The following is a 72,089-nucleotide window of genomic DNA, read 5'->3' as shown; positions in this document are numbered from 1 at the left end:
GCCCGAATACCAAAGTATTAGGCTGACGTCAGTCATGGGCGCCTAGATCTGACATCAGAGCGTCAGGGTATAAAGGCGCATGACCGACATCATATCCTCAGTCTTTTTTGCCGCATGGTCCGATGCAGAAGCAGCGTTGCAAGTGCCGTTCGGCGTTCTGAAATTTTTCGTTTTCGGAGTTTCAGACCGATACCAAGTTGGGCTAAGTACCCCGTTGGGGAATATTTTTGTTTTTTCTTGCCTCAGTTACTTACCGGATGTCAGAAAAAGTGAATAATTGTATTTCTTGTGGGAAACAGATACCACATAGGGATTACCACTCGCTTTGTATTCCTTGTTTGGGACCGGAGCACGACGTAGTTGGGTGTCGGTTTTGTGCTAGGTTTAATAAGCGCACTATAAAACGGAGGTTAGATTGTGCTAGGTTAGTCTTTGGCAAGAGGTGTAATTATAATATGCCGTCGGATGTTCTGACGCCTGCTTCTACTAAGAAGCGCAAAGACAAATCTTTTAAGCCTAGGCAGGATGATTCGTCCGTTACGGACGCCGGATCTTTAGAAGCTACAGCTGAAGAGGTGGATCCGGCTGAAGTTTCTGTTGAGTCCCAGGGGGAAACTTTGATTTTACATGATGTGGCCTCTCAGGAGGCAGGTCAGGCTGAAGGGGCCTCTCAGGTTACTATTCTCCCTTCTATGCCTAAGGTGGTTAGGCCTTCGGTTACTGTTTCTAAGGCTCCTTCTAAGGGCAGGTCTGTTTTGCCTTCCTCTGGGGTCAGTTCTGGTTCTTCAGGGTCTGTGCCTAAAAAGCACATGCTTAAAATGGCAGAGGATTTGATTACTTTAATTAGAGGTTCTATGCCCCCTCCTGATAAGAGGCCCAGGAGGGAGCCAGAGTTGGAAAGTTTGGAGCAGGCCTCAGATGATTCAGAGTCTTCTGCTGAAGACATTCAAGATTTCCCTCCTTATTCTGATTCTGATGCAGAGGATTCCACCCCTTCTGCTTCTCCTCCAGAGGATTTTTCATTTTCAGAAACTCTGCATTCCATGAGGGAGCATTTTAAGTGGGAAGGACAGGATTACTCTGATTCACGGAAGAGACTTAGGGAGTTCTTGTTTTTACCACAGCATAGACCCTTAGCTATACCTCCGGTTTTGGATGTTGTTTCGGATGTTTTCTCGGAAGCTTCCCTTAATCCTGATTCTGTGCCTCCTGCTCCAGTTAAACCGGACAGGTATTACAGGGTGCCTGAGGCTCATAAATATCTTTATAAGAGTCCTAGGGCGGACCCAGAAACTATTAGTCAGGGGCCTAAGGGTGTTAGAGCCTCTGTTGTTAAGAATCCGGTTCCTCTGGATAAGGAAGCTAGAGCTTTGGATAGATGGGGTAAGAAGGTATATACCTCTTCTACTTTAGCAATGAGAGCTTTGAACTGCCAGTTTCATATGTTGAAGTATCAGAATTTCCTCCTTTCTCAGCTAAGATCTAAAGTGGATGCTTTGGCAGAGGGCATAGAGTGTAAAGAATTGCAGGATATAGTGCATGTTTCTGAACAGGTGGGCAAGCACTCTTTGCAATGTGGTTTTGATGCTTTACAGGCTTCTTCTAGGGTGGCTGCCACTGGTTCAGTTATTCGTAGGCACGCCTGGCTTAAGGATCAGAATTTGTCTGAGCATGTTAAATCTAGAATTCTGGATGCCCCTTTACAATCTGAAGTTTTGTTTGGTCCTCCTGTGGAGTCAGTCTTAAAGAAAATGGAAGACAAGGCTAAGTCTATGCAGACTGTTAAAGATTTTTTGCAGGTACAACCTCCAAAGTTTAGTAGAAATTGGCCTACTAAGGGGTGGACGTACCCTTCTTCTGATTCTCAGTCTAGGGGTAGATCTAGACGTGGTAGGGGCAGAGCTCAGGGTACCTTCAGGCCGAGACAATGGAGTTCGCCTGCTCAATCTGCTGGTGAGGGCAGGGGCCAGTCCTTTCATAAACAGGCCCAATGACCTGCATTTTCAGCTGCCAGATTCTTCTTGCCTGGCAGCTCCATTGGGAGGAAAGTTGGCTCTTTTCAAGCAAAATTGGCATTTAGTCACCCAGGACAAATGGGTATTGGACATTATAAACCGAGGTTACAAGTTCTATTTCCATACCATGCCTCCTTTCAAAGGCATGCCAGACATCCCTCCTCGGCAAAGGATAGAGGCTCACAGACAAATTTCTTTACTTCTTCAAATAGGAGCTATACAGCCATTTCCTCTGTCAGAAGTGGGCCTAGGATTTTATTCTCACCTGTTTCTAGTTCCAAAGAAGGGGAACACGTGGAGACCAATTTTGGATTTATCTATCCTCAACACTTACCTGGACATTCCAAAGTTCAAGATGCTGACTTTACAACAACTTTTACCTCTGTTGGGAAAAGATCACTGGATGGTTACTCTGGATCTCAAAGAGGCTTACCTGCATGTTCCTATCAGGCCCAGTTGCAGGAGGTACCTGCGTTTTCGGGCTGGAAATTTACATTATCAATTCTCTGCATTGCCCTTTGGCTTATCTACTGCGCCCAGAGTGTTCACAAAGATTCTGGCTCCAGTGATAGCATTTTTCAGACTAAGAGGAATACAAATTTATCCTTATTTGGACGATTGCCTGATTATTGCACAAGTAAAGGACGAACTTCTTCATCATCTACAGTATGTGATGGCAGTGTTAAGATGCCTAGGGTATTCTGTGAACGAAACAAAGTCCAGTCTAGTACCCTCTCAGGACATGTGCTTTCTGGGTGTGAGACTGAATACAATTTCCCAGATGGCCTTTTTGACCCCGGACAAACAAAGAAGCCTTTCTCTTTATTTCCATCAAATGTCTCTTCGGTCCAGGCTGACTGCAAGGACAGTCCTTCAAGCCTTGGGGTTCATGGCATCTTGTATTCTGGTGCTTCCCAATGCCAAATTGCATATGAGGAAGCTTCAATGGTATCTCAAAAATGTATGGACACAGCACTGCCAAGATCTAGACACTGTCATTCAGATAATACCTTGCATTCAGAAGGAGTTTTTGTGGTGGGCTCAGGAATGTCACCTAAACAAGGGACTCTCTGTGACCCGGCCAGAGGCGAGTCAGATTCTAACGACAGATGCCTCGGACAAGGCTTGGGGAGCACACCTCAATGGAAAATGGGTGCAAAACACGTGGCCTGTCAAACTCCAACATTTGCATATCAACTTGAAGGAAATGTTAGCAGTCCAGTTTGCATTGATGGCTTTCAAAGATTTACTTCACCCAGGGCAGGTGTTGATTCAAACAGACAACACTACTGTCATGTGGTACATCAACAAGCAGGGGGAACCCATTCTTACCCTCTTTGCAGGCAAGCGATGATTCTGTGGGAAACTGCTCTCAATCTACACCTCAATCTTCAGGCAAGGTTTCTACCAGGAGCACAGAACTCCTTAGCAGATGTCTTGAGCAGACAAATAGTGGATCCTCACGAGTGGAAATTGGATCCTCATGTATTCCAACAGTTGACAGTGTTATGGGGAACTCCAGACATAGATCTGTTCGCTTCTCCACTAAATTACCAGTTGCCAAAGTTTTGCACAAAAATGTTTCATCACACAGCTTGGAAGGTGGACGCTCTATCATTCAGTTGGAACAATCTGCATGTATATGCCTTTCCACCTCTGCCTCTTCTTCCCAAGGTACTTTTAAAGGCCAGACAAGACAATCCAACCATGATTTTGATAGCACCGGATTGGCCTCGACAACACTGGTACCCTCTACTGAGGAGTTTAGTACGAGAACCTCCATGGCCTCTGCCTTTGATTCCGCACCTTTTGTCACAAGAGGACAGTCACTTCCTCAATGTCAAGATTCAGTCTCTGCATCTAACAGCCTGGCATATTCTGTTTTAGACTCTGGAGGGTCTCAGCTTCCACAACAAGTTTTGAATGTTATTTTAGAGGCCAGGAGGCCTAGTACCAGGAAAGTTTACTCTGATAAATGGAGGAGATTTTTTATTTGGAGCAAAGAAAAGGACTTTGATGTCTCCAAGCCTGATTTAAGTGTTGCTCTTCAATATCTTACTGAGTTATTGGACAAGGGTTTGTCTTTCTCCTCGATAAAGGTCCATGCTGCAGCCATTTCTGCTCACTATGATTGTGACCCTCCTTTATTCTCTCATCCTTTGTTTAAGCAATTTCTTAGAGGGGCAAAGAATATAAGACCCCACGTAGAGCTCCTACTCCTGCTTGGGATCTCAATTTTGTGTTGGAAAAACTTACTCTACAACCTTTTGAGCCTGCAGCTACTGCCGAGTTAAAGTATTTGTCATGGAAAACTGCTTTTTTGTTGGCCATTACCTCTGCAAGAAGGGTTTCTGAATTACAGGCCCTCATGGCAGTGGAGCCTTTCCTGATTTTTCATAAGGATAGGGTATCTTTGCGTACTAATCCTTCCTTTATGCCTAAAGTGGTTTCTAGTGTGGCCTTAAACCAAACTATTCATTTGCCTACTTTCTATGCAAACCCCCAAAATAAAGGGGAGAAAATTCTGCATACTTTGGATATTCACAGACAGTTGCGTTATTATTTGAGCAGAACCAGGGAGTTCAGACAGTCTCAGCAGTTGTTTGTTTCTTTTGCTTTGGGTTCACAGGGTAAACCTGTTTCAAAACAAACTATTTCTAAATGGATTGGGTTTTGTATTTCTTTCTGTTATTCCCATCATGGTAAGGAGATTCCGGCTGGAATCAGGCCTCATTCCACTAGGGCTACTGCTGCTTCTACGGCCTTTCTAAGGGGGGTAGCTACAAAAGACATTTTGGAGGCAGCTACTTGGAGTTCAGTGCATACTTTTTCTAAACATTACCACCTTTCTCTTTATTCTAAGTCTAGGGCTGGATTTGCCACTGCAATTTTACAGGGCATTTTAGCAGCCCCTAATGCTCTATGATTTTTACCAACCTCCCTTTCCCGTTGCTTTGGGATTCTACCCATAAGTAAGGACTGCAGCAATGTGAGATGAAGAACATAGTACAGTTTTGTACCTACCATAAATGTAGATGTTCGAAGATCCACATTGCTGCAGTCCAATTTACCCTCCCTCCTTCCCCACTGTAGTTTTACATGCTGCTATGCTTTAGGTGATGGTTGTTGTTGGGCTTGTTTTTGGGAGGTATTCTGTTTTTGGCTGTGGCCTTTCTTGTTTGGCCTTCTGACATCTGGGGCAAGAAAAGACTGAGGATATGACGTCGGTCATGCGCCTTTATACCCTGACGCTCTGATGTCAGATCTAGGCGCCCATGACCGACGTCAGCCTAATACTTTGGTATTCGGGCCGACCGAGGACAGCGGACTACCCCATAAGTAAGGACTGCAGCAATGTGGATCTTCGAACATCTACATTTATGGTAGGTACAAAACTGTACTTTTCTTTCTTACCCTTAACCTGTTAAGCTGTTTACCAAATAGATTAGGCATGCATTACAGTTTAACTTCCAGAGACCATCCTTGTTCAAAGACACAAAATGCTTCATGCTTGTACGATGATGTACAAAAATGTGCATACCAAAATGATATATTACTTGCTCTTAAGGAGGTGTGGGCCTACTTGAAATTGACTACATGTATAGGTCTGCAATCGTGGGACTGCATGCATATTTGCTGGTCTCATCAGATTCAACGACAGTGAAAGTGCTAAATCATGAAGAGAAGAAAATTAAGATGACATCTTCACTTAGTTTAGCAGAAGCATTTCAGGAAGGAGTGGGAATGGAAATCAAACCAGAAATAGAGGAATCAAACAACCACTGAAAGTGCCAAGACACAAAATAAAGAATGTTAAAAAAAGGAAAGAAAAATGGAAAGCCCAAGTTTAGAAAACTGGAATAACCACTTGTTAACCAAGATATGACACAGGAATAGTTAAGGAATACATTTAACCATAAAGATGGAAGCATAATAATGGTGACTCATATGTACATTTTGGTTTGCAAAGTCTGTAGAAGTTGTGTTGAGAAACAGACAAATGCAGGTTATGTAAAAAAAAGAAAAAAAGAAATGGAAATATTTGCACATCTCATTTATGGATGTGATATACTCATGACTGAGAGTCTGTATACTGAAAGGCACAATAATAATGACTGGATAGGGCAAGCACTACCATATACAGGTAACTGAGAAGTGCTAGAAAAAGGAACCACAAAGCATCATTAATGATGAAGTTCAGAGCCAACAGGATAACCCAATATCATGTGTTAAGAAAAGAGGTACAAAAAAAGAACAGTTATTGTACTCCAAGAAAAAAATGACAAAAGTATCATTAATCGTTGGAATTGCTACATCCTCTGATTATATTATTTTATGTGCTGAGAGGCATAAAGTCATAAATTATCAATATTTGCAAGCAAAACCAAAAAACAATGGAGAATAAAGATACCCAGGCAGTTCCAATAGTAGTATGGGCAATGGGAGTAATAAAAAATAATTTACAGTCATACTTAAATATGCAACCAGTGCATGTAATCCAATATGTATTGCAGTAAGAGGCATTTATGGAGACACTGTGGATACCAAGAAGACCACTCTTGGCAAAGATCAAAAGACTGAAGTAATATTAATTTCATGAATTTTAAACATACCCTGACTTAGGAAAGTGGCCCATTCCTTTCACGGTATTAGAGACCTAAAGTAGTTGGAGAAATTAAAAAAAAAAGAGGCAGTAGTAAAATGATGCACTCTGTGGAGTAAGCATAAAGAACTAAGAGGAGTTAAGTGTTATAAGTGTAAGAGTTATGTGAAAGAATGTTGCTATAGAGTTGTGGAAGAGAAGGGATTAGATAAACGACTGCAGGAGGGTACTGAAAAACGATTTGTTATACCAGTAAGTAAATGAGAGATTTTGTAAGTTAACATGACATGGAGAGTGTGTGTGTGTGTGTGTGTGTGTGTGTGTGTGTGTGTGTGTGTGTGTGTACAGTATGGTACGGTAAGTAGTTAAACAAACAATCTCTGATAAAAGCTCACTAGGGGGAGGGAAGTAAGAATTATTCATGAATTGTTGTAGTGAGCCTGGTTGGTGAAAGGTTATTTAACTGAGACTGGAAATGATACGACCATGTAGTAACAGAGGCAAAAATAAAAACAGAGTAGAGAAGGAATATGGGAGAAGAAAGCCACGGGCATTAGAAGAGTGCAGAAGGCTATATATACATTGGGTACAATGCCTTTACATGAGTTAAGGAGAGTACTTGCTAAATAGAACTGAGTAGTAGTGTTGAACGGAATAACAGATGACATAATGAAGGTGTGTAAGAGCAGCTCTTGCACAGCAAGAAGTGTTGTTAATTGAAGTGAAAGACATTTTGAATTCACATTGAGGTGAAGATTAAAGAAATGTTGAATATTAACTTAGTTACTGAGGTGATTCTGCAAGAGTAAGCTAGTTTAGTGTTGACAGTTTATTACGTTTGAATTTACATAGGCAGGTGCAGTTTTTGATGGTTTATAGGGCATGTACTTCACATGCTTGATATATGATAGGTGAGTGACGAGTCATTGTACTGACTGCTAGGTTTGAGTATTCTGTGAATAAAAAGCAATAGAGAAAACCAAATGAAGACAGTACCAATCCTAATAATTATAGACCCATCTCTATCATTAATATAGACATTAAAATTTTGGCAGCAATTTTAGCATGTAGATTGAAATCTGTGATTAATAAAATCATCTCTCCTGAACAATCAGGGTTTATAAACCAGAGACAAACCTTTGACCAGACTCTTACCCTAAATGCTATGTCCTCTTTATCATTGATTAAGCATACCCCTATCTACGCCCTTGCAATCGACGCATCCAAAGCATTTGACAGAATAAACGAAGAATTCTTGATCTCGGTTCTACAAAAATTTAATTTCCCTGCACAGTTTATACGCATTCTTATTACCCTTTATAAAAATGCTTATATTACTTTACAAATAAACAAGTATAGCTCCAAAAGGATAATGATTAATAATGGTATCAGGCAGGGATGCCCTTTATCACCACTTTTCTTTAACTTTTATATTGAACCTTTACTTTTACTAATTAAACAGAGAACATTCCATCATATTCCAAGATTATTTAATACCGAAATACCCCTATCAGCTTATGCAGATGATTTGAATATTTACTACTCCCTTCCCAACTCTGATATTAACAAAATTAATAATGCTTTGCAAACTTTCTCCAAATTCTCGAATTATAAGGTGAATATAGATAAGACAACGATCTTCCCAATTAACATTTACTCGCAATTACCTAGTGAAAGATCTTTACCTAGCATAAAAGTTAATGACCATCTCCAATACCTAGGAGTATCCTTCCAAACAGATAGAAATATACAACACCAAGGGGACTTATCTAGATGTTGGGGTTTGATACAAAAGGATATGGAAAGATGGACTCAACTAAAACTCCCGGTTCTCTCGAGAGTAGCCATTATCAAAATGAATATTCTACCAAGACTACTGTATGTTCTAAATGCTACCAACACCCTGATTCATAATAAAGTCTTTAATAATATACACTCATCTCTCTCGAAGTTTATGTGGTACCCAAGACCCATCAGGATAAGCTATAAAAAACTTGTTTACCCTAAAGATAAGGGTGGTCTAAGCCTTCCAGATTTTAGACTAATGTATGAAATAAATAGAAGCAGTAGAATAATTAATATTGCAACTTTCAGAGAGGAACTGAATGCCTGGTGTCCATCTTGGGTCAAACTCTATCACAATTATATCAAAACTCTTTCCATTAATCCCATGGCCCTACCATTTTTAGACATATCTGCCAAAAGAAAGTACAAAATTCAAAATGACTTATGGTCCCAAATCAAATGTACACAAAACTTGTTTAAATCTCTAGATCTACATTTTGCTTTTCACCTTCTCCAACCTTTACACCTTAATCCTAACATTAAACTAAACGAGAATTTGGTTAATTTGAATACGTTCCCACTGATCAAAAGTAAAACGGTTCTGGACTTCTTCTCATGCAGGATGGAGCATATTTCTTCCATCAGAAACAAGTTTAAGCTTTCGATCAAGTACACCATCATGATTAGACAACTAATGGACATTTGCAACAAATTCTGGAGGGATACTGATATTCCCGAACCCCAAATAGAGATGTGTAAGGTATTATGGAATCTACTAACTCGTAAAAAGAAAATGGTCTCTCACTCCTATAAATTAATCTCAGCAATTAGATGCTCGAAAGAAGCTATCCATTCTGATTTTTGGATAAAACAAGACCCCTCGATTTCCTCTAAGTCCATTGCCCAAGCCACTCAAAAATTTTCTAAAGCTATTCCTCTGCTAAAGTTCAGGTATACCCAACTTATGATAGTAAATAACGCATACTACACCCCTGCTTTACTAAACAAGATATACAATGAAGTCCCACCCTTTTGCCAATTTTGCCCTATGATGGAAGCAGATATCATTCACATCTTTTGGAGTTGCAAATGCTCATATAGACTTTGGTGTGCCCTCAGAGTCAAATTAGAAAAAATGGGTTATGAAAAATCTACGCTTTCATGGCAATTTGCCCTCCTTCATATACCCCCGGTAGGCATAGACATTAAGAATATTCATTTTCTAATAACATCCTTTATGCTGATAAAATACTATATCACCCTAAATTGGAAAGATAGATCGACTCTTCCATGGAAAGGACTCAAACAGATAGCTGGGAAGCATTTTTCTGCTCACAAATATTTGTGGTATTCCATGAGGCTAAATCCGTCACAGAGGGATGCATGAAAAATGGTGTATGAATTTATACTAACATAATCACACAGCATTCAAACCTCCTGCTTGGGGGCTCTGCCTAGATGGGCTTTGTATATAGTTAGTGTATGTAGAGGAATTTCTGTTTGTACATATCTTTTTGTCATGTTGTTGGATATGATTTGTTATGATATGATTAAAAAATCAATAAAAAGAATTAAAAAAAAAAAAAAAAGCAATAGAGAATCATATGCTTTTCTAAGTAATTATTTTCTCAGATGAATCTGTATAGAATTAGACAAGGAATTTTGCATAATAGTTTATGTACAAAGTTTAATTGGAACAAGAGTCACTTACTGACTTCAGGAGAAGATGAGTATGGGTTGTTTAACAGCACATGGTGGTTGGTGTGTTCAGTAGGACATATTATAGCTGCATATTTAGCTGGTTTATAATAGACAGCTTCTATTTTGCTAAAATAATTTAATGCACATTAGTACAATGTATCCATGTGTTGTTCTAGGCAAGAGTAGAGATGCAGCTAGTGCTATGTGGGCATCAGTGAGTAAGTATCTGTTTTTCTCTGTGTGTGTAACATACTAACACACTTGATGACTGTAGATTGCTGGCTATAAAAGTCAAATGAAATAGTTATAGTTGTAGAAAGTCAGTGTATGTAGAATGTGATCTCTCTGAACCACTTTAGAGAGATTGGTGAAAAGCATACAATTTTTTTGTACATATAACCTTGGCCAACACAGTAAGCAAGCCAGAAAGCCAGTGCAACCAATTTTATTAACTATACAAAACTACAAAATTCAGCGTAGCATAAAATTACATAACTAGTATGAAAACAGCAGCATATACAGTCTTGATCAAGACAGTGTTGAACCGCTCACCGGTTATATTAAATACACAGTAACATTGCCACCACTGCCCACTGTATGGAGCTTGCCACTCTCAATTGTAAATTAACCAACTGCAGGAAGAAAGGGGGAAATAGAGGGGTCATACAGCACCAGACCCCTCTACAAATGGCCCTCAAAAAGTAAACTTACTCCAAATAGCACTCTTCACACTTCCTAATGTATTAAATGTGTTATAAACTTAACAAAAGGAAAACGTGGGGTAGCATGGGATTATTGCATTCCAAACACCCACATCAGAAAACCCAATCCTCCCTCAAACATTATGTTATATAGACCCCCCTCCCTTAGCTTTAAAAACTTTCTATGACACCTTACATAATTTCCTCACAACCTCCACACCTCATCCCCATTACTAAATACAGCGTCCTCCTCTGCCCTGTTTACCTTTACCTTGCTCTTACCTTTTAAACCGAACAGGCATATCTGTAAAAAATATATCTGTTTGGCAAGCTACATTTGTATATGTATCCCTGCCAAATACAATAAACAAACCAGAAAGCCAGTGCAACCAGATTTATTAAACACACAAAGAATGCAGAATTCAGCATAGCATAAAATTGCCTAACCAATATGAAAACAACAGCATGCAGAATCTTTCCCATTAAGACAGTGTGAACTGCTCACCAGTTATATTAAGCACATAGTAGCATTACCACTACTAACCTGTGTATGAACCACACCAACCATGGCAGCATGCCATTGCCCCTTCCCAACAGTAAATTAACCAACTCCAGGAAGAAAGGGGGAAATAGAGAAGCCCCAACAGCACCAGACCCCTCCACCAATGCAGGCTGATCCTCTTTTCTTACTGTAAAATATCCTTAACTACCTTGCAACACATCTTGCACTAACATGGAAATATAGACATTTAAAAAATCAAGTCCAGCATCACTCATATGTACCCTTTCTGCTCTAAACTATACTGAGCCTCTGTCCACTAACTCCCAATGAGGTAACACACAGAAATCCAGGGAAGTACTGCCCAAGTCATCATCCTCTGATTAACAAAATGCCTGGCTAACTCTAAACCTTTAACCATCATAGCTTGCCTCCAAACAAATGTAATTATAATTTGTCTCCAAACGGATAGAACCTGAGGAAACCTCTGCATCAAACCACCAAGTCTCATATAATTTGAACTGTCAGCCATCTCTCTGGCACTAAACCCAAATCATTACCATCTAAGTGAATAAGAATCAACTTAACATTACTTCTTTCTTAATGCGATGCATTAATATTACCTGATAACTAATGCCAACACATGCCTCTAAAACCACACCAAATCATCTCCCATTTTGCTGATCAAATCCTAAGATACTGCCTTGAAATCTTATCACACATTTTGCTACCCAATAAACAAAGGAATTACTAAGAATGACATTCATGCTGTGGCCTGAAAAAGATTAAAATAAAACAACTAAAATTTAAACCTAAACCTATGTAATATGAGGCAAAAATGCTTCTGAACGTCACCTTCCAGTCCTCCTTATCAGTTCAACCAATTTTCACTCCAGACCAAGATTTGTCACTGTTAGCAGCAAAATGCCTATACTAAGTAGTCGCTGGGACATAGGCAAATGCAACTTGTATTCCAAGCACCCACAGCAGGAAGACCAGCCCTCCTTCAATCCCTGTCTTAAATAGACTTCCTCCCCTTAACAACCTCCTAAGTGACCTTACCTCATTTCCTTTTACCCAACAACCCCCATTGCCATTCCTAACTATAACTTCCTCCTCTATCCTGTTAACCCTTACCTTGTGCTTACTTATTAAACCAAGCAGGTGTATATGTACAAATACTTCTGCTTGGCAAGCTAGATTTATTAGCATTGAGAGAAAGAACTTGGGTTCTTTTAGCCATTGCTGAACAGTTGTGAAGGAACATAGGGCTGGATTTTTGGCAGTGGTGGTATAACTGATGTGAAGATTAGAGTGCAATATTCTGTCCATAGGGAGGGTGAAAACTTGTCACATGAGCTGCATGCTGTTTACAAAAATGGAGTAGAATAGAGGTATCAGAGCACAAAATATAAGGATCTATTTTGGTTTTATGATGGAAGCTTCATTCATTCAGTGTCTGATCCTGGTTTATCTTATTATATTTATAGGTTTGTAGTAGGTTATTTGCCTTGTGGGCCATTTTTAAGTCTAGCCAAGTTTCCCAACCCAAAGGTAAGAATCAAACTCTGTACCTTGTGTTTGTGAAGTAAACACCTTAACCATTCTATCCTCCTTCTCCATCCCATTTTGTGATGAAGACAGGGCCTGTCCTGGCAGCAGTGGGTACATGGCAGAAAATCAGTCCTAGAGAGAATAAAAATCCATTGCATTTGGGAAATGATTTTTTTTTTCATTTCATGCTTTGGTGTCTGCTAGAAATAGTAGCTTTATTTATTAGTAAATCATGTTTCTTAGCCTCTTCCCTTGGAATACTGAGAAGGAAACATTTAACTGGTGAAGCCAGATGTTTTGGAGGAGCTGAGTAGATTTAGTCCTTAAGACAGATAAGTTAAGTGACTTTTTGTCTTTGTATGGATATTGCAGGCATCATTAGAATTTCAGTATGGTCTATGTGTCTTTTGTGAACCTGAAGAAGTTACATGACTGAACACCCTAGAATGTCTTGTGGGAGATGCTATCACAGTATGGAATTTTGGCTGCTACTGCTACAAGTATCCAGTCCATTTATTTATGTAGTCAGAGTTGCACACATATTCTCAGCCTTAAGTTCAGTACTTTTAAGAAGGGCATAGGTTTTCACCAAGAGCATGTCTTGTTTTCCATCCCGTTCATGATTTTCATGAACAGAACATCAAGGGTCAGTAGCATTTTGAGATTATCCACTTTTGGGTAGAACACTGCATCTTTGTTGGTTGTTGCTGCTGTTGATGCATTGTTGTTTAGTAATTCTGGTCTTTGATGTATACTGGAGATGTTCACTGCTGAGTGTGAAGCAACTGAGATAAAAATGAGTAAGAATAAGCCATGTTTCTATTCTGCTAAAGAAAAATGGATTTATCTATATAGGTGACAGGATAGGTACTGTCTGAAGAGGAATAACCTAAGCATCTTGACATCTTGTTAATGAGTAAGAGGATGAAACTTCAGACACAAGTGGCAGAAATGGTTTCTTACAGTATATGGCTTCTATGCTCATGGTGTGTGACAGACTAAAGAGCACAGCAGTCCATGGAGTTCCCAGCATAAAGCCACATGAGGGAAGCGAGTTAATGTGATATGGGTATCTGGTGAGAATGCCGTCCTGTGCACTGCCTGCATGCAGCTCACTCTGATGAGCCCCTGGAGCAGACATAGGAGAAGTTATGTCTTTGAGCTTGCCAGGTAATGCATGGCAAATCTTGCAGCAGAAAGTGAGTGGTGCAGTGAGAATATGGATGTCTGGTCCACCCTGTTCATATTACTTCTATGAAGAACCTCACCAGGAGAAACAGTTTAAAAATGGATGGATATTTGCTTATGCTGTACTCTGTCCTGAGTGACTTAATGAATAAGGAGAGTGTAATTAGAAGTCACAAATATCTTAGAGAAGAAAAATAATGCTGTGGGTAAGCTCTGTTTCTGTTTGTATGTACTTTGTAAATACTAAAAGAGGAATCTCTGCTCCATATTGAGGCCATAAATGTAGTCTAGAAGTGTTGAGGCTTGTTTCCAGATGTAGAAAAGTATCCTTCTGTTTTAACTGGAGTTAAATAAAATACTTTTCGATAGCTTAGGTGCTCCAAGAGTAAGAAGTTGTGGTGACCGTCAGTGGTTTGCTGCAGGGGATCACATAAGTTGAAGATGTCAAACCAGCTAGGTTTCCTGGTTGGTGAGCATTTGAAGTTTGAAAAAGAAATGTTGGAAGTAGTTGTTTTGTGAGAATAATTTTATTTATGTATTTATTTAGCTAGTTAGTTTTATTCATTTAACTCTGTATGTAGACTGGTCCTAAGACTCTTTCAACAATGATCCAGTCCAAGAAGGTAGGACATTATACATGATGATTTTCGTAAGTGAAAATGTGATACTGTTAGCAAAATACTTGAAAATTTCACCTATACAACTATACAGGTTTCTATTCTATTCAGGTGCACTTAGGTTATACAATCAATTTTAGCCAGTTTTTTTCTCAAAGAATGCTATTACTAAAGGTATTCTACAAGGTTCTGTTTTGGGACCATTTCTGTTTAGTATATGCTTGACAAACTTACACAAAATAATGGTAATTGGACATGTAAGTTTAGAGATTATACTAAGGTTGGCATTTAATATATTTTTGACTACTTTTCTCAAAATAATGACACTTCAACATTTACGTTTACAGGTGATACTAGGTTTGGCATGAAAATCACTAATATGTATAATCACTGTAATCTGCAGTATTTTTAGACAACGTATGAGTCAGTCATTGGATTTTTGCTTTATATTTAATTCAAGGAAATCTTTGTTCTTTGCACTTTGGTTCATCAAAGCTGAGCTATACATACACCATCAGTAGTCAAGTACTGCCTGGATCTAACCAAGTTCTAGGGAATTGTATTTGATGCTGCCTTAGACCACATGTTAAGTATAGTTCATTGTGCATTTATAGTGTTGGATCAGAAACATTTGGGTTTAGATTTTACAGCAAGAACACCAACAGTCATTTGCTAAACCAAACAAAACCCTCTCACATTGAAAAGTGACAGTATGAGCAACAGTAAACTTAATTTCTCTTGAAACTCACATTGATTGGAAATGCATTTGGCTCCCTATTAAACTACAAGACCCTAATAGGAATTTGTAGTCAAATAGCTTGTAGCAAAACACTAGTTAGCAGTTATTTGAAGGGTATGGGAATTCAAAAGCTAAAATGTGTACCACATTTGGTGACAACCTTGGACAACCAACTGGATGAAAGTATCCATTTTCAGGAGCAGCTCAGGATCACTGTTTTGTGAAATGACTTGGTCTGAGTTGCACAGAAGAGAAACAGTGGTTGAGAACAATCAAACCCTACACTTCAGGAAACAGTTTATTTATTGCCCATAACCTTGGTCATCTGCACTAAGTGTCAGACAAACTGGTGTAGCCAAACACAATACGCTTCACACCCAAGTTCCTGCATAAAGAAAACAAAAGGTAAATTAAAAATGTATTTATAGTTAAAATATTAACAGACTTATAGACTGTATGCTGTCCAGTATATTGACAACCAAATAATACACACACTGCACATTGTCTACAGTTAACAAAGCAAGGAAACCAAGGATCATATGGCTCATATGATGATGCTTCATTTTACTACAATCAAATCCTTCCTTTCAGAACTACTCTGAGTTGCAGGAACCAAGTATTCACACACACACACACACACACACACACACACACACTGATGTGGCCATCAGGTTCCATCACTTATATGATGCATCAGATGTTTGCTTGTAGTAAAATGAATGCAAAAATAAATAAGCAATAACTGTGAAGTGTATTTCAGTGTTCTGCTATGAACCATACAGTGCAAATAATTGCACTTTTATGCCGTCCCAGCTTCTTAGCTGAAGAATCAAATTCAATGAAAATCAAGAACAGCTTTTAATTTTGAGCTAACATACTTAGAAAGTTGCTTGCATAGCAGGTTTTGTATGAGCAAATGTTTTCTGAAGGGTATACATTCTGAAACTCACGTGTTTGTCAATATTAATTGACTGTGAGCCATTATACTTTACCAGAACGCCGCACATTCTGCAAACAACAGACAACAAATATGAGGTCAAAAAGCCAGGGACAGTTGAGAACTATATCCTCTGTGTGCATGCTCACACAAACACATACACGCACTTTGTTAACACAGTAATCAGAAACAAAGACAACAGCTTTCAAACATTTTACCTCTATACTTAGAATGTTGCTAGAATAACATTCTTTGTATTAGTGAGCATTATCCGAAGGATACAAAGTCTGAAACTCATCTGCTTGTCATTATTTAGTGAACGTACTCTACAACAGTTTACCAGAAAGCCACACATTGTACAAGGCATGTCATCCCTCCTCTGGCCCAGTAATCAAGGAGCCTCAATCCTTACCACTGACACCGGTGGGGAATATTCACTTAGAACAAAAACTGATACACACAGTGTTTTCAGGTGCAGCTTTCTGCACCAAGCAGAATTTTTCTTAGGAGCACACAGAGAGCACACTGCAGTCCTGGAGCTAGGTTTTCCTCTCCAGGCCCTAAATAAGACGACTCCTTTCTCACTGAAGAAATCAGTGCTGTCTGTCCCTGTTCCAAGTAGCTCACACACACACACACACACACACACACACACACACACACACACACACACACACACACACACACACACACACACACACCCCTGGGAAAGGCTGGCACAGATGTACTTGCTATACCACCTCCACCCAGATTTTATGGTAGAATTACTGCTACCAGCCAGCTACTTTAAATCTCTTACCAGGGTACCCAATTACTCTTAGTAAAATTAATACAAATGGTAGTATTAACCAAGCAGCAAGACTTTCAGGAGCATGAAGCCAAAATGCTACCAAGTAAATGCAACTACTCTGAAATGTTAAACTATTTTCTAAAAGACCAGCCACAATGCAAGATTTTATTCATATTTAATAATTAATAATAAAATAGAAAACATGAAAATACTGAATATCTATTTACAATAAATACCAGGGTTTCAATTCATAGGAAATATAAAAAATAACACAGATGGAAAGACTCATACAGCTACAGAAAAAACAATGCATTTAGCTAATCTCACTATTTTTCTTACTGATCGAAAAATTATTATTTCCTGGTTACTTAGTAAAGTAAGGCAGGATGAAGTGGGTGAGTGGTCTTGTCAATTCCAAAACAGAGTGCTGAGTGTCTATCACATCTCTCACTAATATCAATTCTAAACACTATTTCAGTGTTGACTACAGAATAACATCACATCTGGTCACCTGCTTTTGTGGTTCCCACACTACCCCCTCAGTAGAAACATGAGCCAGGATCTAGTACAGATGTGTCACAATACACACCTAGAACTTTGTAAATGCTTATTCCAGAATCTGGAGACTGTAAAACAATTCCAACTCTTTCATCCTTCCTGCAGAAACTATCCAGCCATTCTCTGTCACCCCAGGGTAGTAATTAATTCACCACTAAGGACAATAAGAGCAGGATCTCAGCCCAGACTTTGCGTTTCTGGTTGCATTCAGGCCTGTGAGGTAAAATCTTTATGGCCTAAACCAAGTCATGTAATTTCAGGCAATTTATTTTTTAAAGTTAGCTGGGGTGAGCTTAACCCCTTCTTTGCTGGCATCCTCTGCTAACATATATGCATTTCATCAGTTACGATACAGTCTGACATACATGTATATTTCTTTTCTGTATGGCAAAACCCACTGTTGATACTTTTTAACACAAGCAACTTTACAAATGCATTTTTAACATAAGCATCTGTACAACTCAGTTTGATATTCAAATGACATATCATTCTTTACAAATCTCCATTAGCTATGCTGGTATATGCTACACATGTACTGCCCTCTCTCTCTCTCTCTCTCTGGCATAACTGGTACTACCTCACATCATCACACAAGGAACAGACTGAATTACCTCTAATCTTGTTTTCAAGAATTCTGGGCAAAGCCAAACATAATGGGAGGGCAGCCCACCCAAATTGGACTTATTGTAAATGCCTTATAAGTTCACAGGTAAGTACTAGGCTAGCTGCACTTGCAAGCCATTTTAAACTTAGACAATTTCCCTCTTTGCATTGAAAATAATCTATTCCATGTGGTTATAGAGTGGACTTACTCATCCCATGGTCAGTAATTATATATTACCCCCTAATAAGAATAACTGAGATCATACCATAGATAATTTGATGGAACCCATGCATAGGATAAAGCCTTTAGGAATGGCATCTGTCCATTAGTAGTACAGAGGGCAGTCCTGGGATAAATTTTCTGTTTCCATCCAGAGTTCTAAGTTTCACTTGAAAATAGATGGGGATGAATTTGTTTTATGTGGATGGAAAGTTTGTTCCACAGAAACTATATCCTCTGCAAAATGTACCTGTCCCTCCAAACCATTCTGTTGATGCTGCATGAGAGGTTTAGATCCCTAGACCAAGTATTTCTGATGCTGTGTGACTTGCTGATGTGTAGTAAATCCATCAGTAATGGGTCAGAAGATGTCTTGTATGGTAGACACAGGCACCTCTTAGCAATCTGTAGGATACTGAGTATAGTGACAGGGCTTTGAGTTGGCCCATGTAGGACATGTTGTTTAGGTCTTATATTCTTTAAGTAAGGTATCACTGTGCAGTTGTTGCATTTGTCTGGATAGATACACACCAAGGGGGGCATTATATTTAATGATTGGCCTAATGAGGATTGAGTAAAGGGAGGTGATGACATCCCTAGATGTAGACACAATCCCTTTGTTTATAAGTTGTGCAATATAGAAGGACTTTCATACAACAGTAGACACATGTTGATCAAAAGTTAGATCACTGTCTACATGAGTTCCTAATCCTGAACAGATGGGTCAGCTCATAGTGGTGTGCTGTTAATGTGGTAGTTCCCTGAGGTAGATGACTTTCCAAAGGACAAAATAATACATTTTGTGGCATTTAGTTTCTGACTATGGTTTCGACATCATTTATTTGAGACGGACCTTCCTGCAGAATGAGTCAGTGATGGCTCCCAGCTTGCAGTCATCTGCAAACTTAGTCAGCCAGAACCCTTTGGCATTGACCTTTACTTCAGAAATGAAAAGAAGATGCCAAACAGGACAGGTCCCAGTCCATAACCATGGGGGACTACACTGGTGATTGGTCTCTTTGTGGAGGTAACTTCCCCTATTTTGATTATCTGCATCCTATCTGTGATTTTATTTTATATATTTGTTAACTACGTAAACCCACTAACCAAAGTGTCCTTTGCAGCACTGTCTGATTAATTGACTTTCTCAACATCACATAGTAGGCAAACACAGGAGGAAGGATTCAAACCATGAACTTAAGCCTACAGGAAAATTATTGATAAGCTAATACTTACTGATTTATCAGAAAAACAGAAGTCAATGAGGAACAGAACATAGATATGAGGCACAATCAGCAGTATTCTGTACAATTACAGACAGATAGGAGGTAGACAACTTTAATTCACTTAAAAGATTAATGCAGCATACATTTCCTGAACAACAATTGTGAAACTCTATTAACTGGCTATAAACCTCAGTGATTTAACAGGAAATGATGATGTTAATGACAGTCTACAGTTAATGCAGAAGATTAAGGCAGAGAAGTGCATCATATAGTTAATTCTTTAGAGTTTGATTCTTTCTACCTCCCTTTGTGTACTTTCTGACTGTGAGCAAGTGACTAAACCAGATAGTGCCCCGGAAATGTAGTTTACTGGTTAACAAATGGAAGGGAAATATGCATGTTTTGAACAATAAGAACTATAATCTTTGAAATTCTAAAAGACTGCATTACCAGAAAACCTTTTCTGTTTCTGTGGGATGTAATCCAGCCATAGGTCTGAGGTCAACCAGGCAAACTGTGCAGTGGATGGGTACATAATTGTAGTCTGAAGTCACCTTCCTAGCTGGTCTAGTTTTCAAAACAGAAAGTACATTCTAAAGTGGTCTGACTGCAGGCAAACTGTGACATTTGACTCCAAAATGGTCCAATAATCTAAACAGACACACACACACACACACACACACACACACACACACACACACACACACACGCACGCACACACACACACACACACACACACACACACACACACACACACACACACACACACACACACACACACGCAGGCTTTTTCTGGTAAAAAAGAAATAAATGACTTCACTGTAAACAGTTTCCTGCCTTTCTGCACTACTCCATTTTAGCTCCAGCAAGTCTCTCTCATTGGCTTGAATGCTATACACTTTTTAAAACAAGAAATGACTGCACTGTAAATTGCTTCCTGGCTTTCTTAACTATTCCATTTTAGTTACAGGAAGTATCCCTCTTTGGTTTTAAAGCTATACGTTTGAGACAATGAGAAATAAGAAACTGGGGCAAAAACAGAGCAGCCAAGATGATCATAATCAAGGTCAAGTAAAATTGGTTGTTACATCCAAACGGGAAATGGGAGAGGGACAGCAGTTTCTTTTTTTTTTTTTCATTTATAGGGCCCTCCTACCAGCATCAGGCCCTGAGGCGCTTCCTAGATTGCCTTGTACTAGATTCGGCTTCTTATACATTTAACTCTGTATGTTGTCATGTAATCCTCAAAATATGTGTTAAAGAAGTTTCTGTAATATTACTATGTTCTGTTATGCCTTTAGTTGAGTCTTGGCTGAAAACAGCAGTGGACCAGATCTCCTTACCTAGTTAAATAATTGTTTGTCTGTTAATCTGTCTATTTGCCTTTCTGTTTATTTACAAATAAAATGAAAACCATTGTCTTGGCCTTACAGTCTCTGAAACAAATAGTCTTACCTCACTAGTTCTCAACATATCTCTAAAAAGTATTGTGGAAAAATGATACATTACTAATCCAATGAGTCCTTTACTACAAATTATGTGAGAAATGATGACTCTCTGGCAGTGATCCATTCACTACTGTTCATTCACACTGATTATTTACCTCAGTGACTGAATCGATTTAACAGACTTCATGAACAGAGAATGGAACATAACTCATGAATGCCAAATAAGTCAAACTGAGGCACATAACTTGAATGACCCCCATGGATAGAAATTTTTGCTTCCTGTGAAGAGGCATTTACTACTATGTTTGTACATGTCTAAATTAAACTTTGGCAGTTCTTAAAAAAATGTGATCAAGGCAGAGAATGGCTTAGCATAGCTAATACTTTTATCTTCAAATGACTTAAAACCGGTTTTATTAACTGGACATTTTGTAGACACTGAACTTCACATAATGTGAATGTTCTGTACCCTGACCTCAAAAACGTGTGTTTTTATACAAGGAATAGTTTTCCCCTAATAAATTAGGCACTTAGTTTTCTGCAAATGCTTTGTATTCTGAGAAAAGAACTAAAAGTTCATGAACATTATGCAGTCACATGCTGAGTTCTCAAGTCATACCCACTTTTTTATGATTATTGAATTACATTATAGTTCATGTTTTAGTCTTTAGATGTTCTCAGTTAATTCATAAGAAATCTTGTATTTCAGCATAATTCATATCTAAAGCTCAGTATTTTGAACTTAAAAGTACATAGGAAGTCTGATATTGTTTTTATTTTAACCTGTAGAAAAGCCTAGAAAGAGCTTTGATGTAGAAAAATCATTGCATAATTAGTGAAATATATGATTTAGTTTTCCTTATTCTAGCAAGACAAGTGCATACAGAGACCTTACATGGCAGCATTAGAATTAAAATATGTAAGTTTTTATGCAGTATTTCACTTATATGGGATCTCTCTTAGAAGATAGAGTTGTTCTCATCTTTCACGTTGAAACAAACGATATATCTGACAGCTTGAAACAATCAATACATCTGCAATACATCTGCATAGGGCATATTGGGCAAGTATTTACTTACCTTTGAGGAAAAAAAAAATAGTATATATATATATATATATATATATATATATATATATATATATACATACATAGACACACACACACATACACACACACACACACACACGCACGCACAGAATATCTGTGATGCTGACAATGACATCCATTCTCATTGCTGATATTAGCATATATGTCAGTGGCAACGTTTTTGATATCAGGTGACTCCCTGGCATCCATGTTACGGACACCATTGCTATCAGGATTGGTAATTATCTCAGCAGTAAAGATGGGGACTTGGCATTTCATGCTAACATTGATGTGGAACTTTTCATTGTCAATGCAGGGCTTGACATACCTGGCTTCAGGGCTTCCTGCACTGCGTTTCTTGGCATTTAGACAACTCTTAATGTTAATGCAGTACCAGGATGGTCCTTTTCATAGATTCTGGTTGATGAATGCAATTTCAGTTCTCAATGTTGGCACTACACTTAAGGTTAGAGTGTCATGTTCTTGAGCCCTTGACCTTATTCCTTGTTATTCAACAGGTCAGAAAGACCTCAGTCCCTCTCTGTCCTCTCACTGTAGCATCTGCTGCCGGAAGGTATTTTTTTCCTCATCTTTCTTTCCCATTTGATTAAGCCAAGTAAAGCAGTCTGTAAAAAAGGCATTTAAACTCTTTCCAGACTCTACCACAACCAGCATGGATAATGATGAGAACACTGAATCCACTGCATCCTTTATGAGGACCCCAAATGCAGATTATTTATAGCTTATTCATGAGGTTGGTCTACCATTCTCCCTCTCAAATCTTTACCACAGAGGGGGCTGCAAAAGGCTTGTAGGTATACCCAGAAAGCATACTCTGTAGTCCCTCCATTAGTGAACATCCTGAGAGTTCTCAGCAAAGCAAATTTAGAAAACCTTAGTACAGTGGCTTCTGTTCCGCCAAAAATGCCATCTGCATCCTTTGGCCACAAAACAGTGTATTTCTAGTCAGAAATACATGTCTGACACCCTCAGTTGCTCTTAAGGAAGATACAATATTGCAGAGCCCCACTGTCTAACCACCAGACAAGAAGTCTAGAGATGGGCATAATAGTAATGTGCATTCATGCAGCCACTGCATTTAATTTAAAGGTACTAAACTATCTTTCACACATGGTGAATTCTGAAGTTGAGATTTCCAATGAAATGCAGTAATCACCATATGGACCACTTAAAGATAAGCTGCTGTTCCAGTCCTCTGCTGCACTGTCCTTGACCAATCTCATGATAAATGTTATTTACAAGCTGCCTCAAGCTGCTAGATTTCACATCAGTGTTTATCAGCATTCATTACTTCTTTTAATGCATTTCATGCAGGACATGAAAGCAACCTCTGTGGGAACTCTTTTTGTATATTCTGGCCACAGGTGTAGGTACATTTGGAAAGGGTGGAGAAGAAGGGCAACACACAGCTGTAAAAAGTAATGTTTTGCCACCATTATGATTGTTTTTAGGATGCTGAGGAGCCAGTGGTAGATATGGTTCTGGTGGGGACCCCGGTGTAGGGATTGTCAGTCATGTGGCAGGTAGCCCAATAATCATAGGAACTTCCAGAGGGATTGCAGACGCAAAAGCAAGGGATATCAGCAGTGTATGCCCAAGTACAGTCCAGACACAGGTGGAAAGCTGCAACCCTAGGGCCTTGCATCACCCTTCCTTTCTGGATTTAGTCAGGGAACATCTGTCCCTCCACAAGCTGTGTGGAAGTCCATCATGACAGACCTGTGGAGCAGGGCTGTTGTCTCCAGAGGATATAAATTTCCATTCTTGATACTACCATTTCCAGTGTCTCTCTCCTTGTTTGACATCCCACTCTATCAGTTATTACTTGTAGAAAGGAAGGAAGTTCCTCATCTTTCTCCCCCCAAAAAAGATATATATATATATATATATATATATATATATATATATGTATATATATATATATATATATATATATATATATATATATATATATATATATATATATATATGCATCTAAGTGGTCCCACCTTACCGAAAGAGCAGAATTTTACTCCGGATTCCTTTTAGTATCAAAAAAAGAGCAAGGACTTAAACCAGTTGTAGCTCTAAGCAGCCTAAACAATGCCAACCCTAAAAAAGACCTTTTACATGGTCACTGTGTGGATAATCCTTTCTTGCTTATGAGAAGGAGATTGAATCTGCATTCCGGACCTCCAGCATGTCTATCTATGCATCAAGACTGAACAGGGTTCTTTATTTTATTTATTGCATTTTTACTTTGTTGAGTAATTGGATGGACTGGTCTACGGACCCTTTTCAGCCGTAGTCTGGTTGGCAGTACACAGTTTAAGAGATACACCAGAAGTGACAGTCAGTCAGTTACACAAATGATAATAAGACACCAAAATTTTCCTGTACAGAAAACAGTTGCTGTGCAGGATATAGCTGTACTTTTGTCTAGAGGACACACATTACCACTTCTGGAACCTTCTATTAATACTCACATCAGTTCCAAAGGTGCTTTCCAAATACACATCTATCCACATGGCCCGTCAGAATTTGTAGTGAACAAGGGTAGTCTAGTATTTAGAAAACTAGTTCATAGTTAAAGCTGCAGTTGAAGTTTAGTCTGCAGCATCTGAACTCAGCTGCTCACATTTATTGATTTCATGTTAGACACACCAGTGTGTGAACCACATCTACCAAAATAGAAGATACAATAACCACAGTCCAAGATATTCTTGATCTTGAACTGTTAGAGTGGTCAGTGCATTGTTTGTCTCAGAATATTAGGTCTCATGGTGGCATCCATTGTGATGATACCCCATGCCAGTCTCCATATGGTTTCCAGCAGGGGCACTGCTGTTACAGTGGTGTCAGTTGTCCAGTCTACTTTTTCATCATGTTTTATGGAGATGCAACAGTCACCTTCAATAGTGGATGCGTCTTCTGAAGCTGAGCAAAGGCATCTCCTTTCAACTGTCCACTCTTTTGGTGGCCATTACCACAAATGCATCAGTCTAAGGTTAGATGGTTCAAGGGTTGTGAACGTATTCTGAGGTTATACTACATATATATGTTTTGAAGATGAGTGCAGTTCTTCTAACCATTCAAATCTTCCCAAATTCACTCCAAAAGGTATGTCTTTCCCCTGTTCAGACAATGAGGCTGCAGTCTGATGTATTAGCAAACAGGATGGAACTTTGCTTTATCCCTTGTGTTGACAGGCCATGACAGTGTAGGATTGCACTAATCTAGGTACTGTTACTCCAGGGGAGGGCAGTTTTCTGATGGACAGGCTCTGCTCTTGTCTACTGATAACCATCAGTGTTCCACAGTGGCAGCTGCTGACTTCAAATCAAAGGGGGGCTGCAGGAGACAGCTGAATGGGTGGGGTCAATGGGAAGGGGTGTGGCCAATTAGAAAGGGGAGGGGCTATGCTCAAAACCACAAAAACTAACTAAATATACTGCCCTGGGTACCAAACCGTCATTATGAGAGTCCAATCAAGACAAAATGAAGTGTAGAAGAATAAAAAATATTTCAATGCATTGGCTGCATAACAGCTTACTTAATATCTAGATGGAAACAAAAAGGTTTTGAGGCATGAAAAAATAAATTACTTTTTAAATACATTAATGGAATGCCAGTCAAAATCAAGTATAAGAAAAACAAGCAGCACTCAACTCAAACCACTTCTTGCACTGCAGTTCTAATTATAATTTATATTCAACTTTATTAAAGTACCAAGTAACATGCTGAAAGTAGAAATCTCTGATGCCCCCACTTGTAAAAATGTTTCTTATCCAAAAAAAGACCTGCTGCCTATCAACTATCTACTTGTTTCATGGGGAAAACATGATCAAAGTAAAAAATGAAAAGCAAACAAGAAATACGCTCAAGATACATTGCTTAAAAGGATTACTGTACAGGTTATGGACCACACGACTGGCATTCTGTTTAGTTTACGGGTAAAGCCTGCAGAGATGACTGGAAGTCTCCAAATGTAATGAGCCTCTTAAAATAATGTAATCTTGTCCTTTATTACAAATACTGTCATATACATTTCAATACCCAAGGCTTATACATTATCTAGTTAATTATTCTCTACATTTCAACAACAGAAAGGCTTTCGATGTTGGCAATTCTTTAACAATATGCTTATTAAAGCTTACTTGCATCTTACCATCTCAGCCAAGCTTACCTGATGGTTATTAAATTATTGCTACTTAAACACAGAGCAACAGGCACTTTGAGTAATAAGCATAAATCAACAGTACAAAAAATATGACAGAAACCAGACCATTCTGCAAAAATCAAGGACAGATGAAAAGCCACTCTAGTACTTGTGTCTACCTTGGATGGGGGGGATACTCTGCACATTTACACTGCATAACTACTCCTTGCCTTGCTTGGACACATCCAGAGTCACTGCATGGGGGAGTGGGGTGCAACAAGTATGTCACAATTTGAAATGTCTCTGGCTGACTGTGATGGCCCTGACACATGTCATACCTCTCAACCTCGGAGCAAGAAATCTGGACAAAGCCATACAAAGAAGTGGGACAAAGGCCCAAAAATAAGGACAATTTTTAAATATTGCTCTTATAAACTTAGAAAGATAATAGAATAGGTCTTGCATTAGTATGAATTTTCTGAATGGTATGAAATATGAAACTCAAATGTCTGGCATTATTTTCTAACTTCAGCCTTTAATGATTTGCCAAAAAAAAACCCACAATTTTATGAAAAATGGACCAAAAATGTGATGTAAAAATATAAAATAGTCACACAATACAGCTGGGAACCTGTCAAAGAAGGCATACTTTAATATTAGTACTGCTAACTTGAGCAGCTGACAAAATAAAAGAATCTACATGCATTTCTGAAATAAAAGTAATCTTTAACTCTGATTATTACAGTTATTTCTTAATTGTAAACCCTCCATGTTTTCTTCCAAAATTGCTATTTTGCGGAGGGATTGTTAGGGGGAAGAGCAACATTTTGAGCCAAAATCAGGGACAGTTGAGAGGTTTGGCTATGCCTAATTCTATAAAGCAATTTCTTTGCATGTACCTCTCAACCTGTTAATGCAATAAATCTGGACAAGGCCAACTATATTGCGGGAACATATAAACAGTACTAAAAATTGCTCTTGTATAAAGTGAGACAGTTGATAGAACAACAGGTCTTACTTTAGCATGCATTTTTCTGAAGGTTATGAAGTCTGAAACTCAGTGTGTTATTATTTAGTGACTTAATTCCTAAATGATTTGCCAGAAAACCACAAATTTTATGAGGAACAAACCAAAAATAAGAAGCAAAAATCTATTCATTCTTTGAAAATCTGGACAGTTGGGAGGTATAGTTCAGCTGGGGCTGTCTTTAAGTTTGCCGCCCTTCCCCCTCACAAAATCATGGTCGAATGGAGCCTCCCCCTGCAGCCATTCCAATGATCCATTACTTGGATATTTCACTCCATTTACCATAAACACTAATGTGCATACTGATTTACTTCTATGATGATTTGGACTTTATTTGAAAGTTTTATTTTTCATTTTACAGCACAAACACTAAGACATCTGCTAAACAAACTTAGCATTAAAACTTCTCTGTCCTTGAAACTCACATTCATTGAAACAGCATTGAAACCCACATTAAAAGAAAATACATTTTACCAGTGGCAGATAAAGATTAATTCTGGGCTGTTTTCAAATCATGGGCCCCTTGCATATGAAACATACATGTGCTCTTTGATACACCTTCCTATTATTTTGAAAATTTTTCCAGTAAACTATGAAACAAAACGCATGCACCAATAATGACAAAACTGCCCAATTCAGAACATATTTCCAGTAAACAATGAAACAAAATGCATGCACCCATAATGACAAAACTGCCCAGTTCAGAACATTTCCATCATAAAAGTCTACTCAAACTTCTACAGTCCACCATTATCAGTAAATATGCACAATTCTACAGTCCACCATTATCAGTAAATATGTGCAATTCTACAGTCCACCATTATCAGTAAATATGCACAATCTCTGAAGAAGTAAAAAAGTCATCTAAATAATTCCACATTAAATAAATCTGTAACTAATGAAGAGGTTGCTGCTAGCAAACACCTTTATATTTCATAGTTTCATCGAAAAATAAAGTGTCTGATGCCCCTGAGGAATAAATTGCCTATATTACATTAAAAATGATAAGCTAGTAATATTGCAATAGGAAATGGATGGCAAACTGATAACAGGCTCATAGTTAGTATCTTAACTTTTTCAGTATGGCAGCATTCACCCCTTGTGGTAGTAGAACCAACAACCTTCTGCATCAAAAGCAAGTACACAACCTGTTGTGCTATTAACAATGCAAGCTGACTTAGCATAAGCAGCACTAAACTTCTCTTCCCCTGCAGCTCTCAGCTCCTTGTAAAATCTACTCAATACTCAACTGCATCTCAAGTTTGCAGCACAAGAAATCTGGTAAAAGCCAAACTTATTGGGGGGGGGGGGTGGTCAAAAGCCCAAAAACCAGGGACACATTAAACATTGCTTGTATAATCTTGGAAAGTTGCTAGAATAAAATGCTGTGTTACCACCATACATTTTACTGCCAAGGTCCCTGTGCAAAAGATTCAGAGCAACATAACCACTACGCCAAATCAGCTGCTTTGTGAAAGAGCGTAAGACTGAAACTTAAATGGCTATCATTTAATTAATTCAGTTCTCACCATAGCTGTCAACCTTGAACCTCTTAGCACAAAACACCTGGGCAAAGCCAGTAATGAGGGAACACAGCCCTCAAACATATTCAGTTCTTGCCATAGCTGTCAACCTTAGCACAAAAAACCTGGACAAAGCCAAAAATGGGGTAATACAGTCCCAAAAATAAGGACAAATTTCAAATATTCATCTTATAAACTTAGGTTGTGTTACTCTGTATTTTCTAAAGAATATGAAGTCTGAAACTCAAATACCTGTCAATTTTACTTCTGACAGAACAAAAACAATTTTCAGCAGAGGTCCAGGGAGAAATACTGCAGACACATGTCTTTGTAAAATGGCAGGACACCAGAGCAAATCCATAGAAACACAGGGATAAGATGCAGACTCCACACAGAAGGCACTCCAGCCAAGAATCAAACCAGAAAACCTATAGCTGTGAAGCAACAATGCTACCACTGCACTATCAAATATGTAAGGAATTAGACATTCAGAAACCTGAAGTCTGAAATTCAAATGCCTGTCAATTTTATTTAACATTTGTTAATCAAGACAGTCTGACTTAGAACAAAAAACAATTTTCAGCAGAGGCCCAGGAAGAAATAATGCAGACATGTCTTTGTAACATGGGAGGACACAAAAGCAAACCCACACAAACACAGGGAGAAGATGCAGACCCCACAAAGAAGGCACCCCAGCCAAGAATCAAACCTGAGAACCTGCAGCTGTGAGGCAACAATGCTACCACTGCACCATCAAATATCAAGCATTGGAGCATTTAGAAACCACAGATGTTATGAGGAACAGATCAGATTAAATATGAGGCAAAATCTGCAATTTTTTTAGAAATGGTGGTGGGTAGGGAATTCAGGTCTTTAACACCTGCATACAAGGTACAGGGTTCAAGCCTGAGGTATTCCCTACCACCACCACCATGACTCTAGCCACTAGTATATAGCAACTGGGGCATATACACACACACTTACTTACCTGTAGTAGATCTCGTAGCTGCTCCAAATCCCCGTCCACACATATAAAAAAAAAACGTGCCATAACATATATCCATAGCTGCCCGTCCACATTGCGAGATCTTCCCGCCTGACCAGTGTCCCCATAGCTCCGAATCCCATCGTGAGATCTTCCTGTCCACATAGCTCCAAATCCCATCGCAAGATCTTCCAGAATGCTGACGTTGCAGTCCGGCTCTGATGAGTTTCCCAGCGAGTTTCCAGGACAGTCTATTGCAGTTGACTTCTGGGATCATGTTCTTACATATTTCCCAGTCTGGACTGCTGCTGAAACAGTCTGCGCATGCTCCAGACTGTCTCAGCAGCAGTCCGGACTAGTGCACATGCACGAATGTCTGCGAATTTTGAATTTTTTTTTTATCTTTTATTTCCTTTTTTATCTTTTATTTTCTTTTAATTTCTTTATTGTTTACAGCTGGGGGGGGTGCAGTCCAGCAGTCCAATGGCATGGGCCGGCCCTGGTGTTCCATCGGCTCCTCTGTGGTCCAGAGAATATTCTGGGAGTGTAATAAGCCTTGCTGATGCCTATTTTCTTCCATGACCAGTACTCACTGTAGCAACTACTTTTCTCTGTTCTAAACACTGGATGAACACCCCAAAGTTCTCTGGTTCAGAAATGTTCCCCTCGGTCTCCTCTGTCTTTTTTTCCTCATTTTCCCTGATGAGGAGGTAATATGGTAAGCCAGACCACACATGGCTCTCTCAACATTTATACTAAACTTCTAAATATCTTCTCCATGTGCCTTTTATCTCTTTTCTTTGCATATTTGCCATGGCTGGCCTTATGCACAGACAAAACGGGTGTGTCTCTAGGGCACCAGTCAGCAAGGAGCACTTTTCCTATTTTTTACTTTCTTCCTTGAGTAAAATCAGGGAATGAAGAGAGAGAAAGAAGAAAAAAGTCAGAAAAGTTCCCCCATTGAAAGACCACCAGTAGCCTGAAAAGAAAGTCACAAACTCTTTTTCATTTTTGGTCTTTCAGCTCATCTGCCAACCACCACCAAATGCATTCTAAACAGTTAGTCTCAAGCCCTTTGTTGCCTGGAGGGCCCTGCAATTCATTGTGTAGGACATGGTTGGGGGGGAGGGGGTCAGTGGCTAGGAGATAGTTCAGAAATTTTGAGCACAGGAGAGTAATGGGCACTCATGATCTGATACTGTAAAAATGACTTAGTCTGGTTTGTAGTACGTACGTTTTTTTTTTTCTTTTTTTGTTAACCCTGGCAGTTGACCAACTGGATATTCATAGCTTCCACTCTGTGAAGAACATATCTCTTAACTTCTTTGCTCAAGAACTGTGGACAAAACAAGAAATAACGGAGAAAGGGGTCAGGTTTTCCTTCACTTCTGTGATGGTGTACTGGTTAACTACTGTGACGATGGTATATAGGGTCCTGGGTTCGAGACCTGCATGGTTCTTTACTGTCAGGCCCCAGTGGCCTAATGGATAAGGTATTGGCCTCCTAAGCCAGGGATTGTGGGTTCGATTCCCATCTGGGGTGATATAATCTTGATACAAGTGAAGCTTTAAATAGGACATGCTGGAGGGACAGATTCATAACCCAGATGCTCCCTTCACTCTGGAATAAAATCCCAGTCCAGGTTAGGCAGAGTCCCTCATTGACTCTCTTCAAGAGGAATCTTGATGAGTGGATGGGAGATCATAGGTTTACCCCGGGTATCACTTCTGTGTCACTGTTAGACAGAGGCACAGTATACTAACCTCGAAAAAGGGCATAGCAAAATTAATTTAAAATGAGTGGCGAAAGCCAAACACACTCTGGCTAGGCTTGTAGATGCCCTAGGGCAGATAGCCTAGTATGAACCTATGAACCTTCAAGAATTCTGCACAAGCACAGAAATGTTTGATGGTGGGGGAGGTCAAAGACCAAAAATCCAGGACAGGTTTTAAACATTACTATAATCCACTTAAAAAGTTAATAGAACAACAGGTTTTATTTCACTATGTATTTTCTGTACAATGTAACTCTTTTGTCTGTCCTTATTTTGTTAATTTCCCTCCCAAACCTCAGAGGTGCTGTTTAGTGATTATAAAAAATGGTGTCCGTTTGCTTTTTTCATTTTCCAAGCTTCACTGTAGCTTAATATAGACTTGTTTTTCAGTATGCATTACCTGCATATTAACACCCTGCAATGTACAATTTGCCACCTGTAATAATATTTAGAGAATCCCATTTAGCATCAAGAAAGTTAGTATTTCTTTGAAAACAAATACATGTTTTATTCCAGAAGTTGTTTCTATTCTGCTAATAAAACAAGATGTCCTGCTTTCTTTTCACAGCAAAATTATAACAGGTAAAAAGAGGGTAAGGGTAAAATGTTTCTACATAATATATTCATTCATAGGCATTTTGTGTCATTATTTATTTATTTTGAATTTGTTAACTGGGGTAGAGCACTGATCCCACTGGACCTATTTCAGTCAAAGCCTGAGACATTTAGACATTATACAGAAGCAGTCTGACCAGTTTGCTTCAGTCTTTGAAAGTAAAAAAAATAGACTTGTTAATAATAAAATGCTTTCCAAATTGTTAGCAAGTGTCTGCCTTTTTATGATAAATGCAAAACACTTTGAATGTTTGGGTATGCTTCATTGTACTGGGATAAACAGGCATTGAATGTCTTTTCTTTAGGAATGCTTTAGCTTGAGATGTGCAAAAAGCCAACCCTTGGAGCCTCTTACTGCAAGAAATCTGGACAAAGTCTGAAAAAATGGGTAGACAAAGGCCCCAAAATAGGGACATATTTTAAACACTGCTCCTATAAACTTAGTTGCTAGAGTAACAGGGTTTGTTTTAACATACATTTTCTGAAGGATTTAAAGTCTGAAACGCAAATGCATGTCATTATTTTTCTGACTTCAATCCTGAATGATTTGCCAGCAATTTGCCAGAAAACGACAAATTTTATGAGGAACACACCAAAAATATGAGCCAAAAATCTGGACAGTTGAGAGGTATGCTTGTAGTTCTGATGGCATAGTTACCAACCAATAGAAGACTTATGCTTTTTACTATGTAATTCTTACCACCAGTGGAGCTGTTTTTGGAAAACCACCTGTTTCTGAACATATGCCACCCTAATTCATAATGCTGGGAGGAGAGGCAAAGTTCTGTGGAAGTGCTGATGGCTTTAGAACTCTGGGCTAGTTGAGCCATGAAACAATGCAGGATATTCAGTGACTGAACCAACCGTAAATGACCACACAGCCAGATATATAATTTTAGCGCTTTCTTGCACTCTTTATTTTTAACGTGAACTTCCTCAGAAAAACCAGGAAGTCTCCCAAACTCATGGTTTTATGCTGAAAAAACAGGATGTGATGTAATTTTACTCGTACAATTTATAATGAATGTTCTGATGAACATTCCAATTGAAATATCCAAATAAAATGACATGATATGTTGTATATAGAAAAAAACATGATGTGTTGTATATAAAAAAAACGTTCAATTGAAACATACAATTCTATATACAGTTGTATGCCTAGATATTGTTCTACAATTTATCGAATACTCAACACACTTACTAATGTATAAAAATATTACAATACTATGAACTGACTAATACAATTATTTAAAAATTCATATAAAAATCAATATAAAAAAGTGTATGTATTTCACTTGTATGTGTTTATGTGCATGTGTGCATATCACACTCACTCCCACACTTGTGTGTGCGAGTATGCCTATACCTACACTCACAGGCTAATACATGCTGAAACTCCTACACTGTGTACGTACATATACCTAATATGTACATACGTGTGTGAATATAAGTTTGAACACTCACGCCCCCACCGTATATCTATATGTGTGAGATGATGGTCTTACAATACTAACCTAAATAACCAAACTACCGTCTCCATGATAACTTGATTTTGAAAAATGAAGATGCTGTTACCCTAATTACCTCTGTGACAAAAAGCATTTGATGTTGATTGCTTCATTCAAACCAGGGGGTTGGTCTGCTCCTAAGTACAACTGCCATAATGTCTCCTTCTGTTCTAATTTGTTATTTAAATCACCCAACAGCAAACCCTTCTCAACAAAATCTAGAACAAAGAACTCAAACTTCTTGAAATCCAAACACACCTGTGAATGTCTCGCCAACGAATTGTTCTTGTCTTTGTTTTTAATAGCTAAAGTGTGTTCGTAAATCCTACGTTTTAACATTCTTTTAGTTTTTCCTACATAGTAACTGTCACATGTTGAACAGGTTGCAATATATACCACATAATCATTGTGACAGTTATAATACTTCTGCGCCCAAAATGTCCTATTTATATGCTTGAGCATCACAAAAGAAGTATTACTGATGTACCGGCACTGTCTACAATTTTGACATGCAAAAGTTCCTTTCTTTTTACTCATTTCTCTTGTAGGTATTTTGTTCGTCCCGTTATCATGCTCTAAAATGTTTTTTATGTTTATGAACTCAAACAATACAGTTGTTTTCCACAACTGACATCTTTATACAACAGCATTGAAGCAAAAACAAATAGGCTTCGGGCAACTGTCATCCTAAGGAAACAGAACAAAATGCGTAGAGATTTAGCCTGTTATGAAGCAAATGAGGCTTACATTTGTTCCTATAATGATGGAAGGAATGCTACTAGTAATATAGATAAAGATGGTATGACTTCTAACAATACTGTTGGTAAAGAGTCAGTTAAACTTTTTTCAAATAACAATCAGGTGTCTTTACCAGTACCTTCGATTACAACTAATCCATTGATGGGAGGGCAAGAACAAATAGTAAATACTGACAGGGAATCAACAACCAATAACGAGGCTTCTGATAACAATGAAGCCTTTGCTTCTACTAGTTTTGCTGAAGTTGTTAACTCTAACACCAACAAAAGGGGTGTTCCTTTTCACCAACAAGGAGCACAACCCAAGAGGACTACCAAGTGGTTCAATTCCACCCAGTACAAAGGGAAGCCCAGAGGGAAGAGCAGAAAGAGGTGGTGACTTCACCATCAGGGGACAATGACTTTTGCATTAATATAGTGAATTTCAGTGATTGTGCATTAACAGAGGCTTGTGTAAATGTTTTGAAAAAAGGTTTTAATTTCATTCCCTCCAATAACATCAAGATGGGTAACCTGTTGGTTGATTTTAGACTGTTTATGCGTAAACTGAATTTGAAATATATTTTACATGATGTGGCTACAAACACTTTAGAGCAAAACAGGACACTAAAGAAACCTAGTACATTCAATCCGTCTTTAGTGAACACACTTCAAGTATTTCAAAAAATCTGTGAAAAAGAATTTAGGAAAATGGATAAAAGGGAGACTGAAGACAATTTAACAGAATTGGAATGTGAAGCTTTGTTCCATCTATCTCACACCTCTGACATTAGAGTCATGAAGGCAGACAAGGGGGGAAAGTTAGTAGTGATGAACAAAAAGGATTATGACAGATCTATCACATCTTTGCTCAATGACACCAACAATTACACCACAGTTAGTACAGAATTTATTTTAAATAGTTACAGGAAAGTAGATACACACTTGTTTGATATGTTGTGTCAGGAAGAAATAGACAATTTAGACTATGATTTTTTGATGATAGAACAACTGAGGTTAGGTAATTTCTTTGGTATTCCGAAATTACATTGTAATGATGAAGACCTAACCTTTAGGCCTATAGTGTCAGCTAAAAACTCAAAAACCGAAAACATCTCGATTTGGTTGGATAATATTTTGAATCCAATAGCACAAAAAGCTGAGTATTTTATAAAGGATTCGTGGCATTTATTGGAGAGTTTGGGACGATTAAACTTCAGGTTGGAAGAAACAAATTTTGCAACTCTTGATGTCAAGAGTCTATACACCTCTATAGACCAAGAGTTGGGAATAGATTATTTGAGGAATTTCCTTACACAAAATATAGATTTGGTAAGCACAAAAATCAATACTATTTGTGCTTTAATGGAAATAGTATTAGACAACAACTTCTTCAAGTTTGACAATAACATTTATAAGCAGACATCTGGAGTGGCAATGGGGGCTAGGGTTGCGCCAGCATTCGCCAACATTGTTATGTCAAATTGGGAACAGGAATACCTCAAAAAGCACCCCAATTTTGGCAAGGCAAAGTTCTATGGTAGGTACATAGATGATTTGGTGTTTGTATGGGAGGGGAACAAAGTCGAGTTTGAAAACATGGTGTACAACTTGAATAGAACAACAAGTTTTTTGACATTCAAACATAGTGGGTATGGCAGGTTAATAAATTATTTGGACATCTGCCTATACACGGATTCCACACAAAATATTTTACATAGTAAAATATATAGAAAACCCTGTTTCACCAATCAATACCTACACAAAGACAGTTTGCATCCAAGTCATATGAAGAAAAACGTCATCAAAGGCCAAATGATTAGGCTTAGTAGACTAACATCAGAAGACAAGATTTATTGTGATGAACTATTGTTATTAAGAAATTTGTTTTTGGAAAGAGGGTACAAAAAGCATTGGGTAAAGAGGTTAGAGAACGAAGTAAAAAGGCTTCGAGATGGTGTAGCTAGACCAATTTTGACCATTAACAAGTCAGTCAATATGGAAGAAATTTTAATAGGAACCACAGAAAAAAACAAATCGGCAAATGAATTCTATACTGCCTTTCCTCTTCCAATATCTAATGAAATGTGGTACATCAGAGAAATTATAGAAAGAAATTGGAGAATAATTCTTGGGAATAGAGAACTTACGTCATGTGTAGGTCCAAAACCATACTTTACATATAAGAATGTCACCAACATAAAAAAACATTTTAGAGCATGATAACGGGACGAACAAAATACCTACAAGAGAAATTAGTAAAAAGAAAGGAACTTTTGCGTGTCAAAATTGTAGACAGTGCCGGTACATCAGTAATACTTCTTTTGTGACGCTCAAGCATATAAATAGGACATTTTGGGCGCAGAAGTACTATAACTGTCACAATGATTATGTGGTATACATTGCAACCTGTTTAACATGTGACAGTTATTATGTAGGAAAAACTAAAAGAATGTTAAAACGTAGGATTTACGAACACACTTTAGCTATTAAAAACAAAGATAAGAACAATTCGTTGGCGAGACATTCACAGGTGTGTTTGGATTTCAAGAAGTTTGAGTTCTTTGTCCTAGATTTTGTTGAGAAGGGTTTGCTGTTGGGTGATTTAAATAACAAATTAGAACAGAAGGAGACATTATGGCAGTTGTACTTAGGAGCAGACGAACCCCCTGGTTTGAATGAAGCAATCAACATCAAATGCTTTTTGTCACAGAGGTAATTAGGGTAACAGCATCTTCATTTTTCAAAATCAAGTTATCATGGAGACGGTAGTTTGGTTATTTAGGTTAGTATTGTAAGACCATCATCTCACACATATAGATATATGGTGGGGGCGTGAGTGGGCAAACTTATATTCACACACGTATGTACATATTAGGTATATGTACGTACACAGTGTAGGAGTTTCAGCATGTATTAGCCTGTGAGTGTAGGTATAGGCATACTCGCACACACAAGTGTGGGAGTGAGTGTGATATGCACACATGCACATAAACACATACAAGTGAAATACATACACTTTTTTATATTGATTTTTATATGAATTTTTAAATAATTGTATTAGTCAGTTCATAGTATTGTAATATTTTTATACATTAGTAAGTGTGTTGAGTATTCGATAAATTGTAGAACAATATCTAGGCATACAACTGTATATAGAATTGTATGTTTCAATTGAACGTTTTTTTATATACAACACTTCATGTTTTTTTCTATATACAACATATCATGTCATTTTATTTGGATATTTCAATTGGAATGTTCATCAGAACATTCATTATAAATTGTACGAGTAAAATTACATCACATCCTGTTTTTTCAGCATAAAACCAGGAGTTTGGGAGACTTCCTGTTTTTTCTGAGGAAGTTCACGTTAAAAATAAAGAGTGGAAGAAAGCGCTAAAATTATATATCTGGCTGTGTGGTCATTTACGGTTGGTTCAGTCACTGAATATCCTGCATTGTTTCAAGTTGTTTTCAGTTTGTCCGAAGGTGTTCAGAGTTTGTTTCCTACTTGAGCCATGACCGACAAGCCAGTTAACTATTATAGGTTCATAGCTAGTTACTAGGTATTCAGTCCAGGGGATCATTGAGGAGTCTAGCCCAAATTAAGGCTATAACTCAGGGTTATTCAATAGGCAAATGAGGGTAGAGGGAATCAAACTCCGTACAACGGTATTGTTGTGTTGAATACCTTAGGTGAGTGTAATTTCTTCTGCTGTGTCCACAATGTAAAGTTTGAAAAAAGCTGCCCTATCTTTGTGCTGATATTCATTTCTAAAAGTGTTTGATATCAAAAATAGCATTAACAGCTAGCTGCATTTTGGTGTGTATTTTAAAATTAGATCTTAACTAATAGAATATCATATCCTATCTCAGTTTCCTGTTTAAACACTACTAATTTGTGGATGACTTGGGTTAGAGTGAGGTGCTTTATTTTCATAGCACTATATAAATGGGACTCAATTGTCAGCCTTTTGTGTACCCTAAGTAGTATTACTTTTCCTTTCTTCTTTGTTTTTCCTTTATTTACTTTTAAAATGTTTTACATTTTATAGACAGACTGAGAACTCCTATTGTACTGCACCTGTTTTTGAACTGTCTACCCAGTTTTCCTCTATTCTGCAAGTTACTATTTAAGAAAGTTGTCTCTAGAAAAGGCATCATTTTTTGTGTCCATTCCAAGACTTAATACTGTCAGATTTATCTTCTCCCAGTGTAATGTACATGGTTTGCTCACCTGATGATGCCTAAACATAGGTGTCCTATAACCTGATATCATCTGTTCTTGCTACACACAGTGCATTCATAGTTAACCTTAACAATCTATAGCACTGACTGTGTGTAATATTGATGCTACACTATGTTCTAAGTTAACTCATATACGCATCTATTTCACAAAAGTGCCTAAAAACTTGTGTCACACCGACAAAAGTAATACTTAAAAATATGAAGAAAACAATTGAGCAACACTAGGTAGTTTATAGAGGACAGTCTAGCACCTTTTTTATGTTATTCTAATGATAGGAATGTTTCCCACAAAAGGGTCAACATTGTATTGATTTGGACATTTTTAGCAAAAATATACACAGAAGGTGTTTTTTTTTAATACAGATCTGTTTTATAAGTGCAGAGCATGCTGTGTTAATTGTACTTTGCAAATATCCATCTGACCATGTGAGATAGTTAGAATGCCCAGAAAGGCTTCTTACCAGGAGAGTCCAGGTTAGAAACATATTGTCCTGTATGAATCATCTCAAAGTCCTATCTTTATGCTCTGTCTCCTACAGATTAATGAGAGGTGATATGTGCTTGACATACAAGGCATGCTGAGATCCAGCCCTGATGGACCTCTTTCACATCTGCAAAATGAACAACATCAGAAGTACTAGATCTAAGGACTGAAATTTTGCTTGTGACAGAAATAAGGCATGTTAGATGTTAGAAATAAGACATCCTGTGAGACAGATATGTGTCTCAGAGCATCCCCATGCCCTGGAACTGGCTCCCCATCCATGTGAAGCAGAGTCCATCTCTAATCCTATTTAAGTTTTACCTTGACCAATGGATGGGAAATCAGAAATTCACCATGGCACTGACCCCTGTTTCTCTGATAGAGACAAACAGTAATCCCCAAACTAACATGATACCCATAACCTGCAGAATCTTTTTAACTAACGTACCCATCCAAATATATGACCATGTTACATGGGAACACATTTGGGTTGGATTGCCCTGCTAGACTTACAAAGACCATGGTGTTTGTTAGCCTAGTATATATCTATGAACCTATGAACAGCATTTAGTATATCTTAATCAATAAGTTGTTTTATATTATGACCACATTAGTTGGCTAATGACATAAGCAGATGAACATGGGAAGATGGCTATAAAGATCACAGTGCAGTCACCTGAAAAATAAAATGTGAATCTCTCAACATGTTAAAATGATCATTTTATACAGTGCAGTACTTTTTTATCAACTGTTTAAAATGAAACAATGGCTTAAGTTGTGATTATATGTATTCTTCATTTCTGGCTTTTTAAATGCCTGACTTGTGGAATGTACTGATATTCTGACTGTTTGTTGTAATTTCAGTTTGGGTTTCCATATTTATTATTCCAGATTAGAATGGAAAGGTACCTGTATTTGTGCATCACTGAAGCTTTCTGAATGGTGTTATTCATTTACTTATTGAATTCTGTTTATGAGGAAAGTCCAACTGAGCAGTGGCCTTTTTTCAGTGTAGGCCCAGGGAAACAATCTCTAGTATACAGACATCATGGACATCATTTCATCACTTGCAGTCAGTTTCATTCTTGAGCAGCAATTCCATCACCCAGACATCTTTGATATCAAATACATCATTTACAAAGTTTCCTTTAAAAATGGCAGTTACGTGGGTTATACATTAATAATTGTTAAATACAGGAATGTATATGCAGTGCAGCATCATTTACATAACAGCATATTTACTAAAAAGATAGGAAGATAAGATAAATGGTTAGAGCAGCTCAACGAAAGGATGGAGGAGAGAAGATACAAGGAAAATAAAGATGGCATGATGGGGGATGTAGTTGTGATAATAATACATTACATTTTGTGCAGCAGTTATGGCATGCGTTCATATAGCTATGTTATTACCAGTTTAACCAGGAGTGGTGCAGGTACAGAGCATTTAAAGTGCTTCAGGCTGCAGACTATTCTTAACTGGAGAGGGATGGTATTCCAGTTATTGGCAATACAGTGTGACTACAGTTTAAGTGGCATTTTCTTCTTTGTTTTTATCACAGTCTGTGTGTTTGTGGCAAAAAATATCAAGTGTGCAAAAATATGCTGTAGAAGGTAATACATTAATCTTACCTATTTTGACAAGAAGGGTTAAAGTTAACAGACGAGTGAAAACTGTGCTTATGAAAGTACTGTGTTTGTTGCATTTACCACCTGTGTGATGGTGAAGGATACAGAAGTGAGAGATGTAACTAAATCAAATGCTTTGATGGCCTTAGATGGCTGATGTCGACATGAGTTTTTAGAAAAAAAAATGGAGGCATTTTTATGCTGTAGGGGTTTAGCCAGTTGTGAAAAATCACTATTTTTTGGCAGTTTGGAATTTAAAAAAGTGTGAGTAAGAAATATAAATGAGGGCTAGCACTGGGCTTGAAAAACTACAATACTCCAACAGCATAAGTAAGCTTAGGTAGTTTGTTTTCTTTTAGTTGCTGTTATGTTAATGAGGCATTGCAAATCATTTGCTCAGTGGTCTTTGCAGTATGCAGTCTGGAGAAGTGGAAGATGTTTTACACATTTTGTAATGATGTGATACTTGGCATATTCAATGTTTAATTAGTTACTAATTGGTAACTGATTAACTGGTGTCTTCAGTTTCACATTTATGTTTTTTGGCATTTAGTGCATATTTTAACTTGTAAAACAGATTTAATTGTGATAATTAAGAGTTAATTGCAACTTATGCATATTCTTTCTTAATTGATTTAGGCAATTCTACCAAGGAGAGAAACCTAGCTAGTAAATGGTTTGTTTCTAGATGTGCCTCCATGTTGGTATAGGTTGTAGTGAAATCAAATGAACATATTTTGCATAAATTTACAAGGCATTACATGGTAAAACATACAGCTAGCTAAGCAAAAAATTTTCATTGAAATGTGTAGCAAAATATAATGAGAATGTGATGGAGGACACATATTCTAGGGGCAATAAACACATAACTCTAGGTATACATGAGCAGGACGGGCCAGAAAAAAAAATGCTAATTTGAATGATTATGGACTTAAAGCAGACGATGGAAGGAATTATTTCATTTAAGCATTTGTCTCATGTATCACAGAAGATAGTAAGAATATGGCAAGCTTGTTGGACAGCAATACTAAAAATAGCTGAACACTGAGATATGGCAAAGCAAGCATACAAATGGATATAAGATGACTAGAGGGCTAGACACATAAACCATATTTACATTTTAATTCAGAGAAGTATAAGCTACAACAATTAGTGCTTTATAACTCCATTGTAAATACTAGTTAGGTTCATAGGTAGGTACTAGGCTATCAACCCTAGGGCATATACAAGCCTAGCCATAGCGATTCCCTGGTTGTTGCTTCCCACAAATATTTACTTTCCTGGACCCCTGTCTAGCAGGACTACTGATGTGATCCCCGGGGTGAATTTCCTATCTCCTGTCCAGTCATCAAGGTTCCTCTTGAAGAGGGCCATTGAGGTGCTCTGACATGTATGGGCAGTCTATTCCAGAGTCTGGGGAGTCTCTGGGTCAGGAACCTATCCCTCCAGCATGCTCTGTTCATCGTGATGAAAAGGTTAAGATCCCTGAAGCATGTGGCTTGGAGGGATTGGGATTTCTTTAAGTTTAGCTTGTCCAACAACCCTGGGTTTGACATGGACTTGTAAGCTAGGCAGAGGTGAAGAATGCAGCCAAGAAAGACATTTTGCAGTGATAGCGACATGCAGTATGTATGCATTTATAGCCAGCATGTCCCTTCTTCAGGCTTGCTAGGTCCTTGTCTGAATCAAGCATAGCCATTTCACTACCTTTTTTCTGAGTATTTGCCACATGTAGGGAGTACTGTGTCTGTGTCTGCCACCCAAAATTCAAAGAAAAGTAGCCAAAATAATAGTAACATGAATGGAAGAAAATGGGCACAAAGAGAGGCTAAGAGACCTGAATGCTAGTATGGTAGCAGAATGTGGGAAGAACTGGGTTGGGATGGTGGCCTAATGGTTAAGGTGTTTGCCTTACAAACACAAGGTGCAGGGTTCGAGTCTCACAAGGGATAATTGGCTAGGCTTAAAATGGCTCGCACGGGCAGTTAACTTAGTACTAATCTACAAACCAATCTATGAACCTATAAGGCATGTAATGTAATTGGAAAAGAGAGGTACCTTTAAGACTAAAGATGAAGGAAGAAGGCAAGGACATGAGATTCAGACTATATGTGTGAATTTTTCTCTTAATATAAATAAGTACCTTGTCCAGGAGGGATGGTTATACATGTTAAACTAGCTTCCAAAGCAAATTGTGCAGTGTAATTTCACAGATTCTTTTAAGAGTGCCTTTGATTAGAGATGGATTGAGAAAAATAACTTGGTTGAACAACTACATACCACTACTTGCATAAAAATACTCCATCTTCGGTATGTAATATAACTGTTATACAACAAGAGTAATATAACTGTTATGCAACAGGAGTAGAGTGTTGAAGGTGAGAAGAGCTCATCTGATCAATGCTCACTTAGCTGGTGGTATGGAAGACTGTGAAATGCATTTCGTTTACAAGAAGTCACTGAATGAGAACTATCCACTGTTAGAGGTGCATTAATGTCATGAGTTGATTATGCAACTAAAGCAGAGCATGGGAGTTGTGAAGGAATTTGCCATTCACAGAATTCTTCATTCCACTTTAGACTTTTTACCATAAATAGAATTTGTCTAAAAATATGATGAATAGATGCCCTAGATTCCTGAAAGGTAAAGTTATACAATACAGGAATGTAAAAAAAACCTTTCATAGAAGTGAGAAATGTAGGTTAGTAAGGAATAAGGGGAAGTGGTTCAAATGGACGAAGAGAAAATGAACCAGAGATGAAATTCTAGAGGTCTGTTAAAAGGAGACTTTAAAGAGCTATGAAATTTTAAAGAGGAAAGGAAGAGTTATAAACTGTATGTGAAAGCATAAATACCCAAACGGCAATTTTTTCCTAGGGTAAGTAAACACCTGCCCAACATGCACTTTTATCCACAGTAGTGCAATCCTGGAGTTAGAAACTCAGTTGAGCTGTCTGACTGATGTTTATTCTGTCTTTCAGCAGTAGTGCTTCCAAAATCCTTTGATGGTGACTGCTGACTTTTTTGGGGGGTTATTATGAGTTTATTCCTGTGTGGCCAGTTTTTAAAGGAGTGGTCTGATGGTATCAGTAGGATGTCTTTAGCATACATTGTCTTGTTTAAAGAAAGTAGATATACCTCTCAGTTGTTCCTGATTTTCACTCAGATTTTAGCTCTTTCACTCTAATTCCCTCCTAAAACTGGTGACTTTTGTTGAAGAGGTGCTGAGTTACACGTAATAAATAATGACAATAATTATAAACTTCTTTTACTTCAGAAAATGTATATTAATTCATATTCTCTTATTCTGTCAATGTTTCAAATTATTAAGACAAAACCATTTCCTGGTTATCTAATGAAATCAGAAAACTAATGCACCTCTGAGACAATGTTGGAAGCAATACCAAAGAAATAAGTTAACAAACTCTCTAACCGAATTCAAACAACTCTGCAACTCAGTGAAGAAACTAATAACTAAAGACCGTAAGACTTATTACTCCAAACTCCAATCAGAACATAACTCTAAGCCTAAAAAGTTCTGGAATTGCATTTTCTCCCTTCTAAATCCTTGTAAAAAAGACAATCCATGCCCTAACCCAAACACCCCAGACCATGAAATTGCATCTAATTTCAACACCTTTTTTGTTGGCTGCATAGCCAAACTAACCACAAACATTCCCATCTTCTCTCCCTCTCATAGTCTCCCATCCACTGCTTTTCTCCCTAACACTCCACCTTTCAGTTTTAAACCCATCCCCACCAGCAGCATAAAAACCTCCTCCTTAAACTAAATCCCTGCTCCTACGCTCTTGATAATCTGCCTCCATCCTTCCTTAAGATGGCTGCAGACAGCATTGCCTTCTCCATTTCCATTCTTATCAACAGGACCATCCAAGTAGCCTATGTCTCGTCACTCTGGAAGAAAGCTTTTGACACCCCTCTCCACAAAGGCGGCAATAACACGGATGCTTCTAACTTCCGTCCTATAGCTTTTTTCTCACCTCTTTCTAAAATCCTCGAAAAGTGCATTCATCACCAACTCTTGCCATACCTAAGATACAATCATCTTCTTACCTCAACACAACATGGTTTCAGGCCTGGCCACGGCACTACCACTGCTCTTCTGTTCTTCCTTGACACCATTAATCTTGCTCGCGACTCTGGAAAAATCATATCCACCCTTTACTTAGATCTCTCCAAAGCCTTTGACACTATCTTACATCCTCTCCTGTTATCTCAACTTTCCTCCCTCAATTTCTCACCATCCTCCATAGCCTGGTTTACAAGCTATCTCTCCAATAGACAACAAGCTGTTAAATGGAAAAAGTTCCATTTCATCCTTTCTCAACAATCCCTCCAGCATCCCCCAAGGCTCTGTTCTCGGCCTCTTGCTTTTTTATATTTTCATTAACAACTTTCATAAATCCATAGATAATGCTACACTGATGCAGTATACTGATGATTCCACAATCATCTGTACAGCAAGCTCTCCCTCTGAACTCCTTTAAAAAACCCAAACAGCCTTCTCCAATACTGAAACTTGGATGCTAAACAACCATCTTGCTCTCAGTGCTAACAAAACAAAAATCATGATATTCTCTCCTTCGAGAAGTCTCACCATAGACAAAAGCTCCTTTAAAATAAAAAGCTATAATAACACTCTAATCGATATTGTACCTCACACCAAACTACTCAGAGTTACCATTGATGAATATTTAAAATCTGATATCCACATCCAAAATAATATTAAAAAAAAACAAAAACAAAGTCTGCTGTATAGACAAAATCTCTATATAACTATTTCTACCAGACATACTCTAGCCTTCTCCTACCTGCTCCCCTCTTTTATGTATGGTGCCCCCTCTACTTACTCATCTCCAACTTAGCCTAATCTGTAAATTTGCTACAGGGTCCAAATGCTCCACCCATCACTGCCATTCTCTCCATTCCTTAAACTGGCTTGAGCTTCCTAATTACTTGAAATTCATACAACTCACCACTGCTCACAAACTCATATTCCAACCCTCCATCTGCCCCTCTCTTTCATCTACCTTAACCCCTCACCTTCCCAGCTGTACTATTAGATCTGAGAACCAAAACCTCCTTAAAATCTATAAATCCCTTTGCCCTCCTGGCCAATTACTTCTATCCCATTCCTTAGCTCAGCTATGGAAATATCTCACCCCCTCCCTTTGCTGCACTCTAATTTCAAATATCTCCTCCATTCTCACCTTACCTCAAAGTGGGACTGTTCCTGCTCCCTTTCCACCTAAATGACACCTCTTATCACTAACATTATTGTTAGAACAAACACAAAACTTGTATTGACACTTTATAACTTGTACTTTTAATTATATTATCTGTATTACTTTTGACTTTATATTTTAACATTTGTGTTTTTTAAACATATACTCCCTGACGTTGTACTTGTATTTTAAATTGTATATTTATGCTTTTGTATACTGTATATTCCATGCTCTACTTACGTTATACTCTGTTAACTGCTTTTGGAGCTTTTCTCCCCAGGCCTCCACTAAAAATGTGCTCTGCTTGGCCCAGTGGACTCCTCCGGTCATCCAACTGTAAATAAATAAAGCTAATACTATAAAAGTGTCCCCAAATGCCCCTTATTTTTTTTTCTGGATTTGTCTCTGACTGGTTGAGAGTTATGAGAGTAGGTCTTGTTTGCGATCATTAATAAAAAGTGAAAAAAGTAGTAACCTTAACACTGATGCCTTTGGTATATCAACACTTCCCATATCAGAAACTGATGCCTCTACATGCCCCTGACACTTCTAGACAGGTGACTGGCTAGCCAATAGATTGTATTGTAACTGAAGTGGCGATTGTCTAACTTAGCAAGAAGTGATGTGGTTTACAGTTTCAAATGTACTAGTTATGTATATAAATGTACTTGCTGTGAGATGCCCATTATTTATATTATTACAAAGTTAGTCAGTGATAGCATACAGGCAGAGGTAGATTATGGCCAAATGGGGCCCTAGGCAGAGTAATGGGCCAAGCCCCCCCCCCACTTCAGCCATTCCAGGGTCACATTACTTGGTTGTCTCTCACCAATTACCGTAAGCACTCTTCAAACTTGTAAGTGTGCATACTGTTTTCTTCTTTAGTTTTACAATGATTACTGAGATTTAGAATTTAATTAAAAATAAAAACTTATTTCAAAATTTAGACCACAAACACTAATAGCCTAGGTCCAGAAATGTTGTAGTTTTTACTTATTTAATTTTTATACTTTAATAAAATTTAAGAAAAGTTATACAGGCTTCTGACATTTCTGAACAAGGCCAGAATGTAGCCATCATTTCTGTATCATATGAAATGTAGAGATGGAGGGAGGAAACCTGAGGCAAACAGTCCGGCAGCATCCCTGGACATGTGAAACGACAGAGGTAAAAAACAGACACAGGCACTTTGATTCGGAGCAAAATCTTGAGGGACACATGGAGGAAAAGGAAGTATGTTATTTTTATATGATTATAGCCTGCCAGGATATGAGCAGAACCAGTGAGTAACAGAGTGACATTTTGTTCTACAACATATTTAAACCATTTTAGAGTGGCCAGTCAGTCAGCATGTTTTTGGATGGCATGGGGAAATGGGAATTCCAGCATAAAACTGAGACAAACACATGGAGAACATGCAAACCCCACAAAGGCAGTCAGTAGAAGCCAAAGATGAACCCTGGGCCTTTGAGGCAGTGACCTTACATCTGAGCTGTCACATTGTCCTGTAGTGCTGAAGGTTTGAGTGCATGCAAGAGATGATGCTATAACTGTGCTGGAAAGTAGCAGTTGGAGCAGAGCTCATGAAAGCACACATTGTATTGTTTTGGAGGAATGCCCATGTGTGTGCGTTCATGTACATCTGTTTATTAATTTGGATTATTTTATGTTTATTGTAGAATTTGAATATTAAGATGAAGTTATTTCTTGAGTCAGCAGGATTTGCAAAGACTTATCTTCGGCAAATCTAACATATATGTTTAGCACCCGAAAATATATGAATGAATGCATTAAACATATTTAATTTTTCCTTTTCCTTTTTTATTGACCTTTTGGCATTGTTTAGTGAAGATTAGTCTGAGTTAAGAGTACTTAATATTTAAAATCTGATCTTACTGAAGGAATTTATGAGAGGCATGACATATAAAATGTTATCTTATAATAAAGTTTTTGATTGATGATAAGATTTTCTGTTATGTGTCTGCAGACCATAGTTTACCCTTGAAATGATGGCTGTAAAAGAATCTTTCATATGTGGTAAAAATAAAAATTGACTGACACAAATATTAAGACTTCAACATAAATATTTATCTTTGAGTTTTGATTGCTGTGCATTCTGCTAGATGATAGTCAAACAAGATATTTCAGTTGATCCAGAGAAAATAGCAACATAAATGTAATTAGAGAATGAAATATTTACATTAAGAAAATGAGTCACACTTTAAAATGCTTAATGTATGTATAACAGACTACATATGTGTTTGATAATGCACAAAAACAAAATAAGTACAAAAGATGAGGCCACAAATCTGAAGATAATTTCTGTTTATAAATTATGAGTGAAAAACAGCCCACTATTGTACGTTAGTTACATAATTCTGCAATAAGTTTTAAAAACTTGGACAGATGAAAACTATTTGAGAACCACAAAAATGTGGATTTTATTTGCCAGTTTTATATTTTAGCATTAAGGGTAGACCTTTGAATCCATGACTGACAGCCTCAATCTTTTCTGGCACAGTGGAATCGCATACTGAGAAACGCACTGAAAGCTTTTGGCTTCTGTGTCTAGCATTATGTAGGTAGGACAACATAATTGAGTGCAAGTATGTAGTGACCCTGTTTCTATCTTCAGTTAATATCATTGCAGTAAACATCACCTGCAGGGTTGTCATGCATTATTACTTCCTACAGGATGGTGACAAGACTACACATCTGATGCAGATCTGAATAATGCATTTAGCCAGGCACTACTATATTACTCTTCCAACACTGTACTATGTAGCAAGGCACTTATTTTTTTTCTTGACATATCTAGTTCAGGTTGTGTTTTCTAGAGTCTAAGACTGAGTCTGTCTCTCTGTCACTTTATGTCTTAAGTATCATTAAACGTAGCATCACCCCTTCTGTTTTAATATTGTGACTTTTTTTATGTGCACTGGGAATAGGACTTCAAACATAAACAATGTCACTTCCTTTTAAATCTATATTTGATTAATATTTATTGACCTGAATATGCACTAAGACACAATGGGCCCATTTCAGGTACCGCCAAGAGAAAAAAAATGCAAGTAACGAAATTTTACAAACAGAGGTGCCTGTGCACAAACTTGCAAACAGATCAAGTTTATGAAATATGTTGCGCATTATATGTCAAATATCGAATTAATAGTACAACAGATTGTACAAAAGATGGTGGTTTATATATATATATATATATATATATATATATATATATATATATATATATATATATGTAGAGAGAGAGAGAGAGAATCTGGAAATAGTAGTAAATGAGTGTGATAAAAGGTTAAGGAGAACAGGAACAGCTGCATTTCTCCCTCAAAATGCCCATTAAATAAAAATCTATGTTTAAGGTACTCATGCCTTTGGTTAGCAGGAAGAAAGCCATATGTTTCCAGTTCCCATGTAGAGAAAGAGTGATCACTATGGATGAAGGCACAATTCCTGTAGAATTTGAGGCCAAAGAGAGCATCTATTATAGAGAGCCTGTGAGCAAACAGGGAAATATGTTTAACTTAACTGTACACTCAGTAGGACAGATGTTGCTAGAACACAGATCAATAAAACTCTCTTTAGAACAAGGTGAGTGCTGTGAACCCATGCAACTGGGAAAAGGCAGGGTATTTTGTTTGTTTGTTTTAATCATCAGACCTGTTTACTCCTGGTGCAACCTGTCCCAATTCTTTCCCTTTAATGACTCCTCTAATCCATTGTGAATCCAAGAAAATATTGTCCTAATGATGATCACATTGGTGTTTAATGATTGAACTGTCATCCATATAATTCCAAAGCCAATGATTAGGAAATTTTCTTTATTGATTACAATGTTTTGTCCCATAGTTGGAACTAATGTATTCTGTAAAGATCCCCTTTAAGTATTTCACCACTTAAAAGGAATTAACAGGTAGATAAGGGGACTAAAAACAGTTACCAAATTAGGTTAAACTGCTTTGTTTTCCACCCATTTTTACAAACGTTTATGGAAATAGGAGCATCTATGTATGTGCTAATGCACTGTATGATCCATTGTTATTTAAGAGTGTTAACATCTGAATTGGATTTTACTTATTTAGCTCCTAGATTTGACAAATTACTTCATACAAGCATATGCTGCAATATTTTATGAAAATAGTACATATTTCTTTTTTTTTGTAATATGTGTAATTAAAAATAGCAACCATTTGCCCTCTTGTAATATAGCATCAGTTAGAATCTAGATGAGACTTTTCCCTTTTAATGTCATTATAACCAATGCTGCCTTATTTCTTGGTTGGAGTCTCACATGGCAAACTATCCATAAAAAAGCACATTCTGATACAGGTTCTGGCTGAAATTATCTTATTAAACATCACACCACTGCCCCAACATAGTCTTAACACATTAATGATTATTTCCAGCAGGTCCTAGTTCATTCTGATCAGATAATTCCAGCCAGGTTCAGTGAACAAGCTTGAAATTAGAGAATGTTTAACCTACAATTAACTTGTTCAATCTCTTCTTAATACCTGATTTGGGAATGTGGGTTGCAAATAGGTAGTGTTTTCCTTAACTAGGATTTAGTTTGCTCTAATCAGTAGTAGTGTGTGGGGGTGGGTAATTGCTGTTCTAAAATGCACTTTCCACGGCCCGGTTTATATTGTTTGCCTCGCATAGGCTTGTTTAAACTTAGACAATGCATATATTTTCCACACGTACTTCTAAGTATATAAAAGGTGATATGTTTAACATTGTTAAAATACTTCTAATTTTTATTACTGAGGATCGCTTGTCTGTGAGGAATAAAGGTTTGTTGCTTTGGAACACTACCTGATTTTCATGATTTTTAGGAATTATTATGACTGAGCTCATCAACAAAATAATCAAAGTAACAGACAAGTGTTAAGTGTGATTGTTTAGACAGGGTACACCTTATTTTGTTATAGCTAACAAAAGTCAGCAATACCAAAGTCTGGGATACAAAAAAATTGTGCATGAGTGATAATTTAAACTTATAACATCCAGCTCATATTATCCATAGCCCAGTAGAAAAGTTAAGAGAACTGCCCAGACGTTGAAAATACTTGGAGAAAGAGTAATAGCAAATTGTGGCTGTCTTCTCACAGATTTGGAGTACAAGAAAACTCTAGTGTATGCAGTTGGTCACTTACCATCATAGGTGTTAATGGACTGAAGTTTTAAAAACAAATAACCTACTTACCTATTAGCAGTGCCTGGAAACTGGATCAGATACATGCTGGAAAGAAAGCAGAGAGAGAGAGAGAGAGAGAGAGATTCTTATGACTGGCCCTGTAAGAGACTAATAGAATAGTGGATGGGGATGAATTAATAATATAATAGTCATGGGAGGATCTGTGGCATGAAGTTATGGGTAAAGCAGGTACTTCATCATTGTGTGTTGTTTGTGGAGGAGATGGAAGGATGTATAAAATAAATTACAGATTTTTATGCAACACAATTACATCAATGGCAAGTTTCAGAAAGAACAACACCTGGAAGTGTCATAACCATTGCTGTTACAAGAAAATGAAGACTGTGCAGTCCGTGATTCTCAAAAGCTGTAGAGAGATTCTTATGGATGTGTCACACTAAAGTTTAGTGCACCAACAAATACCACAAAAGGGAACTCAGATGTCTGCTGCAAATATTCCTGTTAAAGCCATTCCAGATATATCAGACTGCAGAAAAAACAGACCAATTTGTAGACTGTTCCAATGATCTGAGGACAGAAAAGTTTGAGTTAATTAAAATATCTGAACATATGTTCAAGCTTAGTTGAATGTTGAGTGTTTTAAAGTGAACAGTGCAATGTAATGCATGTTAACAAGGGGGAGAGAGAGAGAAAGAGAGAAAGACAGGTGTGCAAAGTAATGCATGTTAACAAGGGGGGGAGAAAGAGAGGTGTGCAATGTAATGCATGTTAACAAGGGGGGGAGAAAGAGAGGTGTGCAGTGCAATACATCTTAACAAGGGGGAGAGCGAGAAAGAGAGAAAGAGAGGTGTGTGTGCGCGCGTGTGTGTGTGTGTGTGTGTGTGTGTGTGTGTGTGTGTGTGTGTGTGTGTGTGTGTGTGTGCACGCGCGCAGCGCTAGCATTGTTGCCTCACAGCAAGAGGTTCTCCAGTTCGATTCTCTGCTGAGGTGCCTTCTGTATGGAGTCTGCATGTCCTCCCTGCATTCGTGTGGGTTTCCTCCGGGTGCTCCAGTTTCCTCCCTCTTTATAAAGACATGCGCCTGGAGTGCTTCTCCCCAGGCCTCCTATGAAAATTGGCTATGTTCCAAGTCAGACTTTCCCAGTAAACAAATGTTAAATAAATAAAATAAAAAATAGGTTTACTATCAAAAAGTTGAAAGTCAAAAAAAAAAAATCTATTCATTTGATCTAACTGACATTCCGAATTTGGCAATATAACTTTTATGGAATGCTGAAAATCATCACCTCGACTACTACATTCAAACAGATTTGGAATGTCAGGAGGTAACATCAGACCCTCAAAAGGTTGTGCTGAAGCTGCCTACAAATTGTACGTCTACAGTACAAGATTTTACAGTTTTGCAGGGGTTAAAACCCCCTGTGCTCCCCAACACCCCCTGCAAATTATATATTCCAACTCTGAGATCACACTACATTGCAGAAAAGGGTACATTTCTTGATCCCCACTCTAGCGCAATCTGTTTTCAGAACACTGAATGCACATTAGCAAATGTACACTACTATTTGCTTATGTGCATTCAAACATTTTCAGAACGGCATTACAGAAACCTGGAAAAGATTAATTCGCCCATCCCAGTTTCATGTAAGTGTCATTCCACATGTGTGTGTGTGTATATATATATATATATATATATATATATATATATATATATATATATATATATATCTATATATATGGGAGCCCTTCATTTGTTTGAACTTTCAAATGTTCGAAACTCATATGGCCGACACCATAGGAGTGAACGTTTCAAAGGCTGACAAATGATAGCGGAGATCCCGCTACAGTGCGGGAGTGGGAGATTCCCCTTTCCTGCACTGTAGTGCGATCTCGGAGTGAGAATATTTAAGTAGGAGGAGTGGGGGGTGCAGGCGGGCTTGCACTCCTGCATAACACAGTTTTACTGTGTTTGCAGGTAGGTAAATGGTGCTATTTCAGGATGTCGGTCTTTTGGAATGCCAATCATATGGTGTCAGCCATGTGACAGCCAGCATTCTGAATGGTCGATATTGTGAAGTCGACCCATATATATATATATATATATATATATATATATATATATATATATATACACACACACACACACACATATATATATACACATATAGGTATAGAAATACTTGTGTATATATATTTATATTTATATATATATATATATATATATATATATATATATATGTTTATATGGGTTCCTATTACATGATCACAGACTCATTTTGTCGAATGCATCTTGATTGAACGTAAAAGAACGAAAAGGCAAAATAGCAAAGCGGCTTTTAAGCAAATTCTTTCTTTCCCTGGGAAAGAATTCACTTGGCTGCTTCTGTTTCTTTGCCATTTTTGTCACTGTAGTGCAATCTCGGAGTTGGTATATTTAAGTAGGAGAGGTGTGGGGGGACATCCCCCCACATTATGTAATGTTTTAAAGTTTTTTTTTTTGGAACAGCGATTTTCTTCCCTTGGAAAAAAATCGCTGTTCTGAGGTTTCAACATTGTAAGCTTTCGCTTACATGGGGTCGATTAATTATCGTTCGCTTTTGTAAGTGTGCAATAATATAATATAGACCCTATTTATATATATATATATATATATATATATATATATATATCAGAGCATATAGAGGAGCAGACCAAAAATCTGGACATTCTACACAAATCTGGGCAACTGAGAGGTATGATACCATGTGGTCCATTCGTCTTCTAGAGAAGTTTCAGTATGAATATATACCTTGAGTGAGTTTGTACCACATTCACAATGTTTCTAAAATATTTATTAAACCTTCTATTATGAAAATCTAAATAATATAAAAGAGGGTACTGTTGTGGCCCAAAGGTCCAAATCAAGAAACCAAGAAGCAATGTGTAGAACAAGCAAGATAGGACCAATCATTTAAATTAAGTTGCATTTAGAACACAAAGTGATGAATTGCTAATTGAATGATTACTTCAGGTGTTTTTTATGAAGGTGATGCCTATATATAGGAAGCAGTATTAACTGTTTTGTAAGGTCTGAAGAAGTGTGCCCTGTTAGCACACGAAAGTGCTTATGTCTTGTTTTGTTTGTTTTAAGAAGAATTAAACCTCCTTTTATGACATTTATCGTGGTGGTCCTATCTTGCTTGTTCTACACATTATGAAAATCTCTTAGGATTTCCTCATGTTTCCTTCAACAGTAGTTAAAGAATTGTCCTTAAATTAAACCTGTCATTCTTTGTGTTTCTGCTAGGGTCAGAAATTAGTACAGAGAAAAATGTCACTTTGTCAACATGCACCATAAATTTAAGTGCTACCTGAATGATTGCATGAGATCTGCAGGATGGAATAGCTGTTGATATCATTTATTTCTGAGAAGGACTTTGTATTTAACAGAGAAACTCTTTCTAGCTGAAGTGCACATTGCTTGCGGTTAGCATGTCTCCATTTTGGATATTTGTACCCAGACCAGTTAGTTATTGGTTAATAGTTTCACTATGCACTGTTGCTTGGAGTTTGACTGTATACACAAGCGAGTGTATAGTTATATGCCTTTGTGTATCGGTTTTATTTTTTGTCTTTTTTTCCCTGTCGTACACACTGTGCTTTCTCGGTTGTTACAAACTGGTAGGGGTTGCGGCTATGTCTGATTTATTGTTTGCTATATGATATCATATTGTACTCTTGTGGGGGCACGAGGTGGGTTTCACAGTAGTTGAAGAAGAAAGCCAAGTAGAAGAAAGCAGAAGGAGCTATCTGAACCGTAATTCCACTGAGGAGCACTTGCTCACAAACCAGCTGATGTTGTCAGGACATATCTGTTATAGTTGGTGACGAAGGTAATCACTGAAAACTGACTAGGAGCTAAGCGATCAACAACTGTTTATGGATAAACTTAAGCAGGAAACTAGAAGGCACTGTATCAGCATTCCCATACTGAAGTATAAGCTTTTCAATAGTAATTTATTTAATAAACTTCTTTCTGAAATTTCCTTACAGAAAGTGAATAAAAATGATAGACAATACAGTATATTTGACTTTGTAACTGTGTATATTTTTTAGACTTTAATATTGCACAAACAATTCTTAATTCAATTCATTTATTTCCTGAACTGCTCTCAAATATTTGTTTAGCCTAGTATTTCGTTATTAAACAGCTACAAGATCATGCTTTGTTTTTAAAAAGTTATTTACATTGTGTTTCTGCTGTTCAACATGAATTTTCCAGGCAGCTACACTTAATAATCTTCTAATTAGCAGTTTTCAGAGTTGTTTTTGCCAATTATAGTTTAAACTATTGTGGGAGGTTTTCAGTGTCCATGTCTCAGAGTTACAGAGAGCAGGCATTTGTGTTACATTTGTGATGGATAAGGTTACTTGGCTACAACTCGCAGTACCTTATGTACTATTTCTAAAAGTACGAATGCTTATACCCACAGAATGAAACTGATAAGCCCAGTCTGACATACATGTGTACTGCTATCAGCTAGAGGCTAGAAGTTAGGATCTCAAAGTAACATAAATAAACCACAATGTAAACAAGGAGACAAAGCATGCCCAGATACTGCTCTGGACTCTACAGGATCATTTGAGCATCAGAATTATTTTACATTTAAATCTTTGCCTTAGCAAATAAACACTTAGCATGATGTCTTTCCTTTGCCATAGGCTTTGATTTTCTTATTCAGGACTTTTTGACACTTCAAGAATATGTGAAGTAAACCAATATGCAGTGAGTGTGTCTCTCTCTCTATATGACTACTAGAGGCATAAAAAAAACAGCAGTAGCAAGTTACAGCAAAGTACTGAAACAAACTTATTACTATAATAAGAAGCTGTCTTGTTAATTTTCTTGATCCGTTGTCTATAACTAACTCAGTGATATTGTAGTACTACAGTCTACCAGACCACAAAACTTGTAAATCTATTAAGACTTTTTCCAGGGCAGGGGGTCATGGCAAAAGGAAATGCAGTGAACACTCTACTTAAGGGTTTCGCTGTCAAATGTCAAACATGCAGAAAGTCACATCACCTCTCTGTATGGTGGGATACAACTTCAGAAATACTCTGATCGCAAGACTTGCAAGCTGAGAGATAACTGCATTCCACAGTACCACCAGTTTGTTGATTCTGCATATCAATGCTCTGAACAGATTGCATTTATTTTTCATTGTGATCATTAGGTATGTTTGATTCATTTTAATAACTAGTGCCTTCCCATGGCAGGGATCCCTAAAATAAGGACATCTGAAATTATGTACTTAAAAGCAAACAGTGCAGAAGTCAAGTTAGAGGAGTAGGTAGCATAAAGATACTACCTAAAATTATCAATCAGTATAAACAACACAGGTCACCTGTAACTGTAGTTCACGTAGCTGGGTAGAAATGGAAGGGTGACAATTTACTTTTCTGTTATTTTATGTATGTATTTATAACTAATTAACAACTTATTTATTTTATTTTATTTATTTATTCATAATTAATACTATAATTAAATAAAATATTTAATAAGTAAATAACTAACTGTAGTTCACATAGCTGAGTAGTAAATAGGAGGGTAACACAAACATACATTTCTTTAAGTGTCAATACATTCTGTCCAGAGAGGCTGAAAGCTTTTCGTATTCTCAGATATAGCTATAGATATTGATATGGCTATAGAATATATATTTAAGTGTGTGTGTGTGTGTGTGTGTGTGTGTGTGTGTGTGTGTGTGTGTGTGTATGTGTGTGCATGCTTTGGGGTAAGGTTACATGTAGATGTCTGTAGATGAGGACAACAGATTCCTGTAATCATTTAAAGAACTACAATTGTTATACATGTAGAACAGGTAAAAGTCTAACAATGCAACCAATGTTTTGTATTAAAATGCCACAAATGAAATATAAGATTCTCTGCAGTGTGAGTTTAATAACAATTATATTACTGCCTCAGATATTAGAATATCTTTGAGTGTTCAAATGTACAGTTTTAAGTGCATGCCTAAGGTACCAGGCATAACATTGTAAAAGAACTATATTTGAATGATCTTTCATTCTAAGAATGGCATGTGTACCAAGTTACAAGTCTCCTTCTATGGAGTCTCTTTCTGGATTTGGTCCTGTATACATCTGCTACTGGGCCTTTCTTTTTATTTAGTGTCTCAATCTAGATTAGAATAAGTGCATATAAAGTTTTTTTCTTTCATAATGCATTCTTCAGAATATAGTTAGACACTCCACTTATGCTGTAGTGATGAGCCCAAATAAGGGGGAATCCTGCCTAGAGTAGAGCTAATACAGCCTGGCTTATTAGGCTTAATTCCTCAATAAAGACTTGTGCATGATTGTGCAATCATGATCCAGTTTATAGGAACCTTATTTGTAAAGAGACATGTCTAGCTAGTTAGTTAGTTAATCCTTCCTTTGTTGACCAGATGTGTCCCACTAAGCTAGGGTGGACTCTTTTCAGCGAAGAACTAAGGTGGTATTTATACTACTAGAGGAAATTTGACCAGGGCATCAGGGAACTTTCCCTACTATCATTATTGCTTGGAGAATGCCGAGATGAAGGAAGGAACAAACACAGCTACTGAAGACGTTTTGGAGAAATGATATCCTAGTTATAGAGCTGGAGCATGGAGGCTTGGATACAGAAATACTGCCGAACGTGATGAAGGAAGGAGAATCAAATGAAGATGAAGAGGTTTATTGGAGTACTGGGATCGATCAAGTGCAGTCCGATGTTAAAGCTGATACTGTGAAACAGAACCTGATTACAGAGACTGAATGTACAGGCGCATGATGGAATCATCACTTTTACTAATACATCTGTGCAGCTGGGTACTGTGGATGGTAGAAATGAAGTAAAGAAAAAAACATAAGCAAGTGCTGTAAGACAAGCAATCTACAATATGAAGAGAAGCATTTGTCAAGTGCATCAGCTTCAAAAAAAGAGAAATAGTAAGAATAAATAGCAAAACAACTGCTAGTATTGACAGGTATTACAGACATGTTATTGCCATTAGAATTCACGTTAAAAGAAGACACAAGTGCTTTCATAAATGTGGGATCAGAAGATTTTTATGAACTAATGTTTGAGACTTTTTCAGGTACAGAAACATATATGGGTGAATTGAAAAAAAGAAAGAATATATCACTTTGGAAATTATTTTCAGAATTTTGATCTACAGTTTAAAAGAAAATTGTCTGTGCATTTCAGAGCTTCAGACATGGACGAATTTGAACTTTTTCTCTCAATATATGATAAAGTACATGACATAAAATGTATGATAACAGAAATGTATGGATACGGTTGTGGGAAGGGTGGGATACACTTGATGTGCTGATGAAAAATGACAACATATTTCAAGTAATATAATAGAAAGTAGAAAAAGAGTAACTATTAAGTATTCAGGCTAACCTTGCTTTTATTGTGGGGATGAAACATATTTGGTTCTGGAATGTGCAAAAGAAAGATATGAACAATGTGGGAAGCAAGGCCATACTGCTAAAAACTGTTGACTATTTTGTCGGAAATGTAATGAGTCTGGCCATCTTTGGTTTGACTGTCCTTTTTTGGAAAAGGATAGGTACATAAAAAAGAAACTGAGAGTGATGAGAGACAATACATAGAGAGAACAATATTCAGGAAGAATGTAAAATGGCTGATGTAAGTGAGGAAAAACAAGAAATATAACTGAGCAAAGGGAAGGAATAATGACAGATACAAACAGAAAATAAGTATGATGGGTTAACAAGTAAAGAACGGGAGAATAAGAGCAGAAATAAATTAAATATGTTGGATAGAGGGTGAGAAGGAAAAAAAGGAAAAATAATAACAAGAGGAAAAAAGATTCAAAATAGGGAAAGGAATGATTTAAGTGTTTTGGGCCTATATGTAAAGAGTATAAGAAATGAAGTGAGAGGCTTAATGGGTGTTGAATGGTGCAAAAAGCAAATGATGGATATATTATGTTTGCGTGACACAAGATATATGAAACTATAAAAAAGAGAAAAAAGTTGATCTGTGTGTGGAAAAAAAGATTATATGGTCATTAGAATATGAAATGTGTTATGGTTTAGGGGTGTTAATAAGAGAAGATGACATAAACATATTAGATGAAAAATTGTGATGCCAGGAAGGGGTAATGACATGTGACATGATAAACAATGGAAATTTTGTGGGGCTAATAGTAATATATGTGTGTACAAGCATATCAGAAAGAAAACATTTTGAAGAATTGAAACAAGTGTGATAGAGAACATGTCAATAGTAATGACTGTGGACTTTGTAAGGTAAGAACAAAGAAAAATAACAATGTAAAGGGGACAAAAGAAGTGATGCAATACAGAAACTTGAGTAATGGAAAAAGTAGAGTGTGAATGTAAACAAAATAAATTTTTAAAACAAATATCGATAATTTTACATTTTTAGGTCACATGAAGGAAGTGGCAGGTGGGGGTATAGGAAGTATATTTTTCAGTTCATAAAGCAATATGGTATGTGTTAGGTGATAATGAAGAAATAAAATAAAAAATGAATAAAATGGTTAACCAATGATATGTGTAAAAATAAATAGATAAAGAGGGAAGGTAGTAGACTATGGAAGCAAAAAGAAAAAAAAAAGTAACAATGAAAGGATTTTCTAAAAACCTAGAGACATTGGTAGTTAATGTTTAAAGAAAAATGTAATTTTTTTATAGAAGTAGAAGGAAGGGTAAAAAAATAAAGTGGATTATAAAAATATACTGGGAGATTTTGAGAAAAAATGGAAGAAGGATTGTAAGATAAATAGAAAAAAACGTGTATGAGAAAAAAATGAATAGAAAAAAAATTGTAGGAGAAAAACTAAAGAAAAAATGAAGACAGTGTTGTATAGGCTGAATATTTTAAATGGAAAGAAGGAAGAAGTAAAAGTTAAACAAGAAGAATTTATGGAAACATTAGAAAAACTGTATAAACAGTTTTTAAGAAGGAAGAAGTTAAAAGAAAAAGGGAAAAGTAAAAAAAACTTTGGATATATCAACATTTAAGTTAGATGAAAGAGAAGAAATAATAATACGATGTTACAAAAGAAGGGAAGGTAAAAACAGCACCATGCTTAGATGGGTTAAGGTGTGGGTATTATAAGGGTGGGAATATAAGGGAGGGAGCATTTGTGGAAATAATGAATGGTTTGAAGAAGGGGTAAAAGATGAAAGGATATGCACTGATGTGATTAAATTCATATGGAGAAAAGATGACAGAAGTATTAATAACTGGAGGTGAATAACACTTGGGGATACTGATTATAATTTTTTATTAATGTATTACAAAAATGAATGAGGATCATTTTCAAAGAAGTAATGGGGAAGGGGGTATATGGAGTAAAGGAATGCCAAGTAAGGGAAGGTTAGTAATAAAAAAAGAAGTAAAAGATGCTATTTTATAAGAGAATAAAGATGTAGCAAAAGCATTTGATTCAATAAGTCATGAAACAATGTGGGGTATTTTAGGGAATTAAGTATCTGAGAAAAACAATGAGTATTAAAGTATTATTATGAGATGTCTTGAATGAAGGCATTGTTAAAAAAATAAAAATTGAAAAATGGGTGAAACAGCTGTGTCCAATCAGTATATGCTTATTTGTGCTAATAATGAATGCAGTAATACAAACATGTACTTGTTATATAAAAGAAGCAGGATAGGAAATGTAAAAAGGTATAATAATACCTGTATATCTTTCATGTGCAGATGGTTTAGTTATTGTAACAAAAAATATAGTATGAGTGAGTGAAACTGTGGCAAGGATGAAAAGGAGGCTAATTGATGCTAGATTTAGGTTTAAAAAAATCAAAAAAGAAGGGGTTTGGTGAAATAAAAAAGAAAAATGGCATATTTAATAAAACTTATATAAATCTATAAGATATCGTGTTTGACAAAAGTTGGAAAATAATAGAACAATAGAGAAAAATTGTTGTTGAAATAAAGAATTTAGTTGGCAGAAAACTTTATATTTATCCTTTAGAATGAAGGCATATCTGTTAGATACACATATTTTAAAAGTTATGGTACTTGGTAAGTGTATATATGTTTCCTGGAACAAAAAAAATGAAAAAGAAGTGTTATAAGATTTTTTTTCAGTTTTATTTAGTTATTAAGGCTCAATCCAGTTAGGCAGGGAAATATATATATAATAAGAAAGAGGAATGAGGTTTGAATTTAAAAAAATCCAGTTGTATATTTGACATCTAAGTATGTTGTTGGGTATTGAAAATATGACAAAAGAAGGAAGTTAGCTTTTTATGAAAATACTGCATGTGAAATATGGAGAGACAGAAAATATAAAAAAGGAAAAGAAAAGAAGCAAAAAGGAGGAAATGGATACAAAGAATGCAGTTATAAGATGAAGTTATGGAAAATTATGATTGAATTTAATAAAAACATAGAAGAGAGTGGTATACCAAAATAGTGAAACATATAATTTAGTACATCCTTGGAAAGATCAAAAGGATGAGATTAAAAAGCAATAAAAGTAGAAAGGGGAGATTTTAATATTTTTTTGAGCCTGGAGATTTCTTTTTTGTGGAGATTATTATTGGGAAAGTTGCCTGTAAAAAGTAGTGTGAACTATAAAGCAGTGAAGGAGTGAGAATGTAAAGATTGTATTGAAGCAGCAGCAGCAAAGCATTATATTTTGGATTATAAAAAGAATGAAACTTTTGGAAAAAATCAAAATGAGGATAATTTTAAAGGTTTATAGGTTCATAGGTATTTACTAGGCTAATGACAAGGGCCTTTTTTAGCCTAGCCATGCATCCCAAATCTCTGACAAGTTCTGATACCCTTGATAAGTGTAAGTACGGGTTTGGGAGATGAACCATTTACAGGTCACCTGTGTCCATTAGAGACATGGGTGCCAAACCAGGGATGAATTTCTGGTTTCCCATCCAGTTGTCCAAGTTGCACTTGAATTGGGTTAGGGAGGAACAGTGCTTCACATGGATGTGGAGCCTGTTGCATACATGGGCTAGTCTCTGGGATACATACCTATCTGTCCAGCAGGACCTGTTTATATCACAGGCAAGGTTTAAGTTTTTAGAATGGGTATTCCTGGTGCTGTTTGTTATATGGATATGCAGGAGGTCCATCAGAGTGGGGTCTGCCATGTATGCAAGGCATAGCTCTCCCCTCAAAAGCCTGTAGGAGATAGAATACAGGGATAGGGCCTTGAGGCGGTCTGCATAGGACATATTACTTATGCCCTGTATTCTTTTAATGAGGAACTTCTGTGGACATTCCAGTTGTTGGATAAGCCTGGTTAGGTACATACCAAAGGGAGTATTGTACTCAATGATAGGTCTGATGAATGCTGAATACAGTCAAATAATGACTTAATGCCATACCTTTGTTTATAAGTTGTGCAACATAGAATGATTTCCTCACCACTGATCAAAGGCTAGATTACTATCTATGTGTATCCCTAAGTCCCTGACTGCTGGGTCAGCTCTAAGGGGTGTGTTGTCATTATGATAGTTATCAGGGATGGATGACTTCCTAAAGTATGCCATTATGCATTCTGTGGCATTTAGTTTTAGTCCATGACTCTGACACTAGTTGTTCTGGAGAACATTTCTGTCAGTGTGAGATTCATTGACAGCTCCTAATTTGCAATCATCTGTAAATTTAGTCAGCCAGAGACCACTGACATTGGTCTTGACTTCTGAGAAGTAAATGCCAAAAAGGAGCAGTCCAAGGACTGATCCCTGAGGAACTCCACTTGTGATTGACCTCTTGTAAAGGTGGACTCCCCCAATTCTGACTTCTTGGATCCTGTCTGTGAGCCAGTTGGCAATCCACCAAGTAACATATGGGTTTGTACCTAACCTCTTGAGTTTGTCAACAATGCCCGAGTGGGGTATTGTGTCAAATCCCTTGGCCGGGTCAAGGTAGGCAGTGCAAATGATTTTGCCCTAATCCATTGCTTTGGTGACCTTCTCAAAGAAGTCCACCAGGTTGAGTAGACATGATCTGCTCTTGACGAAACCAAATTGGGTTGGGCCCAGTATCTGGAGGTTTACGTTATCTCTGTTGATCATCTCCATGATAATTCTTTCCATGGCTTTACATATAAGATTAGTGAGACTTATCGATCTGTAGAGTCCAGGGTGTGTAGATGGCCCACCTTTGTGCAGTGGGATGGCTGTTGCCTTTCTCCATTCGTGAGGCACGAAGCCTGTTTGGAGGCTACAGTTAAATAGTAATTTTAGAGGCCCTGATAGGTCATGTTTCATGCTATTTAGAAGGCAACCCAGGATATTGTCTGGGCCCATTGATGCAGTGTTCTTGGTCTTAAAGAGAGCATTAAGGACCTGTTCCCTAGTGATAGTAGGAGGAGTTATATTTAATGATATTTCCTGAAGGAAGGTTGAGGGGGAAGGGGAGTAAAGTTGGAGCTGAATTTATCAGCCAGGAGGTTTGCTATATCTTCTGGCTCAGTGTAGGTGACTCCATTTACAATGAGCTCTGCATACAATTGTGTATTGCATTTGAGGTTGCGGACATAGCTAATGAATGCTTTGTGATTGTCCTTGGCCTAGGAGGCCAAACTTGCCTCAAATTATTTAGCTTTGGTAGACTTTACTTTTTCTCTGAGTTGTTGTTTGTTTAGTTTCACTTATTTTGGAACCATGCTTGAGCATTACCTCCATTTGTTTCACACCACTAGTTTTCAACTGTCTTCTTTTTTCTTTTTTGTAAAGTGCTCTTGAAACCTTATCATATACCAGCAAAACTTATATTATTTCTGATTAGGACCCTAAACTAATGTACTTTGTTTGGTGCTTCTACTAAGCACTGATTACTAGGCAGTATATGTCATCCCACACTGTATTTTGTCTTCTGGAGTCCTGTCACTGATGAACACCAGCATCAAAGTGGCATATTCCTTATTAAGGTCTTATATTGCCCAGCATAGTACTTAAAATGAAAACAGCACTTCCCTGCTTCTTGCTGAGACAATAGCCAGAATGCTTTTTTAATTGCTATTTGTCAAACTTAGTAGTTTTACTAGTATATGCCCCTTTTAGCACTAATTACAAGTTTCATCTGAGTTGTTTCTTCATTTATGGCTGAAAACCATACCGGAGCTCTTTTGCTTCAGTTTTGGGAATAACTATATTATTATCTGCCCTAAAAGTATCACACAGTATTCCCATGTTCCATTTTTTCTTTCAATCATTCAGTCACAGACTGTTGTTTTTTTTTACCTCTCTCACCATTTTTGCCATTTGAGAATATCATCTCACACTCATGTGCATATAAATGGAAGTCTGACCCCCTTCTTGTGTGTTTACTTCTAAATAAATATAGTTCCTAGGTTCATAGGTTGGTACTAGGCTATCGGCCGTAGGGCCTATACAAGCCTAGCCATAACAATTCCCTGGCTGTTTCTTCCCACACTATTTACTTCCCTAGACCCCTGTCTAGCAGGGTGATTGACGTGATCTCCGGGGTGAATTTCCTTTCTCCCATCCAGTCATCAAGGTTCTTTTTGAAGAGGGCCAAAGAGACGCTCTGCTTGACATGTATGGGCAGTCTATTCCAGAGTCTGGGGAGTCTCTGGGTCAGGAACCTATCCCTCCAGCATGTTTTGTTTATTGTGATGACAAGGTTTAGATCCCTGGAGCGTGTGGCTCTGAGGGATTGGGATTTCTTTAAGTGTAGCATGTCCAACAGCTCTGGGTTTGACATGGCCTTGTATGTTAAGCAGAGATCGCCTCAGAGTAGAAGATATGTGACAATGTATAGCTGGAGTTTTTTAAGGTGGTCAGCATAGGGCATCTGCTTTAGGCCTGTGATTCTTTTAGTGAGGTTGCAGATGTCTTGAGAGATACATACCAAATGGGGCATTGTATTCTATAATGGGTCTAATGAGGGATGAGTACAGTGGGACAATGACCTCCTATTTTCTGGATGAAAAGCCCTTAGTGATGAGGTGTGCCACATAGAAAGATTTCCTGACTGTTGTGGCGATGTGGTTATTGAAGGTGAGACCACGGTCCACCTGTGTCCCTAAGTCTCTTATCACACTTTCGGTGTTTAGTGTACTGCCATCTATGTGATAATTCACGGGTACATGTTTTTTTCCCAAAGGGGATAACTATACATTTCTTCGCAATGAGCTTGAGTCCAGTATACTGAAGCTGACTAGATGGAGTCGTTCTGATATTATATCCTTGCAAACCTTCAAGTATAGGGCAGCATTTTGAAAAAAGCTACTCAAAATCACCAGAGGTAAGTTGATCTTACCTGATTCTAAGAAGTTATACATCTGGAATATTGTTATCTTAAGAAAAGCATGGGCTGTATCTTACGGTTTGAATAAGATAGTCACCTTTTTCAGAAAACATCAGGATATTAATACAACACTAGAAAGTGACTGTGACACATTGCAAGAAACTAAAAGCAGTACCAAGCCTTTATATGTAAATCATTTCATTATAAAATGTAATCCAGCCTGTTAGCTAACTGGCAAATGCAAAACAGATATGCAACTAAATCTATGAAACAGATCAGAAAACAGAGAAAAATAAACAGCTTACTATTTAGTACATATTGAAAAAATAAGTTGTTTTTGAAAAATATTTACTGTGTTTAGAACCCATCCTAATCAAATTATATAATGTTTATCATTCTACATCATATATAATCCATGTTGAAATCAACCTCCTAATAAACTACTATATAACTTGAAGATGGATTCCATTGTAGTTGAAAGTTGTAGAGCGTTATCATAAAGTACTGTAGATATTTTTTTTTTCTCTTTTCCTAGCAGGATTTAGTCTTGTTCTTTATTTGCTGTATGTTTTCTGTTTCTTCAGCAGAATCCATTCTGTTCTTTCTTTGCTGAACTGTCATTTCCATTTGTTAATTCTGCTACTGGCTAAGGCCCTTGCCACCCCATAGTGCCTTTTTAGGCAGTGTCTCAAGGACAAAATTCAGAACATAAAAACTCCATCGAAAAACAACCTCAAGGTTATGCTGCTAAACGCTAGGAGTCTTAACATGAAATTGCACTCAGTGGAAGCAGTCCTCACCTTGGAAAACACAGACATTTATGCAGTTACGGAGACCTGATTCAAGGCTGTGGAGTGCACCCCAGCCATACCAGGCTACACCTCCTTCCACATGTTCAGACCACAAACTGAAGGTGTGAAAACTAAAGGAGGAAGATTTATCAATATTCATTTAAGATAAATACATCTCCAGATTGGATAAACAATATGATTCACTGGAGATACTTCAGGTGCAATTAACTGCTAGTAGGACACCTATTAAGTCAATGCCGGCTACAAAACCCTCTCCAGGAATCAGGACACCCACTCTGCCTATTTAGATCTACTTGAGTCTATCAACATACATCCCAACACCATGGGTTTGGGCAACTTTAACTACCCATCCACTGACTGGATAAATTACTTGTGCTCAAACTCACTTTCCCAAATATTCCTGGAATTCATTAACTTCAATGCCATGGACCAGCTGGTTGAAACCCCCATAAGGGAGGAAAACATACTTGATCTGGTGCTTACCAGTATGGGGACCACTGTAGCACCCCACACTGTGACATCTTCCCTGTTGAGATCTGACCACAAATCAGTCTCATTCGAAGTAACTCTCACACTTGACTCCCCCAACAGCAACTTAACAAAAAAAAACTTCTCCAAAGCAGATTATAGTCTCATATGGGATGGTATAAATAGCTTCACTGCACCCCCCCCCCTCAGATGGAACTAGTAACTATGCCAAGTTCTACACCAGTGCTTTAAACAAACACCTGTATAACTCCATTGACTCAGCCATACCTGATAGGACCAAAACAAGCTCCTGAAGGAAGATCACACCTGCCTGGTTGACAACTGCCATTAACAGGCTTTACAATAAGAGGAAGAAATTGTTGTCTAAGAGTAAGAGGGAGTGAGCCCTAAACTAGAAACACTCCCTCCTCAGCTTAAACAAGCAAATAAGACTTCTTTGAAGTCCTCCAAAGGAAACTACAAATCCAGATTAGCTTCCTCAACTAAAGACAACCATAAGACATTCTTTAGTTACATCCCAAACCTAAAAGGAAAGGCCCAGATTTGTGCCAAACTGGTAGTTAATGATACCACATATACTGTACCTGTGGACATAGCTAACCTGTTGGCTGACAGGTTCTGTGAAAACTTCACTCCCCTGTCCCTGCCACACGTATCCCATGACATCCCTATCACCTGTTCCCTACCTTGTCTCTCTAAAGAGGAGGAGGTTGTAAATGCCCTCTCTAAGGCCAAAAACACAGCATCTGTGGGACCTAATAACATCCCAGGCTGTGTCCTACATGGGCTCTAACAAGAATTTGAAACATTATTGGGTACTCTTTTCAGTCATAGTCTGAGCACCAGCTTCATCCTAGCTGAATGGAAAATGGACACCATTACTCCCTTGCTCAAAGGTGGTGCTTCCACTGATCCCAGGAACTATAGACCTATTAGCCTGACTAACCTTATCTGCAAGGCCATGGAGCGAGTCATCATGGACCTTATCAACAAATATATAGGTAATCTCAAAACACTCGACCCTACTAAGTTTGGATTTGTCAAAGGGAGATCATGCCTGTTAAACCTGGTGGACTTCACTGAGACAGTCACCAAGGCCCTGGATGAGAGGAAACCTATCCATTCAGCCTACCTAGACTTAGCCAAGGCTTTTGACAGTAACCCCCACTCAGGCATCATTGACAAACTCGCCCAGCTAAGCATCAACACTTATATCATTAGATGGAGTGCTAACTGTCTCACTGATAGAATGCATATAGCCAAAATAGGGGAATCCAGCAGACCTATAACCAGTGGTGTTCCACAGTGATCAGTCTTGGGACTACTGTTTGGAATCATTTTCTCCTAAGTACAAGAAAAAAATAATGGTCTGCAGCTGACAAAGTTTGCTGATGACTGCAACCTGGGAGCAGTCATAGAATCTCCAAATGATGTCAACATCCTACAAGAGGGTCTTACACAAAAAATGATTGGTGCCAAAGTCATGGCCTTAAACTCAATGCAAAAAGATGCATTACCATTCCTTTCAGTAAGAGCAATGCTCCTGCTAACTACCATATCAATAGCAACACCCTAAGTATGCACTCAGTGGTGAGAGACCTAGACACGCAGGCTGACAGCAGCCTTACCTTTGATCACCATGTCTCCACAGTGGTAAGAAGGGCATTTTATATTGCTCATATCATAAGTAAGGGCATTGTTTCCAGAAAAAAAAGAAGTTATAACATTCCTGTACTCTTCCCTCATCAGGCCAGGAATTGAGTACAACTCCCCTTTGGTATGTACCTTTCCAAGCACCTGCAGCAATTGGGGAGACCACGAAGGTTCCTCACAAAGAAAATTCAAGGTCTTTAGCATCTGTCCTGCATGAATCATCTGAAATCACTGTCACTTTATTCTGTTTCATACAGACTACTCAGAGGTGATCTCTGCATTGCATATAAGGCAATGTCTGACCCTGCTTTATTGGAAATGCTGCATATACACAAGTCAAATGGTACACGGGTTACTCACTCTAAAGATCTTAACCTGATATGTGACATTAGTAGAACTTGCTTGAGGGACAGATATGTCTCTCAGAGGTTACCACACCTTTGGAACAGACTCCCACTTCATGTCAAACAGAGCACCTGCAGTCTGGAAGATTGAATGGGTAACCGTAAATTCACTCTGGGGATTCCACCTGTTCCCCTCTTGGACAGGGACATTTGGTGGTGATCATGGAAATAAGGGTAGAACTTGGCTAAGCTTGTAAGGGCCCTAGGGCCATTAGCCTAGTACCTTCCTATGATCCTGTATCAGTTTCATGCAGTTACCAAAGATAACAAAACAGGTACTCTAATTTTTTAGCATGAAATCTTTTGATGAAATACATTGTGAGCACCTATTTATCTAGCTTGGTGGTAGCCCATATTGTTGCATGTAACAAACATTTATTACTATTAAGCAGGACAGGTATGGTCTGCATTCAGGCACTCATTTTCAAATTAGATGTGAGTAGGGTAATTCACAGCCAGTAAGACACCTGTTACAGGAATCATCTAAGAGTAGTGCTTGTACAGTCATGTCATTCATCGATGCAATTACTCCATTAGTCTATATTAACTCAGTCACTCCAATGGAGATCAGGAAGTTTGCAATGGAACTTCCAGTGGGTGGAGCCTAAGCATTTTGACAGAATCAAATTATGCCATCACATTTCAAACAAATGTTCATATCTCTGGAACCATAGGGGTTATGAAAGAAGTGTAAATGGCAAACCCTTCATCATAAACTATTTTATAGAGGTAGTATTCTTTAGGTTCTAGGTCTTAAACTGAATTCTATAAGTCACAGTAAACACAGTAACTATTTGTACATTTGTAATAATTTGTAAACAACTTACAATATCTCAGCAACCACTGAAGTTACACACATACTGTTAGCATCATTTTATTTATCTAGCTGAGAGTTTTCATATGAGGTTAAGGAGTTCTGTCTGTGTTACTTGGTTGTTGAAATATTTAGAAAAATGTGAAAATTACATCTGTATAAATTAATATCATAAAAACAGTTAATGTCTATTTGCCTGCACTAGACAGAGGTCAAATATTAATGCAGGTGAGTTTGCCATCATGTAAGCTTTAAGATGAAATCTTTTAAAACCTTGTGCATAGCATGGTTTTTGAATTATTGATGGAAATATGAACAAGCAATATTTGACACCTAGAGGTGTCAGTAAGAGTTAACCATAGATGCACCTGGAGGCGTCACTCAGATGTAATGCATTAACTGCAGTATAATGATTGAATCATTACTTCCCCAACATAAATAAATGTTATGAATTACTACAAACTAACATGGGAATCAGTCATGATGGGCCTCCATTCCTTCATGTAATGAATATAATAAAAGGAATTATTGCTTTAGTCATTGCTTACTTATCCTAGGTCAGCTGTATTTGTTCTTCATAACAACATTCAGAAATAAAAGAACGCAACTACCATCCCTCATTACAGTCATATTTCTAATTTTCATGTTTTGTACTATCTGTAATATTTAGGGTTCTAGGTTTCTTGCTATAATTATAGTCAGTTCAACATTGTTTAAATATTAGCATATACAGTAACTTAATCATTTTGATGTTTTGTGTTTGGTAAAATAGCAGTCATTTTTTTCAGTTTAAATATTGTATATGAGATGCTTTTTTATTCTAATGCCTCTGAAGTTCCCCATAATGTCAAATTCTAGGAAAGAGTATCCATGCTGTCCTTAAAGATTTTTATTTTAGTTGCTAGAATCTAGTAATTTGTTGGTCATAGTGTGTTGCAGGTTGGTCTTGTACTGCAGACAGCAGAAATCATACGCCATTTTGGGTAAGAATTGTGTACTATCTACTATGCCTTATTAGAATAGATTTCAACCTAGGGCTGGGTGGTGTTTGGAAAACTAAAGGCCATAGTTTGCTCCAGTCATCCGAGGACCACGCTAAAACTCTGTGTTGGTAGATTCTGCCTTAAATTATCAGTGTCCAGAATAATTTTTACAAGGAAAGATGTATATGAGGGGGTTCATGTCAAACTAACGACATGCTAAAATAACGAAAGTCACTACATCGAAACGAAACCATCGACAGTTCAAAACATCGACAGTACATTTATATGTAAGTACAGTGCTAACATGGGTCCTGCAAGGGGGAAGTAAAGGATATGATATGATACTGTACCCATACTACTTCCCCCTTGCAGGACCCATGTTAGCACTGCACTTACGTATAAATGTACTGTCGATGTTTTGAACTGTCAATGGTTTCGTTTCGATGTAGTGACTTTCGTTATTTTAGCATGCCGTTGGTTTGACATGAACCCATATGAGGAGGGCTTTTGTTGATGTTAAATAGTTAAGATTCAACTTTAGAATTATAATGGCTGCTCCACTGTTGATGTTTATTGGTTTTGGTAGGTGGGAAACCATTTACTTAAAATTTTGCTGTTTCACATGAAATTGCTTAATTCTATAGCCAAACAATAATGCTTGCATTTAGAAAATAATGCCAACTGCTACTGCTATAGACTTTGTATTCTTCAGAATGTCCCTTGCACAGACTGTAATGAATCTCAAAGACAGGAAACTTTTTCTTTATCTCTTCAACAGACAGTATTGAGAAGCAAATAAGATATTAAGATGTGAGGAATTATGAGGGATGTTCAAGTTGATAGCTGGGTTAGGGAGATTTATGCTCAGTGAAATATGTACAAGTGTACATTTAATGCATTGAGAAAAATCTCGGACACATGACAGATATGCCTCTTTTCTTTTATGTGTACATGTCCATCTTTCCAGGACTGTGATTATAATATGGCTCCTTCTTACCCTAATTTCCTTTTGTTGAACATCGTCTAGACTATAGGCAGTACCACAGATATGGTGTTAACTGTGTCTTGTACAGTGGTGGGTAGATTATGGAGGTTAGCATAATGGTTAAGGTGTTTACCTCTCAGACACAAGATACAGGGTTTGATTCTCACCTTAGGAAACAGAACTAGGCTTAAAAAGGCCCCCTAGGGTCATTAATCTAGTAATCAGCTATGAACGTATGTTCAGAATCAACTCCTTGCACATTGGCCAACCACATCA

The 72,089-nt window shown here is 37.5% G+C and overlaps 1 non-coding gene across 1 annotated transcript; it reads left to right on the top strand.

The window, feature by feature from the left end:
* The first annotated feature begins 31,435 nt into the window (after window positions 1–31,435).
* Window positions 31,436–31,508, top strand: TRNAR-CCU. Its single transcript has one exon. It is a non-coding gene; the product is annotated as a tRNA-Arg (tRNA).
* The last annotated feature ends 40,581 nt before the right edge of the window (window positions 31,509–72,089 follow it).

This window comes from Protopterus annectens, chromosome 1.part2 (assembly GCF_019279795.1).
Source record: "Protopterus annectens isolate FY-2018-M chromosome 1.part2, PAN1.0, whole genome shotgun sequence".
In the NCBI taxonomy this organism is placed as follows: domain Eukaryota; kingdom Metazoa; phylum Chordata; order Ceratodontiformes; family Protopteridae; genus Protopterus; species Protopterus annectens.
This window is presented reverse-complemented; position numbering and strand designations above follow the sequence as displayed.